Below are 72,089 nucleotides of genomic sequence, written 5' to 3'. Positions count from 1 at the left end.
AGACTGCAAATGAATCAAAGACCTCAATGTGAAACAGGAATCCATCCAAATCCTTGAGGAGAAAACAGGCAGCGATCTCTTCAACCTCAGCTACAACAAACTTCTTCCTAGAAACATTGCCAAAAGCAAGGGCAGCAAGGGCAAAAAGGAACTATTGGGACTTCATCAAGATCAAAATATTTTGCACAGCAAAGGAAACAGTTAACAAAACCAAAAGATAACTGACCAAACAAGAGAAGATATTCGCAAATGACATATAAGATAAAGGACTAGTATCCAAACTCTACAAAGAACTTAAACTCAACACTCAAAGAACCAATAATTCAATCAAGCAATGGACAGAAAACATGAACAGACATTTCTGAAAAGACATCCAGATGGCCGACAGACACATGAAAAAGTGCTCCACATCACTCGGCATCAGGGAAATACAAATCAAAACCACAATGAGTCACCACCAGTCAGAATGGCTAAAATTAACAAGTCAGGCAACAGATGTTGGTGAGGATGCAGAGAAAGGGGAACCCTCCTACACTGTTGGTGGGAATGCAAGCTGCTGTAGCCACTCTCAGAGACAGTATGGAGGTTCCTCAAAAAGTTGAGAATAGAGCTACCCTACAACCCAGCAATCGCACTGCTGGGTATTTAATGATATAAATATAGTGATCAAAGGGGCACGTGCACCCAAATGTTTATAGCAGCAGTGTCCACAATAGCCAAACTATGGAAAGAACCTAGATGTCAATCAACAGATGAATGGATAAAGAAGACATGGGATATATACACAATGGAATACTATGCATCCATCAAAAGGGCCACAAAATCTTGCCATTTGCAACGACGTGGAGGGTATTATGCTAAGCGAAGTAAGTCAGTCAGAGAGAGACAATTAAACTATCTCTCTGATATGAGGAATTTGAGAGGCAGGGTTGGAGTTCATGGGGGAAAGGGAAGGAAAAAAATGAAACAAGACAGGCCTGGGGAGAGAGACAAATCATAAGAGACTCAATCTCAGGAAACAAAGTGAGGGTTGCTGGAGAGTGTTGGGGAGGGATAGAGTGGCTGGGTTATGAACATTGGGGAGGGTATGTGCTATGATGAGTGCTGTGAATTGTATAAGACTGATGAGTCACAGACCTGTACCCCTGAAATGAATACATTGTATGTGAATTTAAAAAATTAAAAATAAAATCTGTAACATTTAAATCACAACTGATACTCTCTTAGAGCAAAATGGATATATATATATTTTCACAATTCCTTATAGCATGCAGTTATCACTTTGAATACATACTCACTCCTTACATTGCATGCTACAGGTAAAATGTAAATAATTAGCAGAAAGCTATAAATTAGCAAAAGAGAAGGCATTAAGTTTGAGGGGTAAAGCATCAATATGATAATAAGCTACTGATTGTGTTTCTAAGAGTTATTTCAATTAATAAAAACAAAAAATAAGGAGGAAACAGAACAAACCTTTAAAAAAAAAAGATTTATTTATTTGATAGAGACACAGCGAGAGAGGGAACACAAGCAGGGGGAATGGGAGAGAGAGAGGGAGAATCAGCCTCCCCACTGAGTAGGGAACCTAATGCGGGCCTCAATCTCAGGACCCCAGAATCATGACGTGAGCTGAAGGCAGACATTTAACAACTGAGCCATCCAGGTGCCCTAAACCTTATTTCTGTATATATCTTCAGTCTCCTGAACAGAAGAAATGTTATTAATGGAATATGACTATTTTACATAAACCTGATATATTTTTCATTTATATTTTTACTGATCAGGTATTTCTATTGAATTAAAACAGGTTAACATGTTCAGGGAAATTATATAATTTTTAAAATATCAAATCTGTTATATTAGATTTAATTCACTTCGAGCAATGTCATTATTTAGTAACCTGTAACATTACACACATGTTTTTTATGAATGAATAGTTTTTCTGTAACTTGATGTACTTCATCTAGGAAGAACTAATTTCCATAGATAAGTAAATCACACATATATATATATGTGTGGGTCTGGGTATATGTATTATGTACCTAACATCTATCACTATCGATCTACATCCAGATAGAAATGATATCAGATATTTCCAGAGGAAAAGAGACACTGAATTAATTTCATTCAAAATATATTCAGAACCATTCTGAAACCCACAAGGCAGCTCTAGAGAACTTCTGCATTAGGTCTCAGAAAGAGAAGTTTGATGCTACACTCTTTGATCCAGCACTGAAATATGGAGTAAAAGCATTTTGACAGAAAATTTAGAAAGAGAAAGATTTGGAACTTCTTGTAGAATGAAACAAAACTCCTTTTTAAGCCAACATGGAACATAAAATACGAACTCCTATAGAATAGGATGGTAGTGCTTCATGACTTCTAATATTCTTCATAATGCTGCATACAGAATATGAGTGCATGAAATAAGCACAGGCATGGATGAATTTACTCATCAATCTAAAATTCAATTAAATAGGGGCCCCTGGATGGCTCAGTCTGTAGGCTTGGGTCATGATCCCAGGATCCTGGGATTGAGCCCCACATTGGGCTCCCTGCTCAGCGGGGAACCTGCTTCTCCCTCTTCCTCTGCCTCTCCCCCTACTTGTGCTCTGTCAAATGAATACATAAAATCTTTTTTAAAAGTTCAATTAAATAAAGAAATAGGTCTGTTTCCCAAAAAATAAAATGTCTTTATAAAAAACAATGTAAAGTTTTAGAGGTCTTTAAAGGAACTCGTAGCCTTCAGGGTGAGACTTCAGGGAGACCCTATGAATAGCAGAGAATAGAATGCAATCATTCATACATAACTGTGGCACAGCAAGAAAATAATTTAATGCTGGTGTGCCTTCCCCATTTTCTCCCAGTGGAGGAGGATATATAAATGCAGAACACCAATGATTTAGATACTACTAATGTGGCTGAGTACTCACTCAGGGAAGGCTGCAGAGGCTTATAAAGTATAAGACTGCCTCTTTGAGTGACAGCAAAGATTACCAAGTTGCATATATGAAGAATCAATTCTCTTCAGGTGAATTTTTTTTTTTTTTTTACATCGCTTGTCTTTAGGGAAAGTGGTATACTAAGGGAAAAAAATCATCTTGCAGTTTGAATGCATGTTAAATTTGCAAAGTTCAATTAAGTTCACAGGCCATGAGAAGAAATAGGAATGGAGGAGCCAACTCATAGCATTCATCAAAGGGAGAATAGGAAGAAGAAAGGAAAGAGTCGTGAAGAATTGTAATTAGTCCAGACAAAATAAAATCTAGTTTTTTCTTGATTTTCATAAACCCCATGACTGTTAATCACATAGTAAAAGTTACTGATTATCAATACTTTACTATATGCTGTGCAATTTTTTCAATTACTGCTTTTAACATCACTGCAAATTCAAAATTAATTACATCTTTGAGATGGGATTGCACCAGGGAAAACCCAGTTGTTGTTGGTAATGGTAGATAGCTGTGTACCTACTCAGAAACTATAACCTCATCATACCCCAAATTCAGAAGCTTCTGTTAAACCTTATCCAGAAAACTAACTTTACTGATCATGGATTTCCTCTCATTGTTTTTCCAAGCCATTATTGACAAAGTTTAAGTTTCATGCTTATGCAAAAGCTTTTAAAGATCAGAAATAAGCTGTGATTTCAAGTTCTGAAACTTGTATTTATGGTGTGAAAATGTTCCCAATACTGGAAGAAGTTTCAAAGGAGGTATTCAGGGTAATTCCAAGTTCAGAACATCAAGGGAGTAACAAGGTACAAAATTACTCTCCTACTAGAAACAATTAGAAAACTAAAAAAAAAGAAAAAAAATTAAGAGAGGACAGTTTCCAAATGTTGGATATTCTGTATCATGAAACTACGATTGTTAAGAGAATGAAAGCACATGAAAGATATTCTGCCATTGCTAATACAGTTGACCCTTGAACAATGTAGATTTGAACTGCACAGGTCCATTTATATAATCAATCAATCATAAATACCATACAGTACTATATTTTCCTTATGACTTTCTCTTTAAGATTTTATTTCTTTGAGAGAGAAAGAAAAAGTGGGGGTAGGGGTAGAGGGAGAAGCAGACTCCCCACTGAGCAGGGAGTTGGGTTTGGGGCTTGATCCCAGGACCCTGAGATCACAACATGAGCCGAAGGCGGATGCATAATTGACATGAGACACCCAGGTGCATCTCTTATAATTTTCTTAATGATATTGTCTTCATCTAGCTTACTTTATCATAAAAACACAGTATACAGACACATAACATACAAAATATGTGATATTCCGCTGTTTATTAGTAAGGCTTCTCGTCAATAGACTATTAGTACTTAAGTTTTTAGGAAGTCACAAGTTATAGGTGGATTTTTGACTGCAGGGGATTGGCACTTGTGACTTGTGACCACAGTATTCAAGGGCCAAGTGTACTTTCAAAATAGAGAGATAATTGCTGTATTACGTGAAAAACAAATCAGCAACTCTGCTAAAGTAAGGAAACAGAAACTAAAGTTTAGGGAAGACAAGATATCTAGGATTTGTGAGACAAAAATCATCAGGTGTCTGAGTCACTGGCTGAGCACTACACACCTACATGTGTGAAGGCATAGAATGAAAACCTACACCCAGGAAAGAAAAATTTCTGAGGGATAAAAATTTTTATCAGAGGTATAGGATTAATAATTCCCATAGCACTGAGAGGACCAAGAGTCATTTAAATTTCCTCCAGCCAGTAAAGAAAATATATTGAATACATGAGACATGAGACACATAATCAGGAAGAAATAATAGTCAATAGAAACACAGAAATGACCATAAAAGGGTATTAAAAAGGCTCATATAAATATATCCTACCTGCTAAAAAATGTAAGATAATATTCACATGAGGAGAGAAATGAAAGATATAAAAAAAAAAACATGTGGAATATCTACATATAAAAATTTTTTCAATTACTAAAACGAATTCTCACTGAAAAGAATTACATCAGATTATAAACTGCAGAAGGAAAAATGAGTGCGTTAAGACTGGGAACTAGGCAATATTCAACTCTCATCACTTTTCTTTATTGACGGCTCAAGTTTTTTGCCAAAACACAAAGGGGAACATACACAAATAAATGAAAGAGAACAGACCAAAAATTGACTCACATAAATATTCGCAACTCATCTTGGACAAATGAGAAAGACAATTTATTGGATAATGGGTAGTCTTTTCCACAAATGGTGCAGGAACAACTGGACACTCATTTGCAAAATTTAAAAAATCTAGACACAGTCTTTACATGTTTCACAGAAATTAACTCAAAGTTGACCAAACACCTTAATGTAAATCAAAGACTACAAAATTTGTAAATGAAAACCTAGGAGAAAATCTATGTGAGCATGGATTTGGCCATGAGTTTTTAGATACAATACCAAAAGGTTAATCCATGAAAGAAAAAACTGATAACTTAGACCTTATTAAAATTAAATCCATCTGCTCCATAAAAGATATGGTTAAAAGAATCAAGAGACAAGCCACAAATGGAGGGAAATACTTGCAAAACACATGTCTGGTAAAGAATTCTATATTCAGAATATACAAAGAATGCTTAAGAGACAACGATAAGAAAATAAACTATTCAAATTTAAAATGACCAAAAATCTGGACAGATACCTTGCCAGAGGTAAAGAAGAAAGATGAATTTCTAAAACCCAAAAACATGGAAACATGGACATCATCAAATACTGGTGAAGGTGCAAAACAATGGGAATTCATACGCACTGCTAGTAGGAAGGCAAACTGATACAACCATGTGGAAGACAGTTTACAAGTTTCTTGCAGAGATAAACCTGATCTTGCCATAAAATCCATCAACTGGGGGCACCTGGGTGGCTCAGTGGGTTAAGCCGCTGCCTTCGGCTCAGGTCATGATCCCAGGTCCTGGGTTCGAGCCCCACATCGGGCTGCCTGCTTCCTCCTCTCTCTCTGCCTGCCTCTCTGCTTACTTGTGATTTCTCTCTGTCAAATAAATAAAATCTTTAAAAAAAATCCATCAATTGTCCTCCTAGGTACATAACTGATTTTGAAACACAGAAACCCACATGCAAATATTTATAGCAGCATTGTTCATAACTGCTAAAATCTCAAAAAGCAACCAAGATAGCCTTCAGTAAGCAAGTGGATAAACAAACAGTGGCACATCCAGTCAATGTAATATATTTGTTAAAGATTTACTTACTCATTTTAGGTTTAGAGAGCGTGAGAGAGCATGAGTAGGAGGGACAGACAGAGAGGGAGAGAGAATCCTAAGCAGACTCTGCTACTGAGCACAGAGCCGGAGTCAGGGCTCAATCCCACGACCCGGAGACCATGGCCTGGGCTGAAGCCAACTGTCAGATGTTTAACTGACTGTACCACCCAGGCGCCCCTGTTCAATATAATTTTTTTAAGATTTATTTATTTGAGAGAGAGAGAGAGCGAATGAGCGAGCGAGCATAAGCCAGGGGGAGAGGCAGAGGGAAAAGCATGCTCCCTGCTGAGCAGAGAGCGCAATGTGGGGATTGATCCCAGGACTCTCGGATCATGACCTGATCCAAAGGCAGACGCTTAACCATCTAAGCCACCCAGGCATCCCTCCGTGTAATATTTTTAAATGGTAAGAAGAAAGGGGCACCTGCATGACTGTTCAGCAGGGAGCCTGCCTCTCCCTCTCCCTCTACTGATCCCCCTGCTTGTGCTCTTTCACTCTGTCAAAAAAATAAAATAAAATCATTTTAAAAAATGATAAGAAGCAGTTATCAAGCTACAAAAAAACATGGAGGGACTTCAAACGCATATTACCAATAGAAGAGGTCAGCTTGAAAACACTACACCTGGTGTGATGACAATTATGTAAAGTTTGTGAAAGACAACACCATAGAGTTAATAATGATTAGTGGAGCTGGAGATCTGGGGAAGGGAGAGATGAAATGGTGAAGTGTGGGCAATTTTTAGGGCAGTAAAACTACTCTGTATGACACTGTAATGGTGGATACATGACATCACACATTTGTCAAAACCCATAAAACTTCAGAGCACGATGAGTGAATGAACCCTAATGTGTACAAATTAAAAAAAAAAACAAACAAAAACCCAAAAAAACATGCAGAGGTTGTAGAATCTCAGGAAGGAATGTAAACTATGGACAAAAGGACCTACCAGCATTACGAATCTGTACAACAACTTCAGTGACGGGGGTGGAGGCACTCAGCTCAGTGAGTTTGCAAGAACTTATTCCTGCCAAAATCTCGAGGAAGACTGGAAGTGGTTCCTTCCCCCCGCAGAGCCTTCATTTAAGATCGCAGACACTGCCCTACAACACCTTTACTGTAGACATGTCGGGGCAGAGGGGGAAAAACAAACAAAACAACAACAACAACAACAAACTAGTGCCTGGATTCCTGGGTCACAGAAACTGTGAGATAATAATTGTGTGTTGTCTTAGGTCACTAAGTTTTGGGGGTGATATGTGATATAGCAAGAGATAATGAATACAGTCAATTATTTATCGTTTTCATCTCATTAAAATGCCTCCCAATTTGATACATTATGGTCTACCATCCTTCCATTTTATGCATTCCTATTTCTTCTACTGCTGTCCCCAGACCAGAAACCCAGAGTTGTCCTCAGGAGCTCTTAACTTTCTCGCCTCTAAGAAGTCTCTCGCTAGATCATGTTCCACTAATGCACTCTCTGTGCTTTGCATCTACTAATACTACCTTAAGTGAGGCACCTGCCATCTCCTACCTATACTATTAGTCATGACACTGTACTGAATAGGCTTGATTAGCGGACTCAGTTTCAACTTTTGTCTTTAGTCTGACCGAAGGATTTAGAAAATTGAAAATATATTTCCAAACTCCTTTGAAGCCCAGAGTCTGGAATCCCACCAGCTAGATGAACTCACATTACCTTAGGAAGGCAGAGGTGAGGCAGAGGCCATAGTCCTTATTGTTAGCACAGTATGGGGATGGTAGCTACCCTAAAGTTTTGTTCTTCTGCAAGGCAGCCCCACTAGTCTTGCTCAGAACAAGCGCCTTTATAGCCTTTCCAATTGTATTGCAAGCCTCATTCCCTTCTATTAATTTCCTTTTGCTTTAAATACTTAGAATAGTGGGGTGCCTGGGTGGCTCAGTCGTTAAGCATCTGCTTTCAGCTCAGGTCATGATCCCAGAGTCCTGGGATGGAGCCCCACATTGGGCTCCTTACTCAAAGGGAACCCTGCTTCTCCCTCTCCCACTCCCCCTACTTGTGTTCCTGCTCTTGCCGTCAAATAAATAAAATCTTAAAAAATATATAATGGATCAATAAATACCTAGGTTTTTTTTCTACATCTCTGACATTGTCTCCACACTCCAGCTTGCTACAAGTGTCACCCCCCCCATTCAATCTGTCCTCAGCTTGCTTTTTTTTCCCCCCCAAAATTTTATTTATTTACTTTTATTTATTTATTTGACAGAGAAAGAGAGATCACAAGCAGGCAGAGAGGCAGGCAGAGAGAAAGGGGGAAGCAGGCTTCCTCCTGAGCGAAGAGCCCGATGTGGGGCTTGATCCCAGGACCCTGAGATCATGACCTGAGCCGAAGGCAGAGGCTTACCCCACTGAGCCACCCAGGCACCCTGTCCTTGGCCTGCTTCCTAAATAAGAAAATAACTCTCAAAAGATTCTGCTGAGTATTTCTAACCAGGTAATGTTCAAATTCTTTGGCTTATGAAACAGGTTTCATGACTGAAATTCTTGAAGAAACAAATCATATTCATATTTTTTTTCCAGAATTTTGCAAACCACTTGTTATAGGGTTAAGTGCTCAAAAAGCATTTATTACAAAATTAGATACATTTTCATGACAGTTTTGATTAGATGAATAGATGAGGGCAGGTGCCTAAAAGTGAGGATAAAATTGAATAGTCTAGTTACTATATGTATTTATCTGTCTGCATAATCTTTTACTATATAATGTAGTAAGGTTCCATTATTCAATTGCGATTGAAAATGAATAATCCCTCCTTTAGTGTGATAGGACTGAAGCTAACTGGTTCCAGGTAATCCTTAAAGGAAAATCTAAAACAGAAGAATTACTTTGACACCTTTAACTGAAAAGTGAACTACACACACACACACCCCCCACCACCAGCACCCCCCCGCCCCACCCGGTAGATCTTTGGATCACATACAATAGTACCCCAACAGCGACGCCTGAGTGACTTAGTCAGTTAAGTGTCTGACTCTTGATTTTGGCTCAGGTCATGATCTCAGGGTTGGGAGATCGAGCCCCGCGTTGGGCTCACCCTGGAAACAGAGCCTGCTTAAGAGTCTCTCTCTTCCTCTCCCCACCCATGGCTCACATGCGCATGTGCATGCTCTCTCCCTCTCTTAAGGCACAAAACAGGAAAAAAAAGTTAAAAACCAACTGTTTAAAAATATTACCAAAGGAGGGATATCTGGGTGACTCAGTCAGTTAAGCTTCTGCTTTTGGCTCAGGTCTTGATCCCAGGGTCCTGGGATCGAGTCCCATATCAGGCTTCTGGCTCAGTGGCAAGCCTGGTTCTCCCTTTGCCTGATGTTCCCCCTGCTTGTGCTCTGACAAATAAATAAAATCTTTAAAAATATTACCAGAGGATACTTTAAGAGGTAGAACAAATTAACTCAGAAAAAGCAATGGTAAGTATAAAATGGAAGATGAAATGTTAGAGTAGTCACAGTATCTTGATGATAGTTGATTACAAGGAAGCCTATAGAAAGATCTAGGATCCAATATACTGTGCAAAGGGAAGCCATGATAGATTTTTAAAAATTTTTCAAATTTAAATTCAATTAATTGACTTACAGTTTATTATTAGTTTCAGGGGTAGAGTTCAGTGAGTTAGCCATGATAGATTCTTTTTTTTTTTTTAAATTTTTATTTATTTATTTGACAGAGAGAGATCACAAGTAGACGGAGAGGCAGGCAGAGAGAGAGAGAGAGGGAAGCAGGCTCCCTGCTGAGCAGAGAGCCCGATGCGGGACTCGATCCCAGGACCCTGAGATCATGACCTGAGCCGAAGGCAGCGGCTTTAACCCACTGAGCCACCCAGGCGCCCAGCCATGATAGATTCTTAAGGAAAAAGGCAAAATAGATTCTTAAGGAAAAAGGCAAAAATCAATCTCATGGTCAGAAAAGGAGCACTTTTAGAGAACCAAAGAATCACTTGGAAACCTGGTGGAAATATACTCAGGACTTAGATGAAGTTTTCTGTACTCTTAGGAGAGAAAATAAGCCAGTCATGGAATATAGCAAGTCAAGAAGGAGAAAAACACTGAAGGAACATTATTTGTCTTCCAGTGCAAGTTCATAATTAGGAAAAATAATCACTTAAAATTGCATTTCAATTACTTGATTGGAATGAGATTAATGATGCATATAATATAGTTTGCCAATATGAAGATGATGGTATTTACAAAGAACTATTAAAGTTGAGTAACTATATTTTAATGTTTATGATTAGAATTGCAGATAGCATATTGGCTTTCAGCTGTCCAAGAGACCGTGGAGTGATTTTACCTTGAAATTTTATAATAGGCTACTTCATAAAAAGTCTATGGAGAATTGGACATCCTCAGCACTTTTTTTTTAAATAACTAGTCCATAATTAAATATGGTACTTTAATGATGAAGAACAAAGATTCAGATTGATACACAGAACAAAATTATTTATGTGCTAACCAAGTGTGTGAGAGCAATGAATTGAAAGCAGTCAGAAGTGCCTTGCCCTTATGGGAACGAGTCTAAGATACAGGCATACAGAGGCACTCAGATCATGCTGTAATTGCAATTCTTGATTGGATCGGGACAACATGTCCCACTGTGGTTGCTAATCCCTCCATGGTATCAAAGATCTATTTTTTGAAGGTTAGTTGTGAACAAATCCATGCTGTTCCACTGAAAGCCCTCAAAGGGCTTTACTTAAAACAAAATTTAATCACTGAATGTGCAAATGAGAAAAATTTAATTTTTTTCACTAAAAAAGAGCAACAAGAAATAGAATTTCTAGGGTATGCAAGGAAATATCTCGTCAGTTAAGCTTAGAAAAGACAAATGTGAGAAGAATTATGTCCCATACTTACTTGGCTCCCATTACATATTTACGTATCTAAGGAGAACCTGAAACACATGGAACTATAAGGTAGCATACTTTTGTAAGCACATGGAATTTGACAGATCAGACAAAAATAGAAAATAAAAGGACTGAAAGTAGGCAAAAATCATAAGGAACACAAGATAAGTTCTTTCATGTACATTTGGTAAAGAGAAGTGAAAACTCAGTACAGGGTGCTCAAGGAAGGAAACCAAAACCAAACTGAATTCAGTATATTAGAGATTAAACAGAGAGTGGCCTTGGTGACCTGAATAAACCCACCTGTAGTTAACTATTGTGTTTTTTGGCTCATATTCACTGAAGCACAATTTCTATATTCTTGCATCTTGTGGGTTCTCTTTTACAGAAGTTAACTTTATAGTTTTATAAACTTTCAAATAATGTTCTTCTCAATGGCTTTTTATTTTCCAGTCATTCTGCAGAGCCATTAAATGATTTGCTATTTAAAATTTGCCATTCAAACTCTTTAGAATTATTCAATTATCTCAGTATTACTTGCCGATGGTTGAGTGTCTTCATTCTCATAATTGGGTTTCTTTTATCATCCCATTTTATGTTTATTAAATTATCTGAAATTTCCTGTGTTTTGGATTCTGATAGACAAGAAAAATCACCGAGCACTTGCTTTCTGTTTTAATTGCTGCAAATCAGTTTTGATGACAAGGTATTAGAAACAAATTCCTTTGAAGTAAATTCCAAAAACCCGCAGGCTTTAATTTACTTTTTGGTCTACATCATTTCAATTTAGAAAGACAATTTCTTCTTTTCCTCTTGAGGAACACACACTAACTCCATTCTCTCACTGAGAAGCCACCCTCCTCTGTGCTCCCTGTGCTTACACACATGCACGTTGCGTGTGCACACACACACACACACAATCTGGTAGGTAATTGCAATTTTGGATTATAATCTTTATATTTAAAACTAAAATGTTATGTTATATGCTAGTTATATTTTAATAAAGATGAAAAAGTAAGATCAAACTTCCCCCTCTTTTGTAATCACTGAAAAGACAAATTATAGTTGTAGTGTATATTATTTATGATAATGACCTCTTCAAACATGATCTGGTCAATCATGTACTTCAAGGATGAGCATATCTAGAAGTAGGGAAGTAATTTTACTGAGGCTTCTCATATTTTACTTGAAGTAAATGTGTTATAAAAAACACAATGTTAGCTTTGTTGATTTTCTTCACCGTGGAAGGAAACCATCAACAAAACTCAAAGGCAACCTACAGAATGGGAGAAGATATTTGCAAATGACACATCCAATAAAGGGTTAGTATCCGAAATCTAGAAAGAACTTATAAAACTCAACACCCCAAAAATAAATAATACAGTTAAGAAATGGGCAGAGGACATGAACAGACATTTCTGCCAAGAAGACATCCAGATGGTTGACAGACACATGAGAAGATGCTCAACATCACTCGTTGTCAGGGAAATGCAAATCAGAACCACGAGGAGATACCACCTCACACTGGTCGGAAAGACTAAAATTAACAACTCAGGAAAAAACAGATATTGGTGAGGATGCAAAGAAAGTCTTGGACTTTTGGTGGGAATGCAAACTGGTGTAGCCACTGGAGAAGACAAAGGGAGGTTCCTCAGACAGTTAAAAATGGAACTACCCTAGGAGCCAGCAATCACACTACTAGGTATTTATTTGAAGGAAACAAAAATACTGACTCAAAGGGGCACATGCACTCTGTTTACAGTAACATTATCAACAATAGCCATGTTGTGGAAAGAGTCCCAATGTCCATCAACTGATGAATGGATAAAGATGTGGCATATATAAATACACATATTTATATATCCATTTTTATCCATAACATAGCCTATCCATCTTTTATTATTTTTTAAGATTTTATTTATTTGACAAGCAGAGATCTCAAGTAGGCAGACAGGCAGGCAGAGGGAGAGAGGAGGAAGCAGGCTCCCCACTGAGCAGAGAGCCCAATGCGGGGCTCGATCCCAGGTCCCCAGGATCATGACTTGAGCCGAAGGCAGAGGCTTTAACCCACTGAGCCACCCAGGCGCCCCTAGCCTATCCATCTTTAAACACACACACACACACACACACACACACACACACACACACACACACACACAGGAATATTACTCAGCCATTAAAAAGAATAAAATCTTGCCATTTGCAACAACATGGATGGAGCTAGAGTGTATTATGCTAAGTGAGATAAATCAGGTAAAGAAAGACCTACCATATGATTTCACTCATAAATGGAATTTAAAAAACAAAACAGATGAACATAGGGAAGGGGGAAAAAAAGAGGAAAGCAAACCATAAGAGACTCTTCACTATAGAGAACAAACAGAGTTGATGGAGGGAGACGGGCAGGGGATGGACTAGATGGGTGATGGGCATTAAGGAGGGCACTTGCTGTGATGAGCATTGGGTCTTGAATCTAAGTGATGAATCATTAAATTCTACTCCTGAAATTACTAGTACACTATATGTTAACTAGAATTTAAATACAAATTTGAAACAAACAAAAAAGAAATGCAATATTAGTTTGAATTAAAGAGAAAATATTAGGCAAAACATTTTCCCCTGCAGTAGGGGAAGAAAATGATATTAAGTCCCAAGTAGAATGTTGTATTATATTTATAATGAGAAAAATATTTACTTATAGTTCTAGACCTTTCCTAACTGCAAGAGAAGTAGAAATGTCAAGTAGATACACTAATGTGAAGTACAATTGGAGGAGTTGAAAATATAAACACAAAGTAATGGAAATGAATCTATAAATAACTGCTGAGGTTAAGAATTAAAACCAAAACAGAAAGAAAGAAGTAAATGAAAACCAAAAACTGCTCTTGCTCAAAAGAAGCCAGGCACCGGATTTATAATTTAAAATTATATCTATTATGCATATAAAACCAGCTGGTATATAATAGGAATACCTGTATATTTATGCTTATTGTTTCATAGAGTTTCATATGGTAATATTTTCCCTCAAAGGCTCATTGAAAAGTTTGCCAACGTAATTGTCTATCGTTGTAGTCTTCCTTCTTGGTCAATATAGAGGTTGTACATGTGGTCATAGTAATCATCTGGATATTTAAATAATTTACATATAAAACAGATATATTTATACTTTTCATTAGATGTATATAGGAGTAACTATTCATCAGAAAATAACACTTCTGGGGATGTCACATGCAAGCTGTGGCCAAATTTAAACAGATCACTATAAATTCAGCTACATGTATGTGCATACACATATACATAAACACGTTATAGGAATACTACTATGTATGTTTTATATATATACTATATATATGTAGTTCATATAAAATATAATTACATTAAAATGGCCACTTGAGTGTTGCCTGTGTGGCTCAGTCAGTTAAGTGTCCGACTCGATTTTGACTCAGGTCATGATCTCAGGGTCACAAGATTGAGTCTTTTCAGGGGGGGGAGTCTGCTTGGATTCTCTCTCCCTCTCCCTCTGGTGCTCTTTCTCCAAAATAAATAAATCTTAAAAAAAAAAAAGCCCACTTGAATTAGTCTTATGAGGTAAATCAGAATTATTTAGAGGAGATTAAACTGAATCATCTCTATTTCCATGTTATCCTGCCTTGGCATCTTTTATTTGCCAGTAAGAGCCACCAATCACTGTGCAAAAAGAACTAGTCCCACATTCTTTCAAAAGAAATTGAAATAGGAAGAAAAATGTGTAAGAATGACAAAAGTCACAAGATTTCTCACTCCGTTATCTATACCATCTGGGGAGGTTGGCTAGCAGATAACCCATAGATAATGACTATATCGGAGTTAAATAAAGCACAGTCATCCAACCTTTACAACACACTTGCTGACAAAGTCTAGATTTTGTTCTTGAGGTGACTTGCAAATATTTAGGAAAATGCAATTTAATAGCTAAAGTAGGAACACAAATAGAGGAGGAATAGAAAAGATTATTTGCAAGAAACAGAAATGAAAAGAACAAATTCAAAGAAGTAAGACTGCCCCTAGTCATAGCATTGTGCTTGGTAATTAATTTGGAAAAAAAAATTGTGACTAGTGACTCCAAATTCGGCATGATTGAAGTTTTCATGGGATTGAGCATAGTGAATGATAATCATGATATTGAATTATCCAAACGGTAATGTTTCCAGGTGTTTTTGTTTGCTTGTTTGTTTTCAGCCCTTTGAGCTTCATAGATTCCCAGATACTCCTGAGCAAAGACCAGCGTCTGCCCGTGGGTAACCAGCATTGGCCACACCACCTGCAGCTCAGCTCCTTAACAAATTTGACTTAAAAAGCCTTAAAGCTTTGAGAAGAGTGTGCTTTCCTCCAGTAGTTACCAGTCATGTTTAGAGGACAGCTTGATGTATTGTGCTCATGTTTAAGATATACCAGGTTTAATTGGACATAACCAATAAAAGTTTCGGGTTGCAAATGAAGTTACTTTCATTAAAATGATCTGAGCGTTGTGTCTGGACTCTGAGAAACCAAGAGAGGGATTTGGAGAGGAGAAGGGGAGTGGCTTGGGTGAACCTGGTGGTGGGTATTAAGGAGGGCACATATTTCATGGAGCACTGGGCGTGGTGCATAAACAATAAACCTTGGAACACTGAAAAAATAAATTAAAAAAAAAAAAAAAAGATGTTCTCAATCCCTAGAGCCAGCATACTGCAAAGCTGAATCTTAACCCAAACATGTATTCCATTTATGGGAACAAGAAGTACTATAGTTCAGATTTACCTACTCAAGTGTCTCACACATGTGTCTCATCTTTTATGTGCATTACAGAAGAAAAGGAGGATGAGAACAGCTAAATAGCCACAGAAGAAAACTGAAAAGTTGTAGGAGGGTATGAGGGTTTGAGTGGTATGAGGGTGTGCAAGAGTATGTTTGGGTGTGTATATTAGATACGAGTGTGCGCTCCAGTATACGTATATTCGGTGTTGTTCCAGCCAGAGTAACTCTTTGGTCTCTTTTGTTCACCAGTGCTCCTAGAACAGCATCTTGGCACCATATTAGAAACTCAGTAAATAATCCGATGTCTAGGTCAGTGCAAATCGAATATAAGATTTAGCTATTTGCCACAGTGAAATAGGTTTCCCAGCCAAACTAGAAGGGGGCTTCTCAACCCCAGCGCTATTAACATATCGGAGCATATAATTCCTGTTCGTAGGGAGCTGCCCCATACATTGTAGAATGTTCAATAGATCCCTGGCCTCTACTCATCAGATCCCACAGCGCCCCCTCCCCAGCTGTGACACCAAAAATGTCCCCACAGCAGGGACAGAAGATGAGAGCATTCCTCCCAACATTTGAGGAAATGAATATGCCAAGGGTAAGACGTTGGGCGGAATACCGGCCTCCCATCTCCCTGACTTACCTGCACAGGGAGCAGCGGCAGGAACACCCACCTATCTTCCCCAGGGTTTATGTCAGTTTCAGACGCGCCCCAACAGCAAAGAGGGTACCGCCGCTCTCTGCTCCTCTGTGATGCAGGGACTGCCCCTACACGGGGCATTTCTGTGATTTTTGTAGGCTAAATTCAGCTGTGGGCTGGTGAGAGTCCTTTAGAAAAACCAGGTGTCTGCAGTACCGAGCCACGTTCTTTGATTAAGCTATTGGTAACAAGTGTCCTGTTAGTAATAAGGCTCCAGCTGGATCTCCTTCTTTCTGATTCTCCTGTCTTATTTTTAAAATGTGTTTCATACATGGAAGAAAACATAAAAGTGTTATTTACCCCACTAAGAAACCCCAAATTGAAGAAAATCTAGGTCTATATTTCCCTTAATTTGATCCTAAGCAGAAAAGCCAGCAAAATCAGTATTTTACATACTATGAAGAGAAAGTTGAAATTTGGGCCCTTAATTCAAGTCTGAAACTAATAGTTGCTGCATAAATATTTACTGGATGAGCACAGAGAGTCCTGGGATTAGACGAAACAGATGATGAGTGCCCTTGTACCTACTGAACCCAAAGTAAAACTATAATTACACCGAGTTGTCATTATAGAGAGGGTGGGCATGTTGACCAAGCAGAATGTTAATTTAATGGGTAAAAGAAAGCTGAGAACCCCTGCATAAATGAATCCCAGTGCTCTCTAAATTAAGGTGACCAAAACACCTGCATGTTTTTGCCTTCCCTCAGAAAGCGGAATGATGTTAGGCTGCAGATCAGCTCCCAGGATGGTAATTGACAAGGTTATGACAAGAAATGTGTTTCCTTTAATCAGATGGTCCCTTGGAAGAACTGTACTTCCTTCCTGGGAAACTTCTGCGTTGTTACACTGGTCTAAACAGTGAGTTAATTTAGGATAGATTTATTTTAAGTTTTGATAACCTTGGCAGATAAGGAACAGATACTCCACGTGTTTTTCAACGTTTCCCAGTAAAAGCAAAACAAGCATTTTCTTCCAATTTATTTTCTTTTCATCTTGAAAGTAGTTTTATGATTTTCATTCCTCTATCATTGATATTTAGGCAAGTGTTTATTTCCCCAAAGTTATTTGAGGCTGAAGGACCCATTTAAGATTTTTAAAAGCATTTTAGAGGATATTATATAATAGTCGCAGTGCACAGAGCAAATGTAAAAGACACACATATAGTCATGTATCACTATATAGTAATGCAGCTATCAATGAAGAGCTATGTACCTACTACGTAGGCAAAGACATTGCTCGTTTCCATTATCACTGATGTGCCTATATTCCCTTCCTTAACTTTATCTCTTTTCCCTCCCTCCCAGGGAAACCACGATCCTGAATATTATGTTAATATTATGTTAATCCAGAATATTATGGAAGAATATTCCATGACTTTTCATTACAAATTTTATAGCTTTCTAGATCTATATGCCTATTTATATAGCTGTAACTATATATGTTTCTATGTATATATGTCACTGTGTCAATGTATAATGTAGGTATAATGCAAAAGTGTGTGTGTACATATGTAATCACAAATGTAATACTAAAATGAAATATTAAATACATTATTAATTCTAGGCATGTAGATTGTATCTGTTATTTAGTATACATGTATTTATATATATGCATATACATAATTAACAATGCATTTAGTATTTAGTTTGATGTACTCTTAACTTCATAACGGGAATTACACTGTATACCTCTGCAATTCTTTTTCAGTCAGAAAAGTGATTGTAAAATGAAACAAGATGATTTGGAAGGAAGACAAACCATAAGAGATTTTTTTTTTTTTTTTGACAGTCAGAGATCACAAGTAGGCAGAGAGGCAGGCAGAGAGAGAGAGGAAGGGAAGCAGAGCAGAGAGCCTGATGCGGGACTCCATCCCAGGACCCTGAGATCATGACCTGAGCCGAAGGCAGCGGCTTAACCCACTGAGCCACCCAGGCGCCCCACATAAGCGATTCATAATCTCAGGAAATAAACTAAGGCTTGCTGGAGGGAGGAGGGTGGGAGGAATGGGGTGGCTGGGTGATGGACATTGGGGAGGCTATGTGCTATGGTGAGTGCTGTGAAATGTCTAAGACTGATGATTCACAGACCTGTCCCCCTGGGGTAAATAATACATTATATGTTAACAACAAAAAAAGAAAAACAGAAAAGTGATTATCTATGATTAATGTTTTATGGTGCATATAGCTATTATTCATTTTATTTACTGAGTATACTTTGATTATACAACAAAACCATCATTTATTTTTAAATTGGTTGGTTAATGCACATTTAAGGCAGTTCTTGTTCTTCTGTAATGACTTGTGACGATGTGACCACCCTTGAAATTAGCATTTGGAGCACGCGTGCTGGAGTTTCTCTGAAGGCAATAGCTAGGAGTGGAAAGTAGACTCAACTTCACAAGAAAATTGTTTTTCAACATGGGTTTACCAGATATATTTTGAAATTTAACAGTAAGAATTACCATTAAGTATATTATGTCCAATAATTGGATTGGGCAGCTTTTGTAATTTTCCTGGTCTATTGGATTTAGAATAATAGTTTTTTGTGTACTCAATATGCATTTTCCTAATCAATAGTGAGGTTGAACAGGCTTATGTGTTTATTTCCCATTTGTGTTTGCTCTTCTGATAAATCCTGTTCATGCTTTGTCTCCTCCTCTATTAGCTGACTTTTCTTCTTCCAACTTAGGGACAAAGGTTCTTAATATATTTTAATTTACACCTCTTTTCTAGTTAAAAAACCAGAAATACCTTCTGATGTTGTATGACTTAGTTTTATATTTTCACAATATTTAGGTGGTATGTGTAGCATATTTTAAAAAATTTGAAGTATGGGGCTTTGCTTGGCTCAGTCATTAAGCATCTGCTTTCGGCTCAGGTCATGATCCCAGGGTCCTGGGATCTAGCCCCGCATCAGGCTCCCTTCTCAGTGGGAAGCCTGCTTCTCCCTCTCACACTCCCCTTGCTTGTGTTCCCTCTCTCTCTGTCTCTCTCTGTGTCAACTAAAATATTTTTAGAAAACTTAAAGTATGAATTTTCAATCTTTCTTTGATTTTTTTTGTGTTTGTCTATGTCTTATGAAGTGATTCTCTACCCTGGAGTCATATTGATATTCTTTTACATTGCAGCTAATAATCCTGACGGTTTTCTTTCCACATATAAGACTTTAATTACATAAACTACATCTGTGCACAAAATACAAAATAAGGATCCATTTTTATTTTGTTCACATATCGGAAAAAAGTTGTCCCAGTATCATTTATTAACCATTTCATCTTTTCTGTTTGGTCTGTAAGGCCATCTTTGTTATGTGCCAAAACTGCCATGTGTGTATGGATCTGTTGCTTTGCTCCATATTCTGTTCCAGGAATGGGTAAAAAAGTGGGGGGAAACCATAAGGAAGTGTTGAAGTGAAGATGAGTAAAGAGGGTGTCCATGAAAAAGTTCAGCAATATTGACAGCAAGAGAAAGAGAGTGCTGTTACACAGGAGAGTTGGTTAAAAAGGCAAATATAATAAGGATAGTAGGAGGTAGGTTTCTCTCTGCTGAGAAAGGAGTGACATGTTTGAAAGGGAGGAAACTACAGGGATCCCCATGGTGTTGGAGAGAAATTGCTAGAGGTAGATATACAGAGGTATGTATGCTGGATGTGTGTATGCACACACACTTGCATACAGCATTAGTAGTGAGCACAGCGCATGCCTCGGTTTAATCTCTACGTACCATGCTCTGATAAAAGGAAACAGGACTCTCTGAAGAAATGGCTGAGCTGATAAAATGGCTCAGAGAATACAAGATGAGCATAGAACGTCTTCTTGTACCAACAAACAAAGAAATGCTCCAATAAGAATGGGAATATGTCAAAAACACACAAAGACCACATCTAAGGGGCCCCTACTGGCAAAAATTGGGAGAATTAGAGCAGTGAAAGAAGTAATAATAATAGATAGTAATAGATTCTAACCCACTGGATAAGGGATGATATTCCATCCCCTGCCAGATAAAACAAGTAAAAAATGTGGGTATATGTGACACACACCATTGTCAACCATGGGTCTAGATCCATCATCACATCAGAGAACCATTTCCTTATTCCACCTGGAAACAAAATCTAAATCAACAAACAAAATAATATCAAATACAAAATGGCATATTTCCAGGATTTAGTAGTGAAACTGCTCAAGATATGAATATCATACTTGGCTTTGCCAAAACAAGAGGACAGAAGCAACCAACACATATTGTGAGGTCTGTGTTAACTATAACATGAATTGCAATATTTTTGCAAAACTGTACCTAAGGATCTGGAGAATGAGGTAGTTGAATGCAAGAACTAAACATAATTGTTTTTGAGAGAGTTAGCATAGTGCTATATAATTTTATGAACGGTTTTATTATAGTGTAGTATCTACAAGGCTTAAGTATTTTTGCATCTTTCATGCAACTATATAGTATCACACCCAGATAAAAGAATTTCCAGGCCTCAGTCTCACCGATATTTATAGAACATTCTAGAAACTCACAACAGGAAAAACCATACACATTCTTTTCAAGTGCACATAGTGTGTTCTCTATAATGGACTATAATAGGCTGTAAAACAAGTCTGACTGATTGAAACTGAAGGTGGTATGAAGAATATTTTCTGGCCACAGTAGAATCAAATGAAATATCAGTAACAATAATATAAGTAGCAAACCCACAAATATTCCCAAACATTTATAAATAATCCATGAATCAAAGACAATGATTATATGAAGAAAATTATATAGTGAAGAAAACTATAAAAATATTTTGAACTCCATAACAATGAAAATAAAATATCAAAATTTGGGGGCTGCCAGTCGAAGCTATGCTTGGAAGACATTTATAGCTTTAAAGTTTATATTGAAAAGAAGAAAAACTTAAAGTCAATGACCATAGATTACATTTTAAGCAGCTAGAGGAAAAAAGAAGCAAAACAAATAAAAAGTAATTTGAAGAAAGAGGATATAAAGATAGGAACAGAAACAAACAAAATAAGGAACTGACAACAAGAAAGATAATTAAAACCAGAAGCTGGTTCTTTGAAGAGAGCAACAAAATTTATAAATACCTGGATGCAGTGATCAAGAAGAGAGAGAGGGCACAAACCACCGTATCAGGACTGAAAGAGACCATAAATGAGTTTAATAAACAGTCCAATACTTAAGCAGACACTTTGCAAGAGAAAGTCTGAATATAAGCACCTGAAAAGATCCTCCATGTCATTAGTCATGGTGGGGGTGGGGGAATACAAGTTAAAAGCATAGTGAGAGATCATTAAGCCTCCTTAAGTGACTAAAAGTTTGAAAGACCAGAAATACGAAGTATCAGGGGGAATGTGTAACAATCATCATGTTTTGCTTCTGGGAGCGTGAACTGGAATGTTCGCTTTGGAAAGGAGCTTGGCACTCCATTCAAAGTGAATCACATACATGCCCAGCGACTCCACTCCCAGACATTTACCCAAGATAAATTAAAACACGTGCCCTCCCCAAATACTTATACGTGAACTTTCATAAAGGCTTGATTCAAAATGTCCACAAACTGCAAATAACTCAAATGTCTATCAACCCTTAAATGGAGGGGAAAAAAAGGCAGTTTAGCAATGAGATAGGATGAACCCTTGATGGGGCTCCTGGGTGGCTGTCCGTTAAGCCTCGGCCTTCTGCTCAGCTCATGATCCCAGGGTCCGGGAATCGGGTCCCACATTGGGTTCCCTGCTCATCAGGGAGCCTGCTTCTCCCTCATCCTCTGCCTGCCACTCCCCCTGCTGGCATGTCCGCTCTCTCTCTCTCTCTCTAGGTCAAATAAATGAATAAAATCTGAAGAAGAAGAAGAAGAAGAAGGAGGAAGAGGAGGAGGAGGAGAAGAATGAACTCTTGACGCCCCCAACAATATCAGGAAAAGGACACAAAAGAGAACATTAATTATGAAATCTATATAAACTTGTAAAGTTCTGGAACATACAAAGCTAAGAATGGAAACTAGATTGAAATTAAAACAATGGTGACCTCTGAGCATGAAGTAGGGGAACTGACTGGAAAGTGGCATAGAAGAACGTTTTGGAATGAAGATAATGGTTTATCTCTTTATTGGCAGGTCTTTCAAAGAGTGAGCATTAAACTCACTGAGGTATAAGCTTAAAGTCTGCATTTTGTTGTATGAGAATTTCATATCGATTGGAGAAAAATGCAAAGTTTTTGCAAATGATTGTTGTGATTTTAGAGGTCTTTTGGGGCTTTTTTCAGATGCAATGTTTACGTAGACAATTCATATTTATATCTCAAAGTCAAAAATCCCTCACTCCATGTAGTTTTTGTCATGTTTTGTGTTTGCTGAAAGCAACAGAATAATCTAATATTGTTTTATCAAATTCGGCATTCCAGATATATTTTAAAGTGAGCCAAGAGATAATGCTGGTGCATGGGCAAAAGGAGGAACAGTACAGGGGAACTGCTGCTGTTCTGGAGAGGCCATTGAGGGCTGTAGTATTTGGTGCTGTCTCCAAAAACCTTAGCACAGTTTTCAGAATTAGAAATGCAACTGTTTCCGTGTCCTCAGAAGACCTCAGATCCGCAGCAGCTGTCCTCTGCTAATGAAACTGACTAGAGACAGATGTATAGACCAGTGTCCCCTCTTACTGTATGTGGGAAAACTTCATAGCAATAAAGTCACTTACCAGCACGGTGTTTAAAAAAGAGGGAATGCTTCTTTTTTGCTGTTTTTTTCCGATGATGAGGTGGGCTAATGAAAACAGTTGATATGTTCATGTTTTGTAATTACCATTCCTATCTTTTGAGCCATTTGTATTTGCTATGACAAATTCTTATACTCCTTAATTATGCACAAAGATATAATTTCTTTTTCCGTTTTATTTTTTGAGAGAGAGAGCGTGAGAACAGAGGGGTGGGTGTTGGAAGGGTCAGAGGGAGAGGGAAAGAGGGAATCTTAAGCAGGCTCCATGCCTAGCATGGAGCACAACATGGGGTTTGATCTCATGACCCTGAATCATGACCTGAGCCGAAACCAAGAGTCAGACACTCAGCCAACTGAGCCATCAGGCACTCCTGTACAAAGACATTATTTAAAATACTTTGCGGGCCTTTAAATTTACTAACTAAGCTTGGTCTCTACGCAAAGCAACACAATATAACTGATATTCCAATAAAGTTGTATTTGGCTCATTTCCTGGAACAATGCAGGCAAGCACACTTGCATAAGGCTTAGACCACCAGATGGAGGGTCAGAAAAGAAGAGAGAGGGCTCCAGCAACTGGTGCTCCAGAAAGGTCAACGGGAAATAAATTTCAACCTTTAAGTCGTTGTTTTTAGAGAAGGTAGAAAAGTCCCAGGAATTTATTTTAATAGAGGAGGGAAATTTGAAAGCTACAGATCTCCAGTGCCGGAGGGAGCAATTAAACAGTGCTCTGCTTTGTAGCTATTGCGTTGCTGCTCGAAGCAATGCCCGTGGCGTGACCGCCCTGGGAGTGAAGCTGGTTATTTCTTCTTTTGCAACTTTCTTATCTTTTTTTTCCCTCCTAATATCATCTCTTGAAGGGCACCAAGGCCAGAATTTGATATAGTTGATAGAAGGGTTTACTTATTTGTTTACCAGACTGTCACTGTGTTTCAATTTGAAACATTGAGCATCTCTCATGAGAAATGAGCCATTTTCTTCTGTAGGAAGTAGACTCAGCCCGACTCCTGCAGAGCTGTGGGTTGACTTTTAAACCAAGTTTTGCTGATGGGGCTTGGTGTTAAACGTACTCATGACGGGAAGCCAAAAAGCAAAACAAAACCCATTTGATTACTTAGGAATTTACCATCAGAGTTTTACCTGTCATGTCTGCTAACATTTTATACCAGATACACTTGACTATGAGAAGATAACTCAGAGCAACATAATGTAAAATTAATATAAACTGGAATATTGCCACTTGTTTTATCATATTGATTTTGCATTTTAAGGGAAGTGCCAGAAAATCAACCATATGCTTAGTAGTGAGGCTTCAGACTTCCTCCCTCCCTTCCTTCTTTCCTTCCTTTCCTTCCTCCCTCCCCTCTCCCTCCCTCCCTTCTTTCCTTCCTTCTCTTCATAAATAGTTTTTTCCCCCCAGTCTGGCATACTGAGGTATAGTTTACATACAGTAAATACCTTCAGCTGTGTCATCACCACAGCAATTGATATACAGAAAATTTCCATTACCCAAAAATGTCCTTTGTGCCCCCTTTGTTCTCAGCTTCATCCTCATGCCTACCACCTGAAAAACACCAAACTATTTTCTATCCCGATTTTGTGATTTTCAGACCATCATATAAATGGTATCACAGACTTTATAGTCTTTTGAATCTGGCTTATTTCACTTAGCATTAATGCATTTGTAGCGTATGTTGGCAAATATATTGATATTCTGTTTTATTATTATTTTCTGGGGTGGACATACTCAGTTTGTTTGTTTGTAAAGTCATCAACTGAAGGACATTTGGGGTTTGTCCAGGTTTTGTGGGTTATGAACAAAACCGCTATAAACTTTCATGTAGGTTTTTATGGGATTACATATTTCCATTTGTCTTGCATGCATATGTAGTGATAGGATTGACAGCCTCCATGGGAAGCATATGTTAATTTTCATAAGAAACTATCAAACTGCTTTCAAATTGGCAGTTCGGTTTTGAATTCCTGGCAACAAAATAGGAGGGTTCCCCTGACTCCACCTCCTTGCAAGCACTTTGTATGATAGATTTTTGTGGGGTTTGTTCTTGTTGTTTATTTCCTTGTTTCCTTGTTGTTTGTCATTCTAACCGGTGTGTAGTAAGTGGATTGTTCCTGAGTGAGCATCTAACATGTATAAGCATGGACCAGACACTGAAGGTACAGACACTGATCTACTGGAGCTGACCCGCCAGCAGAGTGGGTAAGTCTTGTCTCAATTCTGCGTTGTTATGTCCCATCCATAGCTTGGAATTGGCCATGAAACCACAGAAACAATCCCAAGTCAGGGTGGTTGTCTTGTCGTTTGTTTTATTTTGTTTTGTTAGATTTTTTTCTCCACGTCATCAGCTCTCCAACATTCGCCGGCACATAGTGAGTGCAACAAAGGGGAAAATCAGTGACTTCCAGAAAATACAGGAAAAATGCTATACTATGGTGTATTAAAGATAGAATAGGGAAAGTAAAGGTGTTATGGGTGCCTAATTCAGAGACTGATCTTCAAAGACTAAGGAATGCTTCAGTTGAGAACCACAGAATGAAATTATCCAGGTGAATGCTCATGGTGGGAAGAGGAGAGTCAGGACCAACTGGTGAGAGACACCAGGAGAAAGCAGAGCAAGCCAGATCTGCAAACAGACAGAGAGCATGGAAAGAGTGGCCAAGGAGATGGAAACCTGTGTCAGGTAATTAAGGGTCTAGGGAGCTGTGTTAAAAATTTGAACTTTATCCTGAGGATTCATGGAACCTCGAAAGCACAGAGTTAGGTCACCATTGCAAAGATAAATGGAAGAGAGCTCAGAAGCCACTGGAGGCAGCAGCCATGGTGACCCAGAAGTGTGGTGTATCTTCCGCGTGGAAGCCCTTTTTTAAGTGTGTTTCATGTTAGCTGACCAGATTCACAGTATCGGGCTGGACTGAATTACAACAATGGTGAAAATAACAATACAGACTTGGGTAAGCTTGCCGTCCATTGACCTTCCCCCTACCATCAATGCACACACAGTGCAAGGGATACATGGGTCTGGACACAAGGAAGGGTGTGCATATCATGAGGCATGGTGGTCCTACTGCCTAGACCGAGTGAGGAGCTAGCCAGCAGACAAAGCTTAAAACCAAGGGCACATTTCCTCCTATGCCAATAACGTAAGAATTCACCATATCACCATATAGGGAAATCTTTCCTGTACTACAATTACCACCTTCTGATTCCACCTCTTGTTTTGTCACTCAGTCTCTAGCATGATTATATTATATTGAAATGAAATTAGAAAAACAAATCTTTCTATCCCCTTTAGTGACTGAAATTTAAATAATGAATTAAGGCATCAAACTCAAGTCGTTAAAAAAGAAGCAACAAAAGGCCTTGTATCCAAATTTACATAGAAATGGCCTCTCAGAGTTATTTTTTGGATTCCATTTTTATTTTTTTTAAAGATTTTATTTATTTATTTGACAGAGAGAGATCACAAGTAGACGGAGAGGCAGGCAGAGAGAGAGAGAGAGGGAAGCAGGCTTCCCGCCGAGCAGAGAGCCCGATGCGGGACTCGATCCCAGGACCCCGAGATCATGACCTGAGCTGAAGGCAGCGGCCCAACCCACTGAGCCACCCAGGCGCCCCTGGATTCCATTTTTAAACTGGTGGAAGAATAATACCACTTCTCTTAGGTTTCATATTGATGAAAATATAAGGCAAACAAGGAATATTGTGTATTTCAGGCAAGTTAGACAGAGAAGGACCATTTTGGCTGTTTTAATTTGGAAAACTAGTTAAATCTAATGAGATAGTTCATTTTCAGAATGAAAATCTCAACTGACCCCCGTTCGGCTCACTGCCTAATCTAGTCAGATTATTTAGGTCAGTGTCACATATTCTATTCCCCATCTTTCTGTCAACGGGAAGGGTGAGATCAAAAAAAGGATTAAATAAACACATGGAATCCCATGACACCTAAAGAATGGTCTTTTATTATTCTTGGTTTATGCATATTTAATATTTGATAAAATAATGAATAAACGTTTACTTTATTAGTTCCTCAATGGAAATACCTATTTTAATCTTGCAATTCAAAGCTTCTATTACTTAATGTCATATTGATGAGACAGATAATAGATAGATAGATAGATGTTCAGATGATAGATAGATAGATGAAGATAGATAATCTATCTTCTATAGGTGCAGGAATAAATTTTTAAAACCAAGGAAAACTCTTGTTAAACCCAGAACTCTAATTGGAAGGCAAAAAATATGAGAAACTCTAGAAGACCTTGCTTTTCTAATATAATCCACAATGTATTTGCTGTTTCAATTCATTCATTCATTCATTCATTCAATCACTCATTCATTCACTCATTCAAAAAATATTTATGAAGCATCTAGTAGGTACTTTGGCACTCTTCCATGTTCTAGGACCCCAGCATTAAGCAAAATAGACCATCAAATCCCAATTGTCATGAAGATAAATATATATATATATATATATATATATATATATATATATATATATAGGCTGTATTTGAGATGTATTTTGGGCCACAAATTAAGGACCACTGAGCATTCAATGTGAAAGATGAAGAAAGGGAAGAGTCAGAGACAAGTGAGATTTGGAAGGAAGGGAGGAAAGATCTGGAAGGAGATGTACTAAGGATTTAGCTTGAAATGTCTCCTGGAAATGTCAGGGAGGCAATTAATTGTAAGTTAAATTGGATCTCAGAGGAAGCATCTGAGAGAGAAAAAGTAGAAGTTGTGAGAATGTGTATCATACTTTAAATCATTGGATTGTGATACTGTAAGACAGAGAAGAGAACAGGATAAAGACTGAGACTGGCGGGTCCCCAACATTTAGAGACAAAGTAAAAATGAACCAGCAATGAACATCATGAAGGAACAGCAAGAAAGGGTAGTGGCAAGCTATTATACTGAATGGCATGAGAAAAGCCAAGGGCAAGAACACTGAAGAGAGAGAGAGAGTCATCAAGAGTACTGAATTCCGCTTTATGTAACGCATGCACTCACACTATTTACAACGTCATGTATATATTTTTTTCAAGTGTGTCTTGTACTTTCCAGATGTTTATTCTTGCCACCAGGTGAAGTCAGGAAGATGCGGTCAATCCCTTATGTTACCCTGGACAAGTCTGAGTTAGGAAGATAAAATGCCTGTTCTCCATGCCTCTCACGCATTTCAAGCACACAGTGTGTTTTCACGATTTGTGTCTCTGTGATTTAGCCAAGGTATAAAGAAAAATTACTTGCGTTCAATGGCTTTTCTTGTATTTTCTAAGGGCCTAATGCCATGAAAGACATTCTGCTGGTTATTCTGGAGGTAGGTTACAAGCAAGAGTAATAATGTATGTAAAGTGAGAGGCAGGGAGGTGTGTGTCCCTGAAACCAGGGGGAGAAGAAGAGAGGCAGGTCAGTGAATTAACCCAAGCATCTGGGCACCTTCTTCCCAATCCTGATCTCAAGCAGTGTAAGGTAGCAAACCCCAAGCAAAAATGCCGTGGAAGAGCCCTTAGGGAGACTGCAGTGTCATAGGTAGACATGTTGTCATTCCCACGAAAGATTTCTCTTTCCCAAGAGTGGCCTAGAAGCAGAGAACATCAAGGCAATGGGGAAAGTTAAGACTTGGTAGGGTTAGACGTCCTCAGGCAAAATCAGGGGGCTCTCCAGTGTCCAGTGTTAGGGTTTTGAATAGTACCTTGGGGCCAAAGTGAAAATCAAACATTGAGGAATACAATGGAGAGACCAAGACTGAATTTCCCAGTAGTACAGGCTCATCAGTGATAGATGAAGATCAGAAATCTAAAATAAACTGAATTTTTAAAAAGGAAGAAATTCATATTTCTTGCACACACCAGAGCATGTAGAGTGAGATTCCTACTCTGTTGTTTAAAAAAAAAAAAAAAATTAAAGAAATAATGCATGTGCATTATCTAGTATCTAGTGAACTTCCAATAAATATAAAAGCCTCCTATGCTTCAGAAATGGATTGAATATACTTATCAGTAAAGGAACTCACTGCCAATATTTCTGACTTAAGGTGTATGGAAAACTCCTCATGCTTTAAAATATTTTAGTTACATCATGGGATACTCTGTGAAATAACTCTTTAAATAATAGGTGTTCTTTAAAGCTTATTATTATATATCGAACCCTCAGTTGTGACTAAAATTATTTCAAATTTTAATGAAATGTAACTTAGTCATATACTTTTCTGTACACAATTTGTTGAATTATTTCTTTTTTGATGCAGTAACAGGGTGGAATTTGGAATAATTTTGAAACAAAGAGAATTGAGTACGGAACCTTCAGTAAGATTTTGGGTAGTGGGAGAAAAACAAAGGGAACAGGAGAAAAACAACGGTTCCCTGATGAATGGAAGCGGGGGTGGGGGGGGAGAAAGAGAAGGGAAATACAGCACAATTTGGGATAAGACAAGATTACTGTTCTAATTTTACTGAAGGCTCGCATTTCTGGCTGCCAACTCTAAGCCTTAGCAATCCTGAAATTCTCCTCCATTCAGCCTCTTATATACACTCTCTCTTATATACACTAAAATGATCAGGATAGGAACTTGGACGTGAAATGTGAAATGAAACGATCTTGAATTAAAAACAGACATGACTATGACAGGGATACAGGGATCCATAGCAGGAAGCTGGAGAGTCTGCAGGGACCGAACTGCATTTAATAGCGCCCTCTAGTGGCTGGGTCTGTGCTGGGTCCCTCACAGGGAACCACTGATGGAATTGTTGAATCATTATATTGTATACCTGAAACTAATCTAACACTGTATGTCACCTGTACAGGAATTAAAACAAAATGAAATGAAATTTTTAGAAAGTGCCCAGCTGAAATTGCTTGCTCTTCATTAAATTTCTGAATAATGATTCCAAAGTCAATTCTTGGTCAAAATAATTGAAAAGTATTGTGAGAAGTCCACAGCCTATGGAAGGACATTATTTTTTATACTGAATTAGAAATGACAGTTGTTTCTCATTGTTCTCTTCTTTAGAAAGAGTAGGTTGAAATTTGACACCCCCCCAAAAAAAATAAAGGAAAGGAAAGGAAATTTACCAAAAGGATTAACATGCAATTTTTCATGCACTGTCAGATTCTGACATCATTCTTCAACTGTTCACTCCTCCATAAGGATAGACCTTGAGTTCAAAATTACTGGCAATGAACAAAAGTAGATTTAACAAAATTCCTCAGATTACATTTGTTTGCCAAATACCCTGGTCTTCTTAAGGTGCCTTGTCCAGTTATTTCTGGTGCCCAGGAAAAGGTAAAGACTGATGAACAGAGATGTACACGGGGAGGAGGGATGAAAAACTGTTCAGTTCAGAAGTTAAACAGGAGAAGTCTATCGAGATTTCTTGGTGTTTACAAACACAATGGTTTAGTCAGTGTATACATAGTCCTGAGGACTCTTTTCAGGACTAACCCACAGAACAGAGATTTGAGATACCAAAACCAACAAAGCTTTTAGAGATGACATATTTTCTTAATGTTAACCTTGTGGTCTTCTGCACTCTGAAGTGCCTTGACCTTCCTTTGAGAATGAATTTTTGGACTCAATCTTAATGGATCTTCAGAGAAGATTGATGTAAGGAGCATAAAGGAAAATGAATTATATAATGAGTTTCTTCATTACCGCAGATTGATGGCTTCCTTATTGTCTGGTTGGCTGCGACTGGCATCCTAAAGAGTTTGAGACCAGGCACCGAATGATTGAAATAATTTACTTTTTAAGACAAATCTGTAAAGTGTCACGGAGTGTGTGTGTGTGTGTGTGTGTGTGTGTGTGTGTGCGATGAGCGCACAACTACCTATTTATATATGCTTCCTGGTGAATCAGCCTAACTCCTCAAAAAGTGTTTTCTGATTGGGGCGCCTGAGGGGCTTTGTCGGTTAAGGATTCAACTCTTGATTTTGACTTAAGTCCTGATCTCAGGGTTGGTCATGTGGGTGGTAAGATCGAGCCCCACATCAGGCTCTGTGCTCACCACCGAGTCTGTTTGCCTCCCTCCCTCCCCCTCTGCTCCTACCCTTCTCAAACAAACAAACAAACAAACAAAATCTTTTTGATTAATAAAATAACTTAAGGAACAATTAAACAGAAAATCAGTGCAAAAAAAATTGTGGCACATTTTACTATCTGTTAGTACATTTTGTACCCATTTGTTTGGTCAGTTATTGTTGGTCAGACCCCCTAAAATCAAGTGTCACTGGTGTGTGTGTGTGGTCTGGCAGGGAGGGGGCGCTTTGTTCTGCTCTAAGCTGTATGGGCAGTACCTGGAACACAGTCAGTCACACAGATGGAGAGAAATTTATAAGTGAAAGGATATTCCTATAAAAGCAAGGAAGGGAACGTGGGTAATTAAGTGGTCTTTGTTTCTGCTCCTGGTCAAGAGAAGATAACTAGTATTTGTAACTTCACTGATCCACTACCAACCCCTATTCTCTTGTCTTTAGTCTGCATCTCAATTGTCTGAAGATCTTTAATTTGTGAAGTAACCTGGTTCTTTATTCTTGAAGGGTTTGAGCCCAAAGTGGTCCTGCTACTGGGTTGCTGTAGGCTTCCATTACGTTTTACCATTGGGCTGGAAATATTAGAAGGAAACTCAGAGCACGTTTCCTTTCTTTCCCAATACCCATTGTATAATGGAATCCAATTTCCCCTTGATTGATAATCTGGTCAGCACAGTAACCACCTCGTTGTACCTATTGCTTCAGTGACATAAGGAGTCACAATGGCCAGGTGGCATTCTCAGTCTCCACTTCAATGCAACTATTGTATATCCTCCAATGGAAGCATTTTTTCCCCCTGCAACTGACCAAAGTTACAGGATAAAAAGCAAAAAATGTCATGAGCTAGGCCAGATATGACAGGGAAACATGCCACTACTACATCTCACCTTTGGTTTCTAGAGCCATGGGATCTGGCTCTGAGAGAAATGGTTCCAAATACCAGTTCCTGTTCAGAGTATAATGCTGCATCTCAGAGGACAGCATACAACCTTGCACAAACTAAGTATTCAATACTCAAATTCAATACTTAGAATAGAATGACCTGTTCATCATCCTATTAGCTCAGGTGCTTTTGGCTAACAGGAGCAGAATAACATCAATGAATCCCATGGCTATGAGCTGATTATCTCATTTATTTCTTTATAACATAAGCTCCTTATTCAGAAGAATTGTGTGAGACACTGTTGATGGGGAATAAGCCATTCAGTTATTCTGTGGATGGTGATACACTGGCCGACTCTTTGTGGTCAAAGTAAGCAGTTCTGTATCTAGAATAAACAACTCTTGAAGGGACAAACCACTTTCTCCCCTTCCTGAAGGAAAACTATTTTCCCCTTCATCAATATAAGCAATGTGCCTTAGGAGGGCTAAATGGCATGGTGCTTTATTGGGGGCTCAGCTTTGTCTCTGTGCCTTGCAAATTAGGAATCAGTAGTGGTGACAGCCATTTCAGCCATGGTGAGGGAAAGCCAATGTAATTACATCTACGCATAATTTCTCTCTTTCACCAAAGCTACATTGTTCATGAAACCATGAGTAAACACTGGGCAGGGAGCCTTAACAGGCATCTCACAACACGGCATTTGGTCAACCTGACAACTGAGAACCATTTCTACATTTGGCACCTTTTGGGGAACATTAATCTTCTCATACGTATCTCCTCATACTCTACCATTTGAAGTCCATTCTTGTGCTTTTTCATCAAAATTTCTTATCATCAATATTACTGTTTTGTCCTTATTTCAAGCTGTACATCTTTTTGCTCTTTTGTGTGTTATAATTGTTGGCTCTTATATTTTTTAAATGATCTAAGCATCTCTGTGTTCTAACTAGAGAATTTAACTTGTTAACAATTATTATGTTTATTGTTATACTAAGGTTTAGTTATGCCTTCATATTTTCATCTAATAATATTTGGTTTCTATTTGTTATTTCTTCATTTATATTTTCTATCAGATAAATCAACTTAGATGCTGCTGATTTAAAAGTTATACATTAGGGGCATCTGGATGGCTCAGTCGGTGAAGTGTCTGACTCTTGATTCTGGCTCAGGTCATTATCTCAGGGTCGTGAGATCAAGTCCCTCATCAGGCTCCATGCTGGGCATGGAGGCTGCTTAGGAGTCTCTCTCTCTCTCCCTTTGCCTCCCCCTGCCCTTCAAGCGCTCTCTCTCTCTCTAAAAAAAAAGTTACACATTATATTTTCATTCTTACAGTAGCAGCTTAACTTAAAACCTATAAGTGAGTTTACTGATTTCTTAGAGTTATCAGTATCTTTATCTCTTCTCTAATAAAGCAAGTACTTAGCAAGGCCTTCTGTCTCTGGTTTATATATACCTTTCATCCACTTCTTAAGAGAATTCCTTGGGCTGGTCTTCTAACTCATTAATTATCTGGCTGTCTTCATCCCTCCACACCACTCTAAACAAACTTACTGACAGTTCATCAGCTTGAAGCAATGTGACAGTAAATGCAGGGATGGTATGCACAGAGCAACTATCAGTGGAAATTGATAGTGGATTATCTGTCAATGTATTTCCAGATTCCTGAGAGAAAGTTTTGATGAACAGGTTTTGATGTGGGATTTTAGTATAACAATCCCAACCTGGCTCTATCTGATAAGGCATTTGGAGCATTCAATATCACCAAACGTTTAGTGGTTATGGGATATGTATTTACATATTTACATATGTAGGCATATGTAAATATGCCTCCAAAGGCATATTCACAAACTTAGCACAATTGGGAGACAAATGGTTATCCAGCTGCATGGAAGCGTCACTTTTCATGATAACTGACATTGTTATCTTACGAGTTTTATTAACAAACATGAGTCCTTTAAGTCTTTTAGTTATGGATCAGAGTAATAGAATTCTTAACACTGAAAACCTAGAAAATAGTGACCTCCATGGTAAGGATGTGAACTTACATACAGTAAGAAGTCTCAATATTACACTTTATTGTGTGTTATCTGTCACAAGGTACATCAGCGTCATTTAGCATTTTGGATGAGCGGTAACTGTGAGTGAACCAATACTCTTTCAAGAGTTCAGAATATCACAAAACAAACTGAGGGTTGCTGGGGGGAGGATGGATGGTAGAGAGAGGGTGGTGGGATTACGGACATTGGGGAGGGTATGTGCTATGGTGAGTGCTGTGAACCAATGTAAACCTGGCGATTTCACAGACCTGTACCCCTGGGGCTAATAATACATTATATGTTAATAAAAATTAAAAAAAAAGTTCAGAATAAATTTTTCATTTCTCTTTAACTTTCTTGACTGAACTTGGAAAGTATGAGGGTTTTTTCATTTTGTTTTAAGATTTTATTTATGTATTTATTAGAGAGAGAGAGAGAGAGAGCACAAATGCAGGGATAAGAAGAGGGGACAGAGAGAATCTAAAGCAGAATCAACATGGAGCCCGACACAGGGCTCAATCCTATGACCATGAGATCATGACCTGAGCTGAAACCGGGAGTCAGACTCCTAATCAACTGAGCCATTCAGGGACCCCAAGGTATGGGGTTTTTTTTAAAAAGAATGATATGAACAATCATTATACAGAAGAGTCTAGAAAACTGGCCTGCGGGAGCTGTCTGCACATGCTATTGGATATTGTTGTCCATTGGGGGAATCAATAATCATGTTTATTTTGTTTTGTTAAATTTGTGTGTTTGTGTGCAATTTCAACATGGAACACAATTGTTTGATAAGCTAGTTCAAACAGCATACTTTTAAAAAAGGAAAATATTTATTGAAGATGGAAATGAATTAACAGTCTCCAGCTTATCTCAAACTGAGGACTGAAGAGCAGAGATTCAGTACTTAAAAAAAAAATCCTTTTTAGAGTTAAATTGTTTTCTTTTCAATAAATGACCAAATATATATATATATATATATATATATATATATATATATATTTCCCCCCCTCATTTGACTAGGACATTTTAAGAGTTGCATTAATTACTTTGCGCTCTCACCAATACAAAATGGAAGCGAGAACAGTGTCCACCAGAGCTGGTGGTTTTAAAGTACCAGTTAGAGAAAAGTGATTGTGGTCATACTTTAAACATAAAAGAAAGCATATTCCTCCCTTATGCTAGTTTGTAAGTCTGTAGAAATTACACCTTATTTTTTTCCCCCACCCCTCTGTACCTTGTACCATGCACTACAAAAAATATTCAATCCATGTTTCTTGACTGATTGTTTTTTATTGTTGTTTTTGTTTTATTTTGTAGAGAGGGAGCAGGTAAGGGCAGAAGGAGAGGGAGAGAGAACCTTAAGCAGGCTCCACACCCAGCATGGAGCCTGACACAGGGCTCGATCTCATAGTCCCGAGATCATGATCTGGACTGAAATCAAGAGTTGGATGCTTAACCAACTGAACTACCCTGGTGCCCCTCTTGACTGATTGTTTGATACAACTGTAGAAAGGTCCTTTTTTCCACTATAGTCTATATTACATAAGAGATCTAGAGCCAAAGATACTTAAGAATCTTCATATCCCCATAATTCTGCATCTAGCTTGAATCGCATCGTGAATTAATAAAAGCTTCTGAGTCTCTTACAGCAATAGATATTAAAGACTTTCTAATTAGAGTAATGTTTATAAAGTTCCCCAGCATGTATGGTGTTGCAGCAGACATAAAACAGAATACATCAAAGCGATTCTTATTCTTTGAGGATAGTATTTGAACACAACATGCTTTAACTCACCAAACAACAAACGAAACCAAGATAACTCTGTAAATTATACTTGGAATCTGCCTCTCTGTTGCTTACAGTTGCAAATTCGTCGCAGTTATAAATTCACTTCCCAAAATTTCTGAAGGAATGACACAGCTCCTTCTTTCAGCCTGCTCTGTGACCCCTGCTTCTTTTGGTTCCATTGAAATTAATATTCTGGAAGTGGGGAGTGGTGGACCTTTGGGAAGGACAAAACACCAATGACTCCCTGACAACAAAAGGGTGACTTCAAAAAGTGAAATAGTCACCTACTTAGGCAGTCCCCGAGTGGCAGCTGTGTAGAGATAAAATGTTAGTTTAAGGATGAACCCCTTTGCCGGCCCCCAGGGAGCCTTTACTGCCTACTGGTTCTAGATTATTTTTATTTCTTCAAGATTCTATTTATTTTAAAGAGAGAGAGACGGAGCAAGGAGGAGCAGAGAGAGAGGGAGAGCTGAACGAGGAGCAGAGGTGGGGTTCCATCTCACAACACTGAGATCATGACCTGAGCTGAAATCCAGAGTCGAGGCTTAACTGACTGAGCCACCCAGGCACCCCTGGTTCTAGATCCTTAAATGTGCTCCGTGAGACATTTGTGCTGTTGTTAACACTAGTGTAATTAGCTATGTGCAACCTCAGCACAACTAGCATTAAATAAAGTTAATAAATATCAATAAAATTGATATTAAATATATACTATTTAAAATTCAATATCGTGTACCCTAAGAAGGTCGCAGTTATTTCTGGGCTGTTGTGTACTCCTCTCAGGACCAGAAGCCTTCTGACCTTCCCCCGGCTGCTACCACAGACATACAGCATTCTGCTCTTGTGTTTGGAGTTAACATCTTTCTTCTTCTCAAGGATACATTTAAAAAAAAAAAAGAAAAGTTACTTAATCAGATATTTTTCTTTTCAAAAATTAGGCTTGAGGCTCTCTCTGTCTCATCCAAGGCTAGCTTTCGGAGCTCTGTGCACTTCTCATTTCTGCAGCTCTTTTCATATCCCTTCTCCTGCTGGAATGCTACTCTCTTTCCTCTCTCATCCCCTTTCTTGGACTCCTGCCCACGAAGTAAGATATTGCAACACTGTGAGCAAGAACACTGCTGGCGCTCGCTCACTAGCTCTCTCTCTCTTTTTCTCTCTCCCCATCCAGCTGCATTCTCTACAAAAGCTGCTCCTTCCTTCCTTAGGATTCCCCAGGGCACTGCACATATCCTTAACCGAATTTACCATCATCTTCTTGTACTAGAGCCCTGCTTGTTCTTGTCTCAGGGTTTTTGCTTTTGTTTTTTTAACCTTTCTATGGAAAGACATGGAGTCATGATTACATGTAAACTCCCTAGAGAAATGTGATGTCCTACACATGTTTTCAAAATAGAGATGATTGGATTGAATTGCTCTGCCTGGCCTGGGATTCGGATACAGCCCGTGAAGCTCCGCAAGGGTAGAGACTGTAACGTAGCCTCCTTCGAAGAATTAAGGTTTAGAGTGAGGAGAAAAAATTCTGGGTTGAGATACACCATAGGTTGGAATTCCACTCCATTTCCTGATATCTCTGGGATCGTTGACAAGTTATTTCACTGCTCTCTATGCCTCATTCCACATTATTCTTCACACTGAGCCGTCTTGAGGACTAACGGAGGTAATGCACGTGAACTAGTACCACTACCACGAGATGAAGTTTCTAGTTACTGGCTAATCAATCGATAGTCATTATTGTTTCACTGTTTAGCAATTTAAAGATTTTTCTCAAAAATTTTACCAAAAATTTTGATGTGGTCTTTGGTTTATATAGTTTAATCCATTTATCATGCATTCACTCGACTAATAGATTGAGAAAAGCTTATTGCTGTAATAGTCTAGGCTATGGAAGCACAAACATGGACGGGACACCTGAGAGAGAGACAAATGAGAATAAAATAGAAAAAAAAGAGGCCACAGGCGGAGATGTGCATTTCGTTCACGCTGTGGTAAGTGTGGCAGGATTAAAAAAAAATACTGTCCTGAAACGCAGGTACCTACTCGCACAATCTTTAGGCACTCCGCTAAGGCTGAGGGGTCCCCAGAGTGAGTAAAATAATGGTGTCTGTCTCAAGAGTCCATGGTTCCTGTGTGATTTGCTGCCTGCCACCTTTCTAATCCTTTCGTCCTCCTCTACAGAGTGCACGGAAAGGTGGTACATATAACACACAGCTGGACTGAAGGAAGGGCTAGAATCAGCAACGTTAAATACAAGTATTGGCCAAGTTCAGGAACCACATACGTTTTAGCCAGACAGCGGCGAAAGACAGCGGCGAAAGAGGGAGGAAGTAAACTGTTTTTGAGACAAGAACATTTGTGAAGTTATCTGAATGGAAACCACAGATGAAATTACCCAGAAACACACAAAGCAACTTGCTTCTATTTACAGCTAGAAAGAATTGTGTTCACAGTTTGGTCTCTCTGAACATTTGCTGAATTATATAAACGAGGCAGCTGCAGTGCAGTGCTGACCTCCCAGACAATGGATAGAGAGAAGGCGGGCAGGGGTAGAGACAATCGGTGCAATTAAAGGAAGGTCAAAGATTTGTGTCCAAAAAAAGGGAGCAACAAGCTTTTCCCTAAAAATAGTGGGAACCTCCTATTAGTATCTATGCCTACTATGTAATTTCTCGACTATATCCTATAATCAAAGTCAAAGGAGAATTCAGAACTGGGAACAACTCAAGTAATGAGAGACTAGAAACATCTAAGAAATATGAAAGGAGTGGAAATATAAATAGTGAAAAAACAGGGATGCATCCCACTGTCGTTCTACAGACCGTAAAGTCCCTTCGCTTTAACACCTGTTCTCGAATCACACCGGATTCGCCCCAATCCCTCCTTTATACTGATGCTAACAGCACTTCCTTCCTTTTTGTATTGCCTGGTTCTGTGCATTTCTGTGAAAAGTTAATAGGCCACTTTTTAGCTCTAGGAAAAGCATTCAAATGATAGTTTTCAATGGTTTAAAACCAAATGATCTTGCAAATCTAAAGTCTTGGCTAACAACAAGTTATTTTGAACGTGATCATCAATAAAAATGCTGGCAGGCATCTATCTGCTGTTTGCAAAACTATATATGGACCAGAGATAACAAAATTGTTAAGAATAAATCCCATGCAGCACCTGGCTGGCTCAATCTGTTAAGCATCTTGACTCTTGATCTCAGCTCTGGTCTTGATCTCAAGAGTCATGAGTTCAAGCCCCATGCTGGGCTCCATGCTGGGCTTGGAAATACTTAAAAAAATAAGTGAAGAAACAAATAAATCCCATGCATAAATCTCATACTGTTCCATCTCCAGTGTACTCAGGGTAGCACTCAAAAACCTCTTGTGAATCTATTTTAAATGCTGAGAAAGAAAGGAAGAAAATACTTCTGGATATTTGTAGAACCTCCTCACTTTTTTAAAAAAAATCACTATCTATTAGACAAAAGTTTAGGGAGATTTTTTTACAAATTTCATAAAGCAAGAATTTACCATTTATATTTTCAATGAATTACGATAGTACAGATTTGGAGTGATAGGACTTAGGACTATCTGCCCAATCTTGCACAAGTAACTAACTCTTTACAGTATATTATTTATATATGAAATATAAATGATTTTTTATAAGTAGGTTGCAGCTTTTTTTTTAAGAATGGAATAAACTCATATTGTGAGAATGTTCACAATTGGAAAGTACATCAATAGAACATAGAGAGAAGAGACAGAACCTTTAGTCATTCTTTCCGTATTTACTTTTGAGAATTATGTTGTACAATATTCTTGAATCTGGTAGATAAAACAATGAATACAATAAATCAAAATCTGTACTTTCATGAAGCTTAGATTCCACTGGAGGCAAGTGAGAAGAAACCAATAGATTAAAAAAAAATACACAGGATGTCAGATGGTGTTAAGCTTTCCAGTAAAAATAAATAAATAAATAAAAACAGGGAAAGGGAAAAAAGGAACGCTGAGGTTAGGCAGGGTTGCAAGTTTAAATTGGGTAAATAAGGAAGATGGAATTGAGGTGGTGAGATCTGACTAAAGGTGTAAAAAAGCAAAAGAGTAAAGGACTGCAAGGTATCCCAGAGGATATACTAAGTGAACAGTTGGAAATCTGAGGCAGGAGCTCAGGGGAGGGGCAGACTAGAAATGTACATTTGGGAGCCATCGGTTTATAGAAGACATTGTAAAGCATTGACACTGGAAATGGTCACCATGTGAGTGAGAGCAGATAAGGGAAAATAATCAGAAACCCAAGGACTGAACACTGTGGCGTTTGGGCATTTAGAATAGATGAGGAGAAACCTGCCACGCCAGATCAGTAGGAGAAAAATCAAGAGAGTAGGATGTCCTGGAAGCCATGTGAAGAGAGTCTACTGAGGGGGGGCCAGGTGTCCTGTTGAGATACAGCATATACTGATAAATCAAGCAGGGTGAAGGGAAAACTGACTATTGGATTAACAGCATGGATGCTGCAGTGACCACAGAAAGAGCGGTTGGTGGAAAGAGAAAGGAGGAAAATGAATTGGAATATAATGAAGAAAGGAGACAAGTTGGAGAAACCAACCACCATAAACCTACAATCCTGTCATGGAGTCTAGTTTCAGGGAAGGGGTTGGGGGCAACACAAATGGTGAGATAGAAACATGGAAGGGACCCCATGAAAACAAAAAGCTGTGTTTTCCTTTGCTTCTTTTCCTGCCTCACCTTAATGTATGTTCTCCTTGTAAAGGTCAAGGAGTTATTGATTTCTTTGGAGTCTGCCTGCACAATAGATAATATTGAAGGAGTGACTGGGTGGTGTTGCCATAAATATTCTCCAAGACCACTGACTCTAAATACATTGATGCCAAGACCTCTGGCTCTAGGGCATAAGTGATGTACAGAGAACACCTGAACACTTGTCCTTGCTTGACCAGTTCCTGGATACCCGAGAAGACACGTGCACCAGACCACAATCACCAGTCAAAACTCCAAGCCCCCAAAGACTTGTGCTCCTTTCCAAGTCTCCCAGACACTCCTTCAACCTCCTAGCTGATCCCGTGGGACCCCGTCCAGATCCTCGGACCCGACCCGCCAGCATCAGTGGGCCAAGAGCTGAAGGGACTGTGGCATATTTGTTTATTTTTAATGAAAGATGTTGGACTTACATCCTTATGTTAATAGCATGATCCAGCAGGGGAAGAAGATTTAATAATGCATGGAGAGAAAAGGATGAATAGCTGAAGTCATGACCTTGAGGAGGGTATGCGTTACAGGTTAAAAGTGGGCAAACTGGCTCTAGGTAGGAGCAAAGACCTTCACCACAGTCATGAGAGGTCTGGCACAGGATACAGATACTAGGTGTGGCCAGATGACAGCACATTAGGAAGTGTTCTTTGGATTGTTTTCTGTGAAGTAAGAATCTCAATTGCTTTTGTTGCGCCTCAGGCACTATTCAAAGGGCTGCATTTTTATAACCTTATTTCATGCTCTGCCTGGTGACAACCCTGCCAGGTGAGTATTGTTATTCTCTAGTCTCTGTTTGTAGATAAGAAAACTAAGACAGAGGGGCTCCTAGGTGGCATGGTCAGTGGAGCATCCGAGTCTTGGTCCCTGCTCAGGTCAGGATCTCATGGTGCTGAGATCAAGCCCCACGTCAGCTCCAAGCTCAATGAGGAGTCTGCTAGGGTTTCTCTCTCCCTCTCCCTCTGCCTCTCCCCATGCTCACTCATCCTCCCTCTCTCTCCCAAATAAATAAGTAAATCCTGAAAACAACAACAATAAAACAAAAACAACAACAACAACAAAAAGACAACCGAAGAAATCGAAGACAGAGAATTGAAGCGACTTTTCTGAAGGAACACGGCTAATCAGTGGCAGCTAAGTGAGGAGGGAGGTGGACAGATGAGAAAGCATAAGAGAACTGCAGGTCTCCTGATACCCCCTGTGAGGCTACAGATTGCTAACTTAAGTGGGGGGGGGGGGGGGGCGGTTGGTGAATGCAGTTTACCAGGACCTGGAGAAACCTGAATTCAACCACTTGCTATAGGTTTCACTCTGGGTATAAAACTTAATTTGTTTCTTCATTTGTCAAGCCACAGATAAGGAGTAAAAGTAGCAATGTATGTTAACTGAGCAGGTGCCTGGTTAATGCAACCTCCTCTCTTATTTTTATTATTAGTGGTGAAGTTTTTGCCTGTCGCTTCCACCCAGACTAACTTGCCCTTGCCAGGGATGGCTTGGGACTGTTTATTGGCCCAAAGCCAACAAAGCTTGCTTGTCTTTTTCCTTTGGCACACATTTCAGGAGGTAGCATTTAGTTTTCATGACTTTCCCACAAATACATAAGTAAGAGCTTTTGGTTCTCTTCTACATTTCACAGTAAATTAGTTCTCAGGCTCCCAGTGGATCAAGAGCCCCAGAAGTGGGGCTGGATCATTTCACATTAAGCCTGTGGAGGGGGCTGATTTATAATTTTAAAGGATTTTTAACTCCTGATTCCAGCACTTTGTAGAAACCCTATGCATGAAGGATAGTCCTCAGACCGGCAGAATTTGGCACTCTGCCTCCCCACCTCACAGGAGAAGCTCTTGCACAGAGCCAGCGTATTTGCATTCTGGGTGAGTTCCCAAGCCTCCCCAAGAAGTGTGTGCTGTTAGCGTGCTCATGTTTGGGTCTGGAAGCCGTTCAGCGATGCTGGCCTCATTAATAATAGGAAGCACAGAGCCAGGAACCAAGTTTGTCATAAAAACGACAACAGAAAAAAAAAAAAAATCCAACAACCATTAAGTAAACATTCTGGCAACTTCTAAAGTGAGATTTGGGAAAATGGTATCTGTATTAGGCTACTGAAAAATAAAATAGAGATAAGTGAAAGCCAAAAGATAAATAATTTTTTTTTTCTTTAGCTTCTGAGGCTCATTTGGAATGGAGGTAGTCAACTTATTCAACTTGGCGTTTGAACCTTCTTTATATAACTGAGGGTTAATTTATTAAATTATTTGTAGAATTATGGAGCCATCTATCATTTGGCAGTGAAGTTATCTAGAATTTGGCATTAGTCACCTCACTGCAAAACGTATTCCTTCTTGCACACCTGAAAATAATATAACACTGTAGGTTAACTAACTGAAATAAAAATAAAAACAAAAAACCCCTCACTCCTTATTATTACTTCTTCCACACATACTATCAAACCATGTAACTACTGATTGTGAAGAAATACTTTATGTGCAACACTGATGAACATTTGAAATGTATATACTTAATTCTCTATGTTGTAGTAGAAATAACATTAACACAGGTGTAAAAAGTAATACTATTTAATAACTCATTTCTTGGGATGCTGGGTAGCTCAATTGATTAAGCCTCTGACTCTTGGTTTCGGCTCAGGTCATGATCTCAGGGTCATGGGGCTCCAGGCCCAGCATGGAGTCTGCTTGAGATTCTCTCCCTCCCCCTCTCCCTTGAGCCCTTCCCCATGCTTGTGTGTTCTCGCTCTCTCTAATAAATAAATAAAATGTAGGGAAACCCACACAAAACAAACAAACAAACAAACAAACAAACAAAAAATTAACTTCTTACCATTTAGCATAGTAATCAAGAGAGCCAAGTGCAGGGGCAAACATCTGAGTTGGAAACCCAGCTCTGATACCTTACCTACTCTGTGCTCTGTAACTTTGAGCAGGTTACTTTACTGGTCTGTGCCTCAGTTTCCCAAGCTATAAAATGAGAAAAACAACTGCTCCTACTTTGTAGAAACACTGAAATGAAAAGAGGGAAGACAGGTAAAGCAACGAAACACTCCCCACCTAGAGTAAGTGCCCAGTAAGCATTAGCTGTTTTTTTCAAGAGTTTTTATCATTACCGTTATTTACTATTATACTGCTACTACTATTATTATTATCACTTGATTATGCAGCTCCAGGAACTGATTCTGATACTTTTGAGGACAGACTCAAATGTGACAGAGAATCTTGGTGGTGGAATGGTGCATATGAGGTCAGCCAGGTCACAGGGTGCTCTTAGTGCGAAACGGACATCTATGCTGGAGGGATACACCAGGGTTTAGAGCCAAATTGTGTCTCTTGGGTGCAAATCATCAGTGATGTGGCAGCAAGTCTATCCTTGGCCTTCCCTTTTTGGGTTTCCCTCATCTGCCTCAAAGCATCCAATAGAATAAGTGTGGGTGTGGGGGGAGGCTCTAAATGCCCCCAGAAAGACAGTCATGGCTAAGCTTTTATCCAAGAAAAATATCATTCTGTGGTACTAACGAGAAAATACAGAATCACAGCATTACCAAAAATATTGATTATTTAAAAAACAGAATTTATTGTGAAATATAGTATAAATGCAGAGGAGTGAATTAAACATGCATTTGTACATTAAAAAAAAAAAAGAGAGAACAAATAAAATGGCCACTCACGTACATGCCCCTTAGGTCAAGAAATAGAATATTGCCAGGACCCAGTAGTGGTGCCCTGCCTCCCAACCCCGTTGTGAGTCCTGCCCAATCATAGCGCTATTGCTTAAGGGGGACCCTTATCTTCACCTTGGTCATAATCATTTCATATTTTGTTCTGTATGGTTTTACCAATTAGGCATGCACTGTGAATTGATATAGATCAAAATCGATATAGATTAGAATATAGATTTGAATCAATTATAGATTCAAAATCAATATAGGTTCAAAAAGATGCATAGTTTTGAACTTTTTTTTTTTTAAGATTTTACTTATTTATTTGACAGAGAGAGACACAGCAAGAGAGGGAACACAAGCAGGGGAGTGAGAGAAGGAGAAGCAGATTCCCTGCTGAGCAGGGAGCCCAACATGGAGGCTTGATCCCAGGATCCTGGGATCATGACCTGAGCTGAAGGCAGACACTTAATGACTGAGCCACTCAGGCACCCCAATATTTTTCAACTCTTAATGAGTAACTTGTACCATTTGTTTTGTTTTGTTTCTTGATACTTTGTTCATCATTATGTTTATTTTCCAGGTTGGCTGGTTGTTGGATTTTTTTTTTCTTTTTTTTTTTTTTTTTGGTAAAGGGAAAGGGCCAAAGTATACAAAGCTGCTGACCTAAAACTTACTATATATGCAGGCTGGTACATATACGTGAGGTTTCCTCTACTATATACACATAGGGATGGAGCTGTTATGCCATAGGATGTGTTTGCATTTGACTTTATTAGATAATGCCCAACAGTTTTCTGAAGTGACTTTACCAAATACCAACAAATATTGCATCATAATTTCATTGGTCCACATCTTCAGTAGCATGATCTGTTTTACACTTTGTAATTTTACACAATCTGCTGAGATGCTATCTTCTTATGGTTTTAATTTGTATCTATTAATCATTAAGTAAACTATTTTGACTGCCTTTTTGGTGAAATACCTACCCAATTACTTTGCCTACCGAATCCTTGTTGTATTGTGTTATCTGACCATTTCTTAAAAATTGATTTAAAAAAAGAGTTCTTTGTATGGATTGGAAACTAGTTCTTCAATTATATGTGTTGCAGATATCACCTTGTATCCAGTAGCTAATGGTTATGCTCCATTAATGCTGTCCTTTGATAAAGAAGAGCTGTTAAATTTAATGTGGTTGATTTTATCAATCCATTGTTTTATGGTTTGTTCTTTTTATGTCCTGTCCTATACAAGAAATCCACAATGTCACAAAAGCATTTCCAGGATTAACTCCTAAAAGATTTATAAGTTTGGTTTTAACATTTTTCACTTTGTGCTGGTAGTTTTTCAAAATTTATTATGAACAACTTCAGTTATAGAACAAAACAAATCATTTCACAATGAATACTTGTATGCTTTTGATTTAGATTCTATCTTAGCAAATTATTATATGTTTTATCAAGTACTTATCCTCCAGCTACTTATTCTTGTGTAATCTGTTAATCATCCTCTTTCTTTATACATTTCAAAGTAAACTGCAGAAACCAAAGGCCTCCAAATAGGTAATCAGCATGCATATTATGAACTAGTGCTCAATACTTGTTTAGAGTTTTTTCTTTAGATGTGAAATTTACTTAAACGAAATGAACTGATCTGCTGTATACATTGACTTTTAAAAAATACATACACCTCTGAAATGCAACTATTATGAACATATAAACCCTTACCACAAACTTACAAAGTATCCATGTTTCTCTGCAGGCAATCCCTGTGCCTACACTTCCAAAAAAAAAAAAAGGGGGGGCGCCTGGGTGGCTCAGTGGGTTAAGCCGCTGCCTTCGGCTCAGGTCATGATCCCAGGTCCTGGGTTCGAGCCCCACATTGGGCTTTCTGCTCAGCAGGGAGCCTGCTTCCTCCTCTCTCTCTGCCTGCCTCTCTGCCTACTTGTGATTTCTCTCTGTCAAATAAATAAATAAAATCTTAAAAAAAAAAAAAGGGGTACTGTTCTGCTCTTTTTCATTATAGACTAGTTTTGCCTGTTCTAGAACTTTATGTAAATGGAATGAAACAATATAGTGTATCATTCAGCAAATCTTTTTTGAGATTCATTTACATTGCTGTGTATATCAGTAGTTTGTTACTTCTTCTGGCTGACTAGCATTCTGCCCCTTGCCTGTGCCTCAGTTTACCATTTCTGCTACTGTTAATCATTTCGTGTAGACTTAAATGGCATGCAGTATCATTTCCCTACTGCCTAAGGAAACTACTTCACATTTCTTGTAGGACAGGACGGCTGGTCATGCTTCTTTCATTCGACTTTATTTCACTTTCATGTTTGAAAGATATTCTTTCTGGGTACAGAATTATAATACGATCTCTTTTTTTAATTCTTCAAAGATTCTGTCCTTTCCAGGTTTCCTGGTTTCTTGCAGAAGTCTTTTATAATTGTTATCTTTGTTCCTCTGTATATAATATCCTATTTTCCTCTGCATATTGTAAAATGTTTTTTTCTTCATCACATGTTTTGAACAGTAGATTATGTCATTTGATATCATTTTCTTTATATTTCTCTTCCTGGGCTTCTCTGAGCTTTTTGCATCTGTCAGTTCATAGGTTTCATCAAATTGGCAAAATGTTAGCTATTATTTCTTCAAATATACGTCAACCTCTCCCTTTTCTCTCCAATTATATGCACACCTTCCTTATCTTCTTGCCACATTTTCATAGTCTCCACTTTCTTTTCTTCCTCTATACTATCTTCTTGATCATTCTTCTGACCCTTCATCCACTTCCTTGTTTTTCCTGTCAGCAGGTTCTATTCAGCTGTTATTGCTTCCACTGAGTATTGAATTTCAGGTTGTTTTACATTTTAATTTTAGTTTCTGAAAGTTCTCCTTTCTCGACTATACTTAGTTATCTTTTTTATTACAACATTTTAAAAATTTTATTTTATTTTTCCAGTGTTCCAAGATTCATTGTTTATGTACCACACCCAGTGCTCCATACAATACGTGCCCTCCTTAATACCCACCACCAGGCTCATCCCACCCCCAACCCCCCTCCCCTCCAAAACCCTCAGCTTGTTTTTCAGGGTCCACAGTCTCTCATGGTTCGTCTCCCCCTCCAATTTCCCCCAACTCACTTCTCCTCTCCTTGACCCAATGTCCTCCGTGTTATTCCTTATGCTCCACAAGTGAAACCATAAGAAAATTGACTCTCTCTGCTTGACTTATTTCACTCAGCATAATCTCCTCCAGTCCCGTCCATGTTGATACAAAAGTTGGGTATTCATCCTTTCTGATGGAAGCATAATATTTCATTGTATATATGGACCATATCTTCTTTACCTTAGTTATCTTTCAAAGTTCTCTATCCAGCAAATACATTCAATCTTTTATTTTTCCATCCATACCTAATAACCTAGTTGTTGCATAATCGATTTAAGTCTGATATCTTGAGTCCTTATGAGTGTCAATTTTCTTTTTTATTATTTTACAGGTTGTCCCTCACTGCACATTCTTAACTTGACTTTTTCTTTTTTTTTTTGTTTTTTTTTTGTTTTTGTTTTTACTTTTTTCACCATATTGTTCCTTTAAAATGTACAGTTGGAGATTTATCAGGTCTAGGGAGGCAGAGTCTTCCTTTGTACAGATTTGGATTTCCTTCTGTTATGCTCTTAGAGGCACTATCAGTCTAGAGCCACTTAAAGGAAGTTCCTACACATAAGGTTCCCTGGACCACAGAGAAATAGTGTGTGAGGAAGATGTAAATCCACCTCAGGACAGGATTTGTGTCACAACCACTTGGGGTGCAGTGCTTCCTTTTCCTTGTTTTACTCTGCTCACCTATAATCAAGGTATAGTAAACGGCACTGATATCCTGCCCATACTGCGTCACAGCCCATCATTTCTGTTCATGACAGTGGCATCTTACACCAAGTAAGAGATTCTTTCTCAGACCATGGGAGAGTGCTGGTATATTTTGTGGATAGGCTGGAGATGCTGAGGACACGACAGCTGACAACTCTGAAAACAACCCTCAATCAGTGATGAATGGAACTTGGTGGAAAATATTGGTTTCCTTCTTCCTCTGAGGAAAGTTCTGCACTGTGTCCCAAGGCTCCCCAGGGAGACTGAGTCACAGTTGTTCTGAGCAGTAATCAGTTGCTTTACACAACTTACACTGACCCTCTTCCTTCCCCGGGCACTTATCCTCACTCTCTGGAATCACTTCCTGTCAGTTCAGTTTTCTAGAAAAAAAACCCTGAGATTCTAAGATTTTATATACAAAAGGCTTACTGCAGAGTACTTTCTCCATATGTGGAGACAGACCAAGCAGGACTGGGCAGACGAGAGAAGTTGAACCTGAAGATGTGACTTCAAAAATACTGGAAGAGATGGTATGAAAAAATAAGAATTAAGAAGAGATATTTGGGGGCAGATAAGTGACTTTTCTGTTCAATATTACCTACACCCCTTTTTCTTTTTTTCCTTTGGGTTTTAACAACAATAAACCAAAACTGAAAATAAACCTAAATGGTATAGGATCACCTTTGTGACTTGTCCATTTCTGTATCTCTGCTTCTGTGATTTTAATAAGTTATTCACCTTAGTAAGTTTTAGGAAAAAATTTTTCAGGCAATAGAATTCTTGTTGGATGGAGTGCCAAGTTTATTCTCTATAAAGAAATCAATTTCCTGATGAATTTTTCAGGGGTGTGCCTATTACAGTAATATTAAAAGTTCTGTGGTAGACATATAAACTACCACAACTGAACCAGGAAGAAATAGAAAGCCTGAACAGACCCATAACCAGTAAGGAGATTGAAACGGTCATCAAAAATCTCCAAACAAACAAAAGCCCAGGGCCAGACAGCTTCCCGGAGGAATTCTACCAAACATTTAAAGAAGAACTAATTCCTATTCTCCTGAAACTGCTCCAAAAAATAGAAATGGAAGGAAAACTTCCAAACTCATTTTATGAGGCCAGCATCACCTTGATCCCAAAACCAGACCAAGGATCCCATCAAAAAAGAGAACTACAGACCAATATCCTTGATGAACACAGATGCGAAAATTCTCACCAAAATACTAGCCAATAGGATTCAACAGTACATTAAAAGGATTATTCACCACGACCAAGTGGGATTTATTCCAGGGCTGCAAGGCTGGTTCAACATCCGCAAATCAATCAATGTGATACAACACATTAATAAAAGAAAGAACAAGAACCATATGATACTCTCCATAGATGCTGAAAAAGCATTTGACAAAGTACAGCATCCCTTCCTGATCAAAACTCTTCAAAGTGTAGGGATAGAGGGCACATACCTCAATATTATCAAAGCCATCTATGAAAAACCCACCGCAAATATCAGTCTCAATGGAGAAAAACTGAAAGCTTTTCCGCTAAGGTCAGGAACACGGCAGGGATGTCCATTATCACCACTGCTATTCAACATAGTACTAGAAGTCCTAGCCTCAGCAATCAGACAACAAAAGGAAATTAAAGGCATCCAAATCGGCAAAGAAGAAGTCAAACCATCACTCTTCGCAGATATGATACTATATGTGGAAAACCCAAAAGACTCCACTCCAAAACTGCTAGAACTTGTACAGGAATTCAGTAAAGTGTCAGGATATAAAATCAATGCACAGAAATCAGTTGCATTTCTCTACACCAACAACAAGACAGAAGAAAGAGAAATTAAGGAGTCCATCCCATTTATAATTGCACCCAAAACTATAAGATACCTAGGAATAAACCTAACCAAAGAGACTAAGAATCTATACTCAGAAAACTATAAAGTACTCATGAAAGAAATTGAGGAAGATACAAAGAAATGGAAAAATGTTCCATGCTCCTGGATTGGAAGAATAAATATTGTGAAAATGTCTATGCTACCTAAAGCAATCTACACATTTAATGCAATTCCTATCAAAGTACCATCCATTTTTTTTTTCAAAGAAATGGAACAAATAATCCTAAAATTTATATGGAACCAGAAAAGACCTCGAATAGCCAAAGGAATATTGAAAAAGAAAGCCAAAGTTGGTGGCATCACAATTCCGGACTTCAAGCTCTATTACAAAGCTGCCATCAACAAGACAGCATGGTACTGGCACAAAAACAGACACATAGATCAATGGAACAGAATAGAGAGCCCAGAAATGGACCCTCAACTCTATGGTCAACTCATCTTCGACAAAGCAGGAAAGAATGTCCACTGGAAAAAAGACAGCCTCTTCAATAAATGGTGTTGGGAAAATTGGACAGCCACATGCAGAAAAATGAAATTGAATCATTTCCTTACACCACACACGAAAATAGACTCAAAATGGATGAAGGATCTCAATGTGAGAAAGGAATCCATCAAAATCCTCGAGGAGAACACAGGCAGCAACCTCTTCGACCTCAGCCGCAGAAACATCTTCCTAGGAACATCGCCAAAGGCAAGGGAAGCAAGGGCAAAAATGAACTATTGGGATTTCATCAAGATCAAAAGCTTTTGCACAGCAAAGGAAACAGTTAACAAAACCAAAAGACAACTGACAGAATGGGAGAAGATATTTGCAAACGACATATCAGATAAAGGGCTAGTGTCCAAAATCTATAAAGACCTTAGCAAACTCAAAACCCAAAGAACAAATAATCCAATCAAGAAATGGGCAGAAGACATGAACAGACATTTCTGCAAAGAAGACATCCAGATGGCCAACAGACACATGAAAAAGTGCTCCATATCACTCGGCATCAGGGAAATACAAATCAAAACCACAATGAGATATCACCTCACACCAGTCAGAATGGCTAAAATTAACAAGTCAGGAAATGACAGATGCTGGCGAGGATGCGGAGAAAGGGAACCCTCCTACACTGTTGGTGGGAATGCAAGCTGGTGCAAACACTCTGGAAAACAGCATGGAGGTTCCTCAAAATGTTGAAAATAGAACTACCCTATGACCCAGCAATTGCACTACTGGGTATTTACCCTAAAGATAAAAACGTAGTGATTCGAAGGGGCACGTGTACCCGAATGTTTATAGCAGCAATATCTACAATAGCCAAACTATGGAAAGAACCTAGATGTCCATCAACAGATGAATGGATAAAGAAGATGTGGTATATATACACAATGGAATATTATGCAGCCATCAAAAGAAATGAAATCTTGCCATTTGTGATGACGTGGATGGAACTAGAGGGTATCATGCTTAGCGAAATAAGTCAATCGGAGAAAGACAACTATCATATGATCTCCCTGATATGAGGGAGAGGAGATGCAACATGGGGGGTTAAGGGGGTAGGAGAAGAGTAAATGAAACAAGATGGGATTGGGAGGGAGACAAACCATAAGTGACTCTTAATCTCACAAAACAAACTGAGGGTTGATGGGGAGAGGGGGTTGGGAGGAAGGGCTGGGGTTATGGACATTGGGGATGGTATGTGCTATGGTGAGTGCTGTGAAGTGTGTAAACCTGTCGATTCACAGACCTGTACCCCTGGGGATAAAAATATATGTTTATAAAAAAAAAAAAAACAAAAAAAACAAAAAAAAAAAGTTCTGTGGTGATGTTCTATGTAAAGCAGATATTCCCCTCTCTCACAGAGCCTTTGCAATCACGTGCCTAACAGCCTTCCCTGTAAGTGCTAACCACGTCCTAGGTGTGCACCTGCAGTCTGGATGCTTATCCTCTGAGTTTCTGATCAGCACAGGGAGCCCATACTTGATGCAGGTGCCCAGGGGGCGGAGGGCTGAGAAGTAGAAGGAAATTGCTCACACATTTTCACACTGATACCTTCAGCTGCCAGTACCCTCAATTCAAAAGCTGTGCGTTGGAGAGCCGGTGAGATTCTCTGAGAGGTACTTTCCAGACAGACACACTGGATTTTGCCTTACCTCTCAAAGCTTCATTGTGACCAGCTCCAGCTCCACAGTCAGCTTTGCTAAAACCTCCTTGTCCCGGGACACCTGGGTGGCTCCCTCAGTTAAGACTCTGCCTTCAGCTCAGGTCTTGGTCTCAGGGTCCTGGGATGGAGCCCTGAGTTGGGCTCCCTGCTCGGAGGGGAGTCTACTTCTCCCTCTGCCCCCATTCCCGTTTGTGCTCTTTCTTTCCCTCTCTCACAAATAAATAAAATCTTAAACACACACACACACACACACAACCCAACAATAAAAACACCTCCCTGTCCCAGGACCCACCGCATTTAACAGCACCCAGCTGTCGCCCCAGGAGATTTAAGTATTCTTGCCTGGCAGGTGAGAGTGCAGCCCCACCTGATCCTCCTTCCTCACTCTGCGTGCCTCTCACTCCCAGCATCATCCCGGCTCTGTCACTACCCCCTCGTCTGGCCTCACTTCTCAGGACACACTTCAGGCTTTCATTCTCACCTTGCCCCCCTGCCCACGACTGTGGGCACCGCACACCTCCAGTCAGGACAACTCTGCGAATAGCCTCTTGAGTTCTCTCCCTTCTAAGTTGAACTGAGCTTCGGGAGCCCACCCCTCACCCCTTCACAGAAAATGCTCCAGCACTGCCCCTGGGCTGACACTCTTACTCCCACAAATGCTTCCCAAATTCTCCAGTCTTCTGTCATTATAGGCCTACTGAGATGGAAGCTTGAAGGTCAGAGTCAATCCTGGAGGGACTCCTAGGCTTCTGCTCAGCTTTACCTTTGGAATGAAAGGGGATTATTTATCACCTATTGTTCTCTGCCTTGCAGCTTTTGCTGAAACTCCAAGGTGATAGGGAAAATATCATTTAATTATCAAGTAAATAAGAATTATTATTCCATTTTATTCCCAAGAAAACAGAAGCTCAAAAGGTGAAATAGTATTTCAAGGTCACTTGAAGATCAGTAACACAGGTTGTTTCCACTTAAATGAACTTCAGACTTCCAATCCCATTACATTTCAGTCTGAACAGGCTGGACACACATCAAGCATCCATGAATAAACATTTGTTGTAAGCATGCATTGGCTCTGTTCTAAGCAGACAAGACACTACTTATAATTTACTTCTCTGCAAGCGTTTTTCCAATCTGCATTTGGGTTTGACACTTTAATGAATTTCTATCTTCCTTCCTTTCTTTCTTCCTTCCTTTCTTAGATTTATTTATTTGGGGGAGAAAGAGAGAGAGCATGCATGTGCATGAGCTGACGGAGGGACAGAGGGAGAGAGAAAATCTCAAACAGTCTCATTTCTGAGCACGGAGCCCCATCCAGGGCTCCATCTCACGACCCTGAGATCATGAACTGAGCCGAAATACGAGCTAGATGCTTAACTGAGCCACCAGGTGCCCCTTGACCCTTTAATGAATTTTTAAAAGAGGAAGATCTTTATAGTGCACACCTCACAGTGGAAGGATCTCTTTCACGGCTAGGCCCCCATTCAGATTCCTCACCAATAATCTGCCCCTTCCTCTATGACTTCTGTCGCTGGTATGGAATAACACCGCACATGCTTTCCCTCACAACCCCAGAAACTAATTCAAATTCAGTGAGACTCCCCAGACTGAAATCCAGAGCTTGCCTGACCTGTCTAATGATTGTTCTCTCCAGCCGCGTGTGGGCTCTGAAATGCAGTGTAGGAGTCAGTGTGAGCGGCCTTCGCCTGCATTTCCTCTATCTCCACTTAACAGAAAGTGGCAGGACAAAGCCCTCAGTAAATGGGCTTCTGAATTGCCAATGGATCTAAGAATAAAGGGCAAGTTTATTGGTCTCTGGCTATACTCAACTAAACATGGGGGAGGGAAAAGGATAAAACCTTAATACGGAAACAGCCATCTTGGCGAACTGAGTGAGGCTGGACACAAGTCAGGAAGGGGAAATGTGTGAGGAGTGCATCAACGCACAAGTCTGCCAGCAGAGTCATCCTGGAGAAATTGCAGGATAACGGTACACGATTCACAGGGCAGTCAGGACGCTGGCCCTTCCCTCTGAGCCCAAGTGCCCTACTCTCTGCCAGTTGCTGGTGCAGCAGGTGGGTTCGCAGGCAGCAGGCCCAGAGGGAGCTGCTGGGAAAATGAGCCTGAGCTCTTCCAGAGGATTCTCAGCTCACTCACTGACTCACCCTAACACATTGTCATATGATGGTAATGCTTATAATGCTAACAATGCTTATAATGGTCAAATAGTGCTTTAAATGTTGCCTGTGATACATCATGCCATTTTTATAGATCTCCCAGGCAGGGATTCTGTCCTGTTTTACAAATGAGAAAATGGAAATTCAGAGAGGTAAGGATTGTGTATGCTCATGGAAGTGAATAATGAATAAAGTTAGCACTAAAATAATGTTCTCTGATAAAAATCTCATCTTGCAACGTAGCGGAAGTTGGAATGGGACCCACTGCCCTTGTCAAGCCTGTGGATGATGGAAATCTAGGGGATGATGTATTAACCTTGGAGATGGGATTGGGATTTTGATGGAAGGAGCCTGAGCTCTGGATAGGATGGAAGCATAGAATGCCTCCCACATCGGTCTCAAGAATCAGTTGTTCCCTTGCGTGAGACTTCACAGACTTTTTATCAATCCTTACTGAAGAAGGGGCTGCACAGCCAAACCAAGAGCCCTTCTCTCTCATGAGACTTTGGGGTGTAGGCCCTAGTAACAAGATGCCAAGCCAGCTGATGGTGGAAGCAGGCTTCTCCCCACACCACAGGGCTCCATCATCCTGCTGATGATTCAGAGACCAGGAATGCACCACTACTTGGACCCTATCCAGTGTGTGTCTGCAGTGGTGTTGGTCTTGGTAGCAGAGGAAAGAGGATTCATGCCAAAATGGGAGAGTGAACTGATGGTTATACTTGGATCTTCTCAGGAACATCACTGAAACACAAACTCACAAAAGTAAATGCAGATTCTGGACCAAGGTTGGAGGTGTGGCAACTACTCATGGGGACAAATGTCAAAGCAATAAGAGATTATTGCTAACTTTGCCCCATTTTAACCCTGGAGATTTTGTGTGCGGAGGCATGATGTACAAGTCAGACCGAGAGAGATATTCCACTCATATGTGAGATCTAAAAAAAATTAAAAAATAAATAAAACAGAAACAAACTCATAGATGTAGGGAAAAAAACTGTTGGCTCCCTGAGGAGGTTAAGGAGTGGGAGGATGGGCAAAATAGGTGAAGGAGATGAAGATGTTCAGACTTCCAGTTGTAAAATAAGTAAGTCATGGGGATGCAATGTAGTGAATATAGTCAATAGTATTGTAAAATCTTTCTATGGTGACAGGGGTGCTTAGGCGACTCAGTCAGTTGGGAGTCCAACTCTCGATTTCAGTTCCGGTCATGATCTCAGATTGTGGGATCGAGCCTCACCTTAGGCTCCATGCTCAGCAGGGAGTCTGCTTGTCCTTCTTCCTCTGTCCCTCCCCATGCTCATGCTCTCTCTGTCTCTCAAAATAAGTAAGTTAAAAAAAAAAATCAAAAGCCAAAAACAAAACAAACAAAAAATCAACAAACTTTGTGTGGTGACAGATGGTGACTACACTTATTTGAGAATCATTTTTTAATGCATAAAAATATTACATCACTGTGATTCACACCCGAAACTAATAGGATGTTGCATGACAATGATACTTCAGTTTTAAAAAGCGGTTCAAAGAAAATACCATCATCACCATCATCATCACCATAACCAGCAACAGAAAGACATGCATGGGAGAGGGTTACAAATATTTTTATAATGTAATACATTAACTTTTATATTAAAGGATAAAAATAAAGTATAAATTTAGGGTACTTAAATGTACAGTGTCCTTGACTCTCCCATCTTTGTAAGCCTATTCACCTCCACCCTACATCATCTCTGCACGGTGGTGGTGTTTGCCAAACGTCTTAGATGCTTGCTGAATATGAATCTTTGTAGCTTTGCTCTGGATATAACCTCCACAAATTAGTAAACTCAAAGCACCATCCAGGAGAATAATTCTTAGGTTGGAAAGCAAAAATGTCCCTTGAACAGACTTCAAAGAAAAACCTCAGCACACCAGCAGCATACTAAGTATCTTGCTTCCTGTGGGTTAGTCCCCAAATCCACTTCCGCACAGTGTTCTTACCTGTAGTAATTCAGTCAGAATCATAGGCACACTTCTCAGAGTGCAAGCGTGCCTGGCCCCATCTCCGAATGACAGTGGTGGGACTATAATGCTGGAGGGTTATCTAAATAACCCTCCAAGAAGAGAACACTACTCATATAATTAATAAGAGTAACTCTATTGAAAATGAATTACCTTGCTTTAAACTTGACAGCCACAGTTTGTTAGAGAAGAATCCCTAGTTGCACTGTGATTTTTTTTTCAACTATTTCCTTGGTTTTAGCATGGGTTTACTACAGATTTCGATGGATTACCAGAGATTAAGACATAATAACGTGTATTCTTTTTTTTTTTTTTAAATAGACACGATATCTTGGGGATAAAGTCTCGGTGATGCTTAAAATAGTTTTGTTTCTTACCTAAAGTTCCATGGTTAGAATTTTTTTAGCTTGCATTGGAAGGGGACCAAAATATATTTTATATATTTATAGTGATAAATTTTTATCACTAACTGACCAAATGTATCAGCAGTAGACGCATTTTTATTTTCTTTTAATAAAGCATGCTTAACCATTACCAAAGCAATGAAGGTTTGTTATACAAAATGTGAGGATATGTTATAGAAAATGTGAGAATATATACATACGTGTGTGTGTGTCTGTATGTACATGGAATAAAGTTGATAATCATCCCCAGGTCCAGCATCTAGAACAGTGACAATCAACCATTCTGGTACATTTCCTCAGAAATTTTTGCTGAGTATAGTTTCTACATAGCTGCAATCTTGTCAAAATTAACAATTATCAGATGCCTACCTGGAGAGACTGGAGTAGGTGGTGTGTGATAAAAGGAACTCAGAAAGATACGAATGGGGATTAGTATAGTTAATGCATCTTAATCAATACAATAAATAAGACACTTTTAAATGAAGAATACATTCTAAATATCATTAATTATTTCAGTAAATATTTACTAAGTGTTTACTACATCACCAGACATTGTATGGGTGCATTCAGTAGCTAATCAAATGTTTTGTGATTCCTAACGGAATGTGTTTATTATTATGAGTATGAAGAATACCAGGACTATCCATTCTTCTGTCTGTCTGAAGCATCTAATTGTAATATGTCCACTGACTGTGTGAGTCCTCTGGTTTGGGAAGCGTTGAGGGTTTGACTTGTTCTGTGCTCACTTGATGTCTTCCTGAGTCACAGGCTGTCCATTTCAATAGGCAGGTAATAGAGACTTCATGAAATATAAAAGCATAGGAAAAGTCCAAAGACTTTTTTTCCCTAATGAAGCAAGAATACTCTAAGATCTTAGACAATAGAAATATATGAAGCATGATATTTTGATCCCACAGTTCACAGTGACCATGGGTTCCATTGTTATAAAGTAGGACATCACCTACAACCTATGCCCAAACCCCAAATTCAAACACCTCAATTGCTGGTCTGGTTTATTCTCCCTCCAAACCATTAGAGAAAATGTGAAGTGGGATCCCCATCAGAAGAGTTACTCTTTGCTTTATAAAATGAAATCTACCAAAGCTGAAACAATTAGAAAGACAAAAGAAATAAAATGGTGTCAGATTATAACCCAAAGTATAAAATAAATATCCACGAGTCCATACTGATATTTTTTTAAATGATGGAATAAACAATTAAATGGAGAAGAAAAGACAACTATCTACTGCAGAATTCCAAAGATCTATGTAGAGGTTCTGCTCTCAGGGAGGTGGACCATAACTGCCTACTCCTTAAGTATGTACTGTGCAGTGAACTTCCTTCCAAAGGGCACACTGGGGATAAGGAGGGGAAAAAGGAGTCTCCTTACAGTGCAGAAATCTGCCAAACCTTACCTGGCCAGGTGATCAAGATTAACATCAACAGCAAGAAATCATGTCGATAGTATGCACCCCTTGATTTGACATGAAGAAAATGACACTTTGTATCTGTGATTTTCCTATTCAAAGCTCAGAACCTCAGTCTCATCATGAGAAAAACATCAGGAAGAGGAAGATCCCTACTGAGGGACACTCAACAATATAGATGACCACTATTCTTCAAAACTGAAAAGGTCACCAAAAGCAAGGGAACTGGGAAATGATCACATCCAAGAGCACCTTAAGTAGAAATGACAATTAAATGGAATGTAGTATCTTCAGGGGGATCGTGGAATAGAAAATGGTTAAACCAAGGAAATAGAAATAAAATGTAAACTTCAGTTTTAGAAAGTCTAGAGGATTTTCCTTGGAGAGTGTGTTTCAAAAAGCAGGTGCATCTAGTAAGCTCTAACCAAAATAGTGGGACTGCATGTCACAAGTCAACCCATCCACATTATTTGTGGACAGCAGGGATGCCAGCTTCCAAAACCAGTATTACTTTGACAGATAAGAATACTCCAAAGAAGTGTTGGGACCTGAGAAGAGATTCCTTTTGTTTGTTGGTTTGTTGGTTTTTTTGTTTTGTTTTGTTTCATTTTTTTATGTTTTTGTTTTTGTTTTTGTTTTTGTTTTTGTTTTTGTTTGGGGGGGTTGTTTTTTTTACAAAGGAAAGAAAAGAAAAGCTGCTTGGGTTAAGAAGAAAATAATATTGTATTCGGTTGTGAGATAAATGGCAATTTAGAAGAAGTGCCAGCTAGTTAAGGGATCCCAGTAGAGTGTAGAGTTGCATTGTTCACTGCAGAAGTCAAAAGCAAGCATAGATGGAAAGGCAGCAAGAAATTGTGACCCAGCAGAAGAGCGGTGGTCAGTACCAGAGAACTGGCAATCTCAGGTGCAGGAGACAAGAGGTCAGCAGACAGGGCAACCAGAGCAGGCAAAGAAACAGTACAAAACTTGACAAGGGAAGAGGGTTCCACATACAAGCTACAGATAAAGCAGGACTCTTGAGATCTTATTTCTGTTTGGATTCTGCCAGCTGGGTGGCCAGGGTTCACATTGGCTGACTTAAAGGCTCATGGTGAGAACGGAGAGTGGCAGGAAACATGAAGACACAAGAATGTGCCTCAGGGACATTGTACACTTTTTACAATTTGGTCTGGTGCTGGGCTAGTGGCAGCAATGAGAGGGCAGAGAAGAAAAAAAGCACTTTCTGGGTCTAATTTAGGAAATGTCATTCAATTGCTGCAGTTCTGAGCAGATGCAAATGGCTACATTGAAATCTTCTTGTGCGTTCTTGTGCACCCCTCAAAGTGTTGTGCGTGGAATTCAGAGAAAATTCTGAAGCTAGGATTTTCTTTAAGAAATGAGTGACATTGGCCCTTTAGGATGTGTTCCCCACTCCCTTCCTATATTCTATTGATTTTATTCTCATTTATTCATCATTTCTATAGTTATTTGATCACTGTCTTTAATACCTAATGTATTACTGAAGCCAAAAATTGGTAAGAAATACAGAAATGTAGGAGTTGAATAGTTTTCTAATATGATGTAAAACTGACAGTAAATTCAAAATGGAAAATGGGTTTGGTCCATTTTATGGGTCGTGGCTACGGGAAAACCATGTGAAGAAGATCTGCAAAATGATTTTAGTGGGGGAAGAGGGTGCTATTGCCTGGTGGCCATACCTGCCATACCTGAGAGAGGGGCAAGTGGGAGAAGTGGAGTTGCAATTGCCAATACTTGTCCTCTAACTTGGGAAAAGAAAGCAAATATTTAAGATTCATGCTGTCCATAGCTGTCTACTTAAAACTTAGGTTCACATTTTTTGTCTTATTTTTTTTCCAATCTAGATCACCATTTGTAGAAAGACTAACCAAATTTGGGAATTCTAGACATTCCTAATAGACCATGTTGTTCATACATAATACATGCATGCAATGAAGCATCACATTGGAGCCACATTCAATAGCATGCAAGACCAAGCCCTGGTGAAACAAATGATCTGTCTTTTGCTCCAGATTCATGAAGTGTAACATCCTAATGAGGTTGCTCAATGGTATAGTACAGTGTGAAATGGTCATGAATAATTGTAGGGTTTATTTTCAGAAAGAATTTCTCTTTACTTTGCATTATGTTTCTTGGAGGGGGCATAAATCACATCCCTGGATCCGTGAGCTTTTTATCCAATTTGTCAAATCTGATTGATTTAATTATGTACATCAATATTGGTCATCCTCTCTCTTCCCCCAAGTTCTCTCACTTGCTAAACATGTTATATAACTTTTAATTAGATAACTGATTAATCCAATTTGGGTGAAGTACATTTGCTACCTAATGATAAAGAAGTAATGAGCCTTCCAATCAAAACACCCAACCACAAGGGAATCCATCTAGCTCATTGGGTGGTCATCATTGTGGAGTACTACTGGGGTTTGTATTCATTCCCTGACTGAGACTTTGTAGAGCTGCCTTTGTTTTCTACAAATTCAACAGGGATTTCCCCTAGAAATTCAGTGTATAATTAAGGTCATCTATAAGTTATTTAAATAATAGTATCTACATTAAAAAAAAAAAAAGACACACCATTAAGAGAGCAAGAGCTTTGAATTACAATTAACATACAACTCTAATACAATTCAACCTGGCGTTAACTCCAAGTTGGTAAGTTCCTGATGCAGGGTACTTTGCTACTTGAATCTATCTCTGTCCTCTTTATTTCTCCTTTTATCTCTCACTTTTGTAGATTCTTTTGTGTGCCAGGATGGTACATGCTTTTCAGCGTGGACTGAACATATCTTCTCTCACTGTCAACACACCGACTGCAGACATATATCAATTACTTTCACTTGCAAGAAATTCAGACATCAAGTACAGAGTCTTCCAAGTCAAAATCTTCTAATGTACATTCTGCCAGACTGTGTGTTGTATGGGTCAATTAATACTAAACTTTCTCCTTCTCTATGATGGCCACAAATAGTGGGCTGACTTAACTTTTCCAAAAATATATCTTCTAGATGAAATAACACTGCATTAAAATATCCTGTTATTCAACATGTTTTCTCACATTTTTACAGCTTAAGGATTTACCATTTGGCAGTTTCCTTCTGGTTTAAAAGGCATCCTTGCAAGGTTCTGGGAAGATTAAAGGCGTATAAAACATGGCCCCTTGTGTCATTGAAAATCCATTGAAGGATATAATTACCCAAGTATAAAGTTCTGCCAACCAAAAGAAAGTTATGAAGAATGCTGGATTATTTCCAATAATGGCTCTTAAAATTTAGTCTAAAAAGCAATCACTTTGCGTGTCTCTTGAAAACGCAGCTTCTAGACTAATTCTAAGACTATATATTTGGATGTTATCATCAATCTCCTTAAAGCCCAACAAATCCAAATAAATACAATAATTAGTATTTTATCTCAAACACTGTTCTTTCTTACATAATATCAGAAAAAAATGCCTTTGGGAAACACTGTTACTTTCGTTTATATGTAGCATCCATTCCAAGTACCAACAGCGTCCTTAATATGTTGATGGCACGTTAAGACAGGTCTCTTGAGCCCTGTAACTCCTAAAAATCTCTAAAGGGGATGTCTTCCATAAGTACTTTTTATGGAAATGCTGAAGCTGCCTCCAGGACAAGAAATCTGTATTTTTAAGAAGCTCCTTCCTGCCCCCATCAGGTGAATCTGGGGAAGCTTAAGATAAAGAGATCAGCGAATCCTTATAGACATGGTAGAAAATTTCAAATTAAGAAATTTCATGCAAGGTACTCTGAAAAAGTACATAGATGAATTTATCTGCAGTGCAAGTCACAGGCTAGATAGTGATCGAGAAATGAAACGGTAAGTTGTAGACACAGGGCAGATGACGTCAGCACAAGCCCATATCAGGGACCACAAGGAGCTCTGACGTTTTGAGAAGATGAATGCCATGACTGGAAGTAGACATTACTGTGGAACTGTAACCCAAGAACTGTGGGTACTTGGATGGAAGTGGTAAGAAAACAGATGGAAACAGCAGTTTTAGGACAATTGTAACCTGGGAGAGAACAGTGACCTGGGGAAGGGAGAAAGAAAAGCAGGAGCCCCCTTCAAGAATACATCATCTAATGTAGGGTCCTTCTTACTGCTTTTCCCTTTGAAAAGATTTGCTTCCTCTCTTCGCCTGAAGGTGGGCTCCTCCCAGAGTGTGCCAATGCCCTCATTACTGAAGTCTTCATCAGAAGAATGGCAAGTATTTGCATTCTGGGACACAAACAAATGTTTCGTAAAGAACCCCTTTATCTGCTCTTGGTTGTCAGGCGTAGAACAGCTTTTGCCTTCCAACTGCAGTTTGTGGACTGCTCAAGTGATACTTAACCTCAGAATAGAGACATTTTCTAAAATGTCACAAAGGACAGATTGAAAATGTCTTAATCATATTTGGTTCCACTCCACCACTTGAATTTATTTTCCAGCATTCATTTTTAATGTCACATTTTCATAAGATGTGATATATTGGAAAAAAAAAAAAAAGAAAGAAAAAGAAACTCTCAGGCTTAAGTCAGAAAATGAAAATGTTGGTCCTAATCCCCGGCTCTTGTTCAGTGCAGTACCTCAACCACGTGGCAGGAAGCGTGCAAGAGTCTGAGAAAGAGGGCACATAAGGTGGTTTTTACCTTCAGGAAGATCACCGTCTGGAAGGGGGGAGAGAGAAACATGTACATGTAATTGCAGTGTGATGTGGGAAGGGATGGGGCTGCCGTTTGCACACAGTGTTCTAGGAGCACAGACCAGGAGCCTAATGACTTTGGGTGAAGGCTGTGGGGAAAGATGGCCACGCTGAGCGGAAAACTGGGGGAAAGATAAGAGCAATGGGATGGAGGGTGTTCCCTGCACAGATAATTGTGAGAGCTGACGACGTGTGCAATGGCAAAGTGAATGGTTTTGTTCTTGCTGTAGGATACAGCAGCACTTCCTTGCAAAAGTGGTCTTAGATGGAAACACAGGAAGGGGGAGGACCAGGACATCCTCGAGTCCCCTGCCCCTTTAAATCTGTCCTGGAGACACAGGACCCATTGAAGGGTTTTAAGCAGAGAAGTCATCCTCTACCATCCGTGGCTTAGATGTGTCACTATGAGGAAGGTGAGAGACCAAAAATACAAATGGACAATGGCCAGGAAGACAGACTGCTCTCTCCAGTAATAATCCAGGAGCTCAAACAATAGCTGCTGTAAACTTGGCCCAAAGTGGCCAGGACTTGATTACTAAGTGACAGCTTTTCTAATGTATGTCCCTGCTTCCTACTTAGAACCATCTGGACAAAACCAAATCCGTTTCTCTACCCACAGGGTGCCCTCCTTATAGTTAACCTTTCTATAGCTTCCCCATGCCAAAAGCCTACCATCAGGACAACCTGAAGCTTCCCATTTTCCCATTATAATCATAAGCTTTCCCACTGTCCTGCCTATCTTTAGTCTCTGCCAAAATGTCTGTGATGTTGACTGACTTCCTTCTACAGCAGGCTTGGAATAAATAGGCTTAGCTTTTCTCATTTGCTTGGTCTTCATTTATTTTTACAAAGGTCAAGAATAGACTTAAAAGTACTAAAGAGGGACAAGCCTGGAAGCAAGGGGGGTGGTCAGAAAGAGGTAATCATAACCAATTATAAAATAATAAAAATAACCAACATGTTCAAAGCGCTTACTATGTATCTGCACCATACTAGCCACTTTACGTTTTCGAATTTCACTTAATTCTGGAAAGCGCCCCTGTCAAATATACTATGTGATGCCCACATTTTAAAATAGAAGAAACTGATGGGGTTCCTGGGAGGTTCAGTCAGTTGAGCAGTTGGCTCTTGGTTTCAGCCCAGGTCAACATCTCAGGGTCATGAGATTGAGCCCCGTGTCGGGCTTCAGGCTCAGTGTAGAGTTGGCTTGAGGTTCTCTCTCTCTCTCTCTGCCCCTTCCCCAAACCCTTAAATAAATAAATAAATAAACAAATGAATGAATGAATGAATGAATGAATGAATAAAATCTTTAACATTGAAGAAACTGAGACTGAGGAAGATAAAGAATTAGTTCTTCTCTTGAATTTTACATCTACTTAGTAGCTACAACTAGGTCTTTTTGACAACAAGGCATATCACTAAATATTCTGCAAGTTGCTTCAAAATCAAAGTCAGCCTAGAGGCAGAGCTCACACTAACTCAAGCACTTCACTGTCTCTCTGTAGAACACAGATGTGAGATAAAAATGCTTAAGTGGCGGGGTGCTTGGATGGCTCCGTCGGTTAAGCATCTGCCTTCAGCTCAGGTGCAGTCTCAGGGTCCGGGGGGGGGGGGGGCGCTCCCTGCTCAGCGGGCAGTCTGCTTCTTCCTCTCCCTCCAACTCTCCCCCCAACTCATGCTCCCTTTCTTGCTTACTCTCTCTAAAAGTTAAAATCTTAAAAAAAATGATTAAGTGGTAAAATATTGGAGAAATAAAACATGAGAATTTGGAAACTGACAGAAAAGAGTTGGTGGTAATAATGGGCTAAATAAGGAATTTGAGGTAATTCCATGCCCTGAGTCATTCCCCCACCCCAGCTGGTTTACCATTGCCCCAGAACATCCCCCACCCACATATAAACTTTGAAAGAGGAACAAGGGGCTTATGGGCTAACTCTCACTGGGGCCTTGGTTTAGTTATCTAATTACTCTAAATAACAATTTCATCCATAAAATGGCAAGAAAGACTGTCTTGCCTATCTCCCATGACTGTTTTCCATATAAAATAAAATATTGTATATAAAAACACTCAAAAGCCGTATGCAGATCTTGGTTTCACATAATTTCTGGTAATATAGAACATACTTCATGACACATCTGGTTCCATTGTTTTTCAAACTTAAAATGGGCTCTCAAAAAATTTAATATGCATATTTCTCACTCAGTTACGTGATTTAATAATTACTCTTATTTTGCATGATCACTTCTGTCTCTTGTTTTCATACCAAGGACCTAAGAAATTGCCTGAAAATGTTTTTGCTTTTCTAGCAAGTAAACACAGCTGAAAAGTCTTACATGAGAGTATGTAAAATGTCAAATCTCACTTGGCCAATACTATCTGTGACATCAGGAAAATAATGCAGTTTAGAAGATACAAGCAGGCAGAACCATTCAAAGAATAAGATTTTGCCTCCAAGTAGCCACAATACTTGAGCTTCTTTTCCCCTTCTTGACTATTTAGCTTGCCTTCCTTGTAACAGTACAGTCCTTATTTTCCAAAATGGTAAACATAGAGATAGATAAATTTAAATATATGCATATATATGTATATATGTATGTATGTGTACATATACATGTATGCATGTATATATGTGTGTGTGTATGTATGTATGTAGGTACAGATACATAATACTTCCCACACTAAGTAAAAAATATAAAAATAAATACACACACACACATTCCTTTCTATGGAATTCAATAGTCAAATCAGGAGTGCTCATAAAATCCAGCAAAAATCAAACACTTGGAATACAAAGGGACAATGTACTAAAATTACCTTTAGGAACTACTTTGTTGGTAACTTTGGACCTACTGGTCTGAATTCTGTGTTCTGTGAAGCCTTTTCCTTCTTGCCTTGGCCAGCTAGATTTCAGAGGCAAGGCCAAGTCATAGGATCAGAGGATTACAAGGTGATGAGAGCAATGAACAGCTACTACATACCAAGAACTGCACCATTCCACTTAAAAAGTTTTGTCTCATTTACTCTTAATAACCCTAAAAGCTAGATACTATTATTTCCCCAATCATACAGCTAAGAAAACAGAATAAATAAGCTGAGTGGTTAGCTACAGTTCACACAGCTAGTAAATTGCAAAGCAGATGTGTAAACCATTTATAAGTCAGCATAGGTTTTTCGGCGGCAGCAAAAAGTAAACCCCAAATTTCAGTGACTTAACATGATGAAAGTACATTTCCCTTTCATGCTCTATGTCCCTCACGAGCTGATAGCTGGGATCTGCTCATCACAGTTTTTTAAGAATCCAGGTTGATGGAGCAGCTACAATCTGTAGTTCACCATTTTTTTTAACAGGGACAGAAGATCTTGAAATAGTAATTAAGTGCTTCAGCACAAAATGAACAATGTCAACCCAGAGTCTAACACATGATCCCATTCCTGACTCACAAGGAGGTCAGGAAGTACAGTCGGAAAGCTGGAAACATCTGGAGAGCAACAGTAACAGCTAACATAAATTGTATCTATTGAGAACCTGTAGCAGTGCTCTTTCTACTCTACTGTATCAAACAAAACAATCATTCCCTAAAGCACCTGGGCCTTCTACAGCATAAAAATAAAATTTCCATTTGGAGTCTATAGGTTTTAATATATATTACAACAGTTTTCCGGTCTCCTTCGAATCAAACAATAATCCCTCAATGTAAAGATCTAATTGAATCACCTATTTTTTTCTATTTTACTCAAGTCCCTTACATTTTATTTTTTGAAAATTTTCTCAGACTGATCAATCCATCAACATTGTTATCAACTGTATTGGATTTTTAGTGCCACTCGGTGGTCTACAACAATACATACTAGCTTACAGGTTCTGTGGGTTAGGACTCTGAGCACAGTTTAGCTGGGCCCTCTACGTAGCGGCTCACAAGACAGCAGTCAAGGTGCCTGCCAAAGCCAGTTCTCACTGGGAGGCCTGACTGGGACAAAAAAAAATCCTCTTTCACACAGAATGAGACATTCGGCAGAATTCACCTTAACCTGGGGCCCTGGCCATTTGCAGACTGTTGCCTTAAGTTCTACAAGCTACCCACAGTTTCCTGCCACAGGTCCCTCAAGATAGGCAGTTCAGAACATGACACCTTGTGTCTTCTATTTCATTAAGAAATGAATGAATTTCTGAATGAATTAATGAATCATTTAATTCACTTTCTCTCACAGTCTGCTCAGACGTATTCTTATAGAACGTAATAAAATCATAGGTGTGCTATTCCTTCACCTGTGCCATATATTATTAGTTAGAATCAAGTTGTAGATTCTCCCTTCATTGAGTGGGGGATTACACACAGATATGGACACCAGGAAGCCGGGATTATAGGGATCGCCTTACTTTGTAGCCATCAAATCAACAAAGAGCTAAAATATGAAAACTGGTTCTTTGTATGATTATATCTTGTCTACCAAAGTTGCCTTTATTTATACTATGTAGATTTCTGTTGCTATACCTCTATTCACTGTATAAATTAACTCTATGAGCTAATCATCTCTTATTTAATAATGGTTATAAATAGTCATAATTAAACCTAGTCTCTTAGTCTTTAAAGTGTATTAGTCTTTGGAGGAATCTCTCTCTCTGTCTCTCAGAGAGATATATTAGACATATTACTTTAACCTTTAAAGTTCTTATGTTTTTAAAATAAAATCTTTAGTGATACTTCTGCTTTCAGCTCCAACATGTAAAATTCTTAGAGGTCATCACTCATTGCACGAGAAATTCCTGGACAATGACTTTTCCCAGACCATTCAAAGAAATGATGTTGCAGAATGAGTAACTACTCCAAAATCTGGGAAGACGGAGAATCTAGAGAGGTTCAGGTGAGATCAGCTTACCTGGAATAGAAGCCACTGGAGCCATTAAACCAATAGGACCACTTTAATGGTGATTTTGAGAAATTGCTGGAGCTTGTGTGAGAATAAGAGACTCTTGAGGGGCACAGGCTGGGGGCCAAGGTATTGTGGCTTTTATGTTCAGAAACCACACCGGGTTTTCCTCATAAAGATCCAAGAAATTTCATCGTGACTCTGGCAGGGGGAAGGAAAGAGTAATCATTGTAAAACACACTGGATCCTTTTTAACAAAGGCTTACCCTTCAGGGTGAAAGACTTTTGCAAAACATTATCCCATTATTCTTCCCTTTTAGGCCTCTCCATTACAATTAAGGAAGGGAAAACAAAAACATAGTCAACAGGACAACAGGGATTCAGGGAATTAGAACAGAGATCCATAGGGGGAGGAAAACATGGGAGAAACTTTTAGGAAGTTTACAAAATGCAAGAATAGATAATATGCAGAATATGATGCAGAGAGATGGGAACTCTAAGAAAATATCAAAAGGAAATGGTAGAAATAACAAATGTAGTAGCAGAAATGAAGCATGCCTTTCACAGGTTTATCAGTGCTCCTGACGGGGCCAAGGAAAGAATCAGAAACTCTTCAAGCAGAAATGCAAAGAGGAAAAAGGATAGCAGAGGGGGAGAAACAGAACAGAACATTCGAGAACTGCAGGTTGACTTTAAAGGGTATGACATAGGTGTATTGAAATATCAGAGGAGAGAAAGTTTGGGAAGAAGCCTGGGGAGATAGGAATCTTAGCTATAGAGGGAAAAGAATAAGCAGTTATTCAGACATTGTGTCAGGAATGGGGCAAACAAGAGGAGAGTGAGACGAGATACATAATGGATTAAAAGATACATACATAATTCATAGATCAATACATAATGACTAGATACATAATGGGTTAAAAAGAAAAAAAGACTCCCACCAACTTAGAATTCTATATCCAAGGAAATTGTTTTTAAAGAAATTGATGGAGAAATAAAGACTTTCTCAGACTTATGAAACCGAGAGAATTTATCTCCAGGGAGACCTTCTTTCAATAAATGTTAGAAGTTCCTCAAACAGAAAGAAAATGATGTAGGTAAGAGAGAGGGATCTACCTGAAAAAACTAAATGCATCAATAAGAAATAAATGGAGATAAAATATTTTATTTTATTACCTTTACATATTTAAAGATATATTTCTATTTAAAGTGATAAAAGTAACAAGTATTGGATGATTATAGCATATGGATAACTGAAATGAGTGACATTCATGTCATAAAGGATGTGAAGAAGGAATTGAGAATATTCTGCTATAATATATCAGTACTCCACAGAAAGCAAAACAGTGTGATTAGAGGGAGTATATATGTTAGCCCACCTATGATCATGCCAACCAGTAGATTATTTTAAAGTATAACTGATATGCTAAAAGATAAAATTGAATTATATAATTACTCAATTAAGCCCAGCCAAAGGAGAAGAAAGCAAAACAAAAATATTCTATGAATGGAGAATAGTTACAAACATGGTAGATATGAACCCAAGAATATCAAAGTTATCTTTAAATATGAATGATATAAATACAACAATTAAAAACCAGATCATCAGCATGGATAGGAAAACAAGACCCAAATATATGCTTTCTACCAAAAGAAAAAAACAAAACAAAACCAAAACAAACTTTAAATATGTAGACACAGGTTAAAAGTAAAGGGATAGAGAAAGATATACCAAGCAATCACTAAGCAAAAGAAAGCTGGGGAGACTATACAATCTCAGCCAAATCATACTTTAGAATAAGAAAGATTATTAGCATTAAGGAGGGGGATTACATAACAATAAAGTGGTCAGTGCTATGAAAAGATATAACAATCCCAAGTGTACATGTACCTAATAAATGAATGTCAAAATACATGAGAGAAAAACCCACAGAACTGAAAGGAGAAACAGATAATCCCATTGCTATAGTTGGAATCTTCAATATACCCCATCAATAATTCATAGATCAAGCAGACAGAAAATCAGTGAGGATATAGAAGTCTTGAAAAATACTATCAATGAACTTAATCTAATTGACATTTCCATGCAACAAGGACATTATTTTCAGGCTTGCATGAAACATTCTCCAATATAGATAAGATGATACTCTGGGCCATAAAACATACCTTAACCAATTGAAAAATGGTAATCAGGAAAAATATGTTCTTACTCTATAATGAAATGAAGTTAGAAATTAATAACAGAAAGATAGCTGCAAAATTCCAAAACAATTGGAGATTAAGCAGCATACTTCTAACACATGGATCAAAGGATAAGTCTTAAGGAGAAGATAAAACTTATTCAACCAAATGAAAATAAAAATATAACTTAACATTTGTGAGATGCAGCAGAAACAGTGCTTAGATAGAAATTCATACCATGACATACACATATATCGACAATAACTAAAACCTAAAATAAATAACTTAGCCTTCATCTTAGGAAACTGAAACAATAAGATAAAATCAAGCCTAATAAAGCAGAAGAAAATAAAAAGCAAAGTTTAGAGCAAAAACCAGTGAATTGAAAACAAGAAAACAATAAATTCAAGGAAACTAAAAACTTTGAACAGATAGATAAAATGGACAAACCTCCCGCCAAGCTGACCCGAGGAAAAAGAGAAGACACAAATTATTAAAATCAGAAATGAGAGAGAAGTTGTCACTACTCATCCCAGGAACATTAAAAGAATAAAAAAGGATTATTACAATTATATGCCCACACATTTGGTGACTTAGTTAAAATGGACTAATGTCCTAAAAGATATAAGCAACCAAAACTCATGCTAGAAGAAACAGGTAATATGAACAGCTCCGTATCTATTAAACTGAATCAACAATTAATGAGCATTTCTTAAAAAAGCCACCAACCCCTGATGATCTTACTGGTGAATTTTACCAGAATAATTACACACTATGATTAATTAGTGTTTATTCCAGGTGGTCAAGGCTGGTTCAACATTTTAAAATCACTACTGTATTCTCAGGGTAAAGAAGAAAAATCATATGAACATGGAACTTGACATAGAAAAATCATTAGAAAGACTTCAGCACCCATTTATTTTTTTTAATCGTTTTTTAAAATTTATTTTCAGCATAACAGTATTCATTGTTTTTTGTACCACACCCAGTGCTCCATGCAGTCCGTGCCCTAATACCCACCACCTGGTTCCCCCAACCTCCCACACCCCCACCTCTTCAAACCCTTCAGATTGTTTTTCAGAGTCCATAGTCTCTCATTGTTCACCTCCCCTTCCGATTTCCCCCAACTGCCTTCTCCTAACTCCCCATGTCCTCCATGCTATTTGCTATGCTCCACAAATAAGTGAAACCATATGATAATTGACTCTCTCTGCTTGACAGCACCCATTTATGATAAAACTCTCAGTATACTAGGGATAGAAGGAAGTCCCCAACTTGATAAAGAACATCTACAAAAGTTCTACAGTAAGCATCATACTTAGTGGTAAGAGACTCTTCCCTTTTAAGATTGGGAATAAGCAATTATGTCTTCCCTTATCATTCCTACTCAACAACCTACTGATATCATTGTCTATGTGGGAAATACCAAAGAATCTACCCCATACCCACCTCCTGATGAAACAACGACAACAACAACAATGACAAATGAACAAATAAAAAACTTTAATTCTAATAAAGTAAAATAGCAAGGTCAATACACAAAAGTCAATTACTTTCTTATATACCATAAATATATAAATGGAATCTTAAATTAAAAAACATATACACTAGCAACAAAGGAATAGTAATAACGATATATATATATATATTTGGAAACCATTAAACTATAAATGTTGATTTTATGAAATTATGAAATGTTTTATTTTATGAAATGTTGAAATATGAAATTAGATACAAATAAACAGATTGAAAAACACAATATTGTTACAATATCATTTCTACCCAACTTGATCTGTAGAATCAATGCACTCTCAATTGAAATCCCAGCAAACTATTAATATAGAGACAAAACGATTATAAAGTGGAAAGGCCAGAGATTTAAAATAGTCAACAGAACAGCTATGTAAT

Source organism: Lutra lutra, chromosome 14 (assembly GCF_902655055.1).
Source record: "Lutra lutra chromosome 14, mLutLut1.2, whole genome shotgun sequence".
Lineage (NCBI taxonomy): Eukaryota > Metazoa > Chordata > Mammalia > Carnivora > Mustelidae > Lutra > Lutra lutra.
Note: the sequence above shows the minus strand (reverse complement) of the source record.